Below are 72,089 nucleotides of genomic sequence, written 5' to 3'. Positions count from 1 at the left end.
TTAATGAAGCTATTTTTATATGTTTCACGTAATGTGGTAGATAATTAGATAACTAAGAACCTCCGTAAAGGAAAGTGGATGGATGGATTCCCGATGAATCGAGTCCTATGGCAGAGTGGTCTCGGTTAGCCAAGAGGTTTTTCCAAAAACAAACGCTTGGAAGAAACTCTAGGAAGGACCGATTCGCTGACTTACCTAGGGTTTGGTCTCAGAATCCAAACTGTAAATTATCTTAGGGGAAAGATACGGCGGCTATGCCAGAGCACTGCGAGGGATTTCATAAATCCTTAGTCTACTACTGGAAAAAAGCGTTGTACTCCATGAACCAAGGGTAATGGCAGTCGCTCCTTCCGGACAAGAAGCCTCTCGAAAGACATCTCTGGATGTGAGCTAGTTGTTGATAGGTGATTGTTAGGTCAATTAGGAACCTTCAGATTGGTCCTCCGTGGGTAACGGCAGAATGCTTCCCCTGCGGGGTAGACCTAGGGTTATAGAGCCGAACAAAATCCGATCATTCTGGTTAGAGTACGGATAGCGACGGCTGAAAGGTAAACTCTAGGCGACTACTAAAACGTTACTCATCGAATAATAAAGGCGAGTACATTACACAATCTAATACTTTGGAAAAAGGACTCTACACGTTTTGGTATTTCTTGAATTTCTTGGAATCATATTTGTACGTCTAAAAGAATAGAGAGAGCAATTTTAGATGTGGAGACACACATTATAGCACTCAGATGGTCTTTGTTTGAACCCATATATGTCACTCAGTAACCTTAGGTTTTCATAGCAAGATTCTTTTTGGAATTCAAGACTATTTTGCATGGCAATATCCAAATTCAAGACTCATGATGGCATGTTATCAATGTTGATCAACATGTGAACCTTACAGGGACCTCACAACTAATGTTGGCAAGACTGAAGGGCTTGTAGCACAAGACCCCTATGTATAGAAGCTTCTAGATAATGACATCATTGATGACATGGACATTGTTGACATAAACGATGACATGTGTAATATTGATCCAACCAATCCTCTAGAACCTTCTAAAGATTCACCTAGAACCTTCTTAACATGTTCTAGAACTTTCTTGAATCTTCTAGAAGTTTCTAAAAGATAGTTTCTTAGTGTCCATGACACAAGGCTACCCAATGGATTCTCCATGCCAAGAGGAGAAGATTAGCTACTATCCACACTCCATTCATATTGTCAGCTCATATTCCATGGCTAAAACTTGCAATTTTTACAGCAAAGGAGAAGATCAGTTGTCTCTAAACAAAGGAGCACCAAATACCCAAGATTAGCTTTCTAAATCAGTAATCAACTGCTCCTAGAACTTTCTTGAATCTTCTAGAAGTTTCTAAAAGATAGTTTCTTAGTGTCCATGACACAAGGCTACCCAATGGATTCTCCATGCCAAGAGGAGAAGATTAGCTACTATCCACACTCCATTCATATTGTCAGCTCATATTCCATGGCTAAAACTTGCAATTTTTACAGCAAAGGAGAAGATCAGTTGTCTCTAAACAAAGGAGCACCAAATACCCAAGATTAGCTTTCTAAATCAGTAATCAACTGCTCCTTAATAAGATCTCATATTTTTATTAAGGACTAATTAATGACTTGGTCATTAGTCATAAGTAAGGTTCTCACTAGACTAAACTTAAGCTCAAGGCCTGCTTTATAGCTTAAGTACCCTAAGTGAGTTGTTTATTAGGTGAAACTTTCAATGTAACTTAGTTCTAAGGTGCAAACTTTCAATTTAATGAAAGTTTCACATTGCACCCTATTACTTTTGCCTTACTCTTGTAACACATAGCCTATACACTTATCCACTGTATGCTCGGTGTCAAATCCTACTACCAATGCAATGGTCACCATGCTCAGACCTAGGGGTACCAAAATTAAAGTTTGATTTGATTAAAAATATTCTAGTGACATATCATCATACCCATTCAAACTATTGTAATTGTCTTTTGCAATCTCTTCAAAGTAAAATACACTATTAGGGCTAACATCAGTGTCTTTGACTCCCCTAGCTCACCTCATTCCCAATCCTCTAAGATATGGAGGTTCCAGGCCCATTGAATTATATTCAACATATAGCTTGATTTATACATTTATTCATTCATCACTCTAATTTGTCTTCATCTTGGATTCTACTATTCAAAATGTTTGTCATACACCGTTCTCTCTCTCTCTCTCTCTCTCTCTCTCCCCCCTCCCAAAAATTTCTTTACAAGGTTGTGTGCTGCTAAAGTTAGAGTCGGATGATGCCAAAAACAATAGGACTATATGGATCTTCAACTTGAGCAACCAACCTCCATTCCAAGTAAGGATACTAGAAAATGAGAAAAAAGCTATGTTTGGGTCCCAATGATGAGTAAAATCTATGTTTCGGCTGGTTGCAGCAAATGTTGTGTATTGGTGCCAAGTTGCTATATGCAAGGTTGGAATAGTGGCATGGACAACTAGATGCAGCCACCAAGCAGGCTGCAACAAAGGCTATGTTTTGGTAGTTAAAAGTAGTGTAATGGTTTGTAGCAATAGTCATGTATGGCAGCAACTTCCTTTTGATGTCTACAACGGTCATCATAATGTAGATGATGACATGGCAATGGCAAGGCTAGTCACTAGTAGGTAGAGTAATCATGGTAGCAACTGGGACAATCACAAATGGCTGGCACCTGGTGTGTAGAGGCTGGTCGCAAGCAGGTAGAATGGTGATAATGATGATGACATTAGATTAATAAGGAGGATGAAGATTGATTTCCCACTTCGCCACCTTTTATAAGGTCTAGGCAAGATTTATCCTACTCAAACTAGAACTTTGGAAGATACTTTAAATTGGCACTTTTTGGGGCTGCTTTAAGAAGATAGATATGGCCACTACTTTTGATCATTTCTATTGGACTTTTAAGGGCTGTTTTAAGGAGATAAATATGGCCATGAAATTTTCATTAATTAAAATCATTTATGGCCTAATTTAGTGTTTCTTAATAGTAATAGCCACTAGGTTTTATTGTGCAAGGCTTGGAGCAACAAGTCTCTACTTGTTGAAAGCTTTGTGGCATAGCTTTTTTCATACGTTACCATAAGGCATACACATACTAGTATGGAAGTATGGAATAAGTATGGTTCACTGCCCCTAGGTGAACCATATGTGACCTTTAAATTTTCCATACTTTTTAAAAATAAGGATATATAATTTACATACTAGAATGATATAATCTAAAGTTAAAACTTAAGTTTAAACCATGAACATTGAAAAGATCGAAAGTTCAAACATTAGAGACAAGGTGACAACAAAAACAAACAAAAAAGTACGGAATTATGGGGAGGAAAAGACAACCAGCACTTTTTTTTCCTTTTTTGCTAGGGCAAAATATGTTAATTTTTTCATATGTTTTCCATACAATACGTTTACAAACGTTTGGTATTTTAAACATACACATATGGAAAAAAGAACTATGCTTTGTGGGCTGAAGCAAGCACCTTGAGCTTGGTATTAGAGGATTAATAGTTACTTTCTTCAGCATGATTTTCAAGCTCTAATTGTGAACCCAATCTCTACTTGCAAGCGGGGTCATATTCGAGGCTTACACGATCCTCTATGTTGATAGAGAACTTGTTGCATCAAACTAGGTATTTCAGCTACCTCCAAAGATCTTCGTTTCACAACAACATAATGCAATTAAGTTTTTAGCCTTTCATAAGGCTCATTCCCACTTTGTTCCTTCACTCAAGTTCTTTTTGGCTTTTCATAAGGCTCATTGCTACTTTGTTCTTTCAATCAAGTTCTTTTCAGCTTTTCATAAGGCACATTACCACTTTGTTCCTTCACTCAAGCATCATGATTGAAGTTTTTCGAAAGGCTCAAGGTTACTACCTGCTATAGCTAGGTCACTAATTTTTCCTCATTGATACCCGACCAAATGTTTCTATGACAATGGCTATCTTCATTGCTTTTATGCATAGAGCTCCCCCATTTCATTGGTACGCAGCTTTACAGCTTCTCTGAAACTTGTAGGCCAACCATACTTATAGCAACTTATAGGATCATGTATGGAGAGCAAGTCACTTTGACAGGTTGGACCATGCAGCTTGGCCAAGTGATGTTGATACCTGCACAACTCCACACTCGTTTTGCTTCTGTCTTGTGTTGAGTGCTGTTTCATAGAATTAAAAGAAGCAGCACAGGCTTAGTGTAGGGTTGCTGGTATGGCTGCCCAAGAGGTGGTGCTATTGAGGATATTGTTTGCATAGGTTGGCTTTTCACAATGGCTGTTGAAGTGCAACAAGCAAAGCAACTTGATTATTACCAAGATCCAATGCTCAGACGAAGGAAATAGAGATCTCTTACAACTGCATTCTTGACAAGGACCCAAAGATTGCCTACTGTCCTGCATTGAAAATGTGTTAACAAAGGCTCTTTCACACGTGGACTCCTTAGGCATCCAAGCACACCCAAGATCTAAGACCGTTGTAATATTCTGCTTGTACCTCCTCATAACTCATGAGTGGGGGACACAAGAGCTATGTCCATTTAGGCATTAATTGGATGCTTTGGTCATGGGCTAATTGGAGCTAACCCGTTTGGTCTTTCTCATGAGGCATCCATTTTTTTTCCAGTTTGTGCCTATGTACAGGCAACTGGTCATCATGGCAACTCACTTAAGTTTATACAACGGAAGCAGCCTTCTAGACCAAGTGATTATGCTAATGAAAGTGATGCACGAGTACACTCAATGTTGTATTCGTCTCTTTGGAAAAGCCTATCTACGTCAATGCTGGGAAAGTCGGAGGGAAAAGAGGAGACTGTGTCTGGCTTCCGTATCAAATAAAGTCATAACGCAAAGAATTTTCACTGCGAGAAAGGGTTTTCACAGAAAGGATGCTTGTGCAACAGCTAAATGCTCTGGCACAAAAGCAACAATGTTCTACCCTTTCATGGAAAACTAAGTCTAGGCCAACTGAAGGAATGAGAAGAAGCCTGGAACCGAGGAACCATGGACTGGTAAGTGTTACAAGAGACCGTTTATCTGGACAAAAGCATGGAATCATCAACTTGTTCAGTATTTAAGAGACCGTTTTGTCTGGTAGCATGGCATAATTAAGTGGGCAATCAAAACCCACATAACATAGGTCAATCATTTCTGATTATATCTAAACACCTATGGTTACAGAATTTCCTTTGAGTGGAAAATCCAAAATACAGGGTGTACTAATTGCAGAGAAGTGAGAAAAAGAATCATGGCGAACTGTGCTAACCAAGGACTGGAAAAACAGGAAAGGGAGAAATTATTACCTGGAACAAGAAGAAGAAGAAGATCATAATAATCTGCGTCGGGTTTCTTTGATGATCATGTCCAAAAATTTCAAAGCAACGACTCGTCTCTCTCTTTTTTCTGTGTGTGGGTTGGGCCGGGGGTCTCTGTGTGTGTGTGTGTGTGTGTGTGTGTGTGTGTGTTTCCTCTGTTCCTTGAATGACAGTACGAGAAATTGCAGCACAAAGTCGTAGCCCTGCCATATGTACGGATTGCGACCGGCTAGCACCGGTCACGCCACCGGCTGTCCCGGTCTCTCTCAGCAAGGGAGTCAGGGGAATTACAAGAATCTTTGCTTTTGGCCAAATCTTGGTGGGTGCCCACTAAGGCCTACCTCTCCCTTTAACCTTATTACACGTATATCGATCATCCCCACGTTGAAAAAACTCTGAAGGAGTCCTAGGAATATGGCCCCTCATCAGTCCTACCTTTTTCTCTTTGCCCCCATTCTTCAGCATTTCACATTGTCATTGCAAGTGTTGCACCATACTTTTTCATATAGCATTCATTACCCATATTACCCCACACCTACCCATAGTACCCTTTCCTTCATATAGCCTCACATTTCGACCTCGCGCACTTGCGTTCGCACACGTGGCAAAGTTGCATCAATTCTGGAGAATAAAGCAACACCCCAAAAGTTACCCCCACATGAGCCACTCCAGAACGGATTTCAACCATTGATAACCCTTGATGAAGGGGATTGTAATCACGCACCAGACACTTCGCACCTAGATTCTCCGGACTCAGTGTTCTTTCAATGCTTCGAGTCGAGATACAAAAGCATCTTTCATGTGGCAAGAGTTCATGGGAGGTTGATATAAGGAACATAATCTAAACTTCAAAATCTTTGGTAGCATACACATTCATATGTTTGTGTGTGTTCACATGCACATGCATGCATGTGTATAGATGAATGATACATGCACGCGCATACCTATATTTTTTCCCTTTTTGCTTTTTCTATAATTTCTCTGTGTGTATGTATGTGTGTAGATGCATGCATGCATAAATGTGTGTGTGTGTTTAATACATGTGTCATTTTATGTGGTCTCTTAAATGTGTATGTCTCTCTATGTCATCATTTTTATTTTATTGTTCTTCCTCCTATCTCCCGTCTTTCTTCATCTTATAAGTGTGCATATTGTGTACATATGTGTATTACATGTGTGTATGTATTGCATACATATATACATGTATATACTTGTGTGTGGATATGTGTGTCTACATATGTGGGTGTGTGCATATTTGTAAGAGTGTATTTTAAAGTGTGTATTCATTCTCTCTCCTCTACTATTTCTCTCTCTATTTTTTCTCTCATATATATGTTTAGATGTATGCAAGTGTGCATGCGTTTTATATATTTGTGTAGTCTCATAAGTATGGGCACACACACGCACACACACACACACTCTCTCTCTCTCTCTCTCTCTCTCTCTCTCTCTCTCTCTCTCTCTCTCTCTCTCTCTCTCTCTCTCTCTCTCTCTCTCTCTCTCTCTCTCTCTCTCTCTCTCTCTCTCTCTCTCTCTCTCTCTCTCTCTCTCTCTCTGTGCATTCTTTCACACACACACGTGTGTATGCGTGCGTGACACACACATACACACTTTCAATTTTACCTCTTTTTGTTTTTTCTATGCTTTATTTGTATACCTATATAATATGTATATGCATGTGTATATGTGTGTGTATATATATGTGTCTAATATGTATGTTTATGTGTAGTCTCGTAAATTGTGTCATCTCTCTCTCTCTCTCTCTCTCTCTCTCTCTCTCTCTCTCTCTCTCTCTCTCTCTCTCTCTCTCTCTCTCTCTCTCTCTCTCTCTCTCTCTCTCTCCAATTTTACTTCATCTCCTTTCTTTTTTTTCCTCCTATCTCTCATCTTTCTTTGTCTCATGTGTGTCACCAATCACAATCCTACTAGTTAGAGCAGTTGCTCATCATCACTCGTAGAGCGTCAAGTTTGTTAAAAGAGGAGTGAGGGATGGTGAGCATCATCCATCCAATGATTCTGTGCTTAGCTCTTAAGGAACTATTGGATCACCCTCTCTCCAAATTATATCCAAAGTTTTGGTTGACCAAGTATGTCATATTTTACAATACAAGGCAACAATCTCCACAAACCAAGTCATGAGTACTTCTTTATGATGTCGCCCTACTTGAGATGTTTCTTGCTTAGAAATATGCATGCTTAACTAACATAAAGTTTTCTCAATAATGCATCGAATCTTTTGCCAGAGGTCCTCCTTCTTTTATGGTGCATTTCAAACATTATAGAGGGTATTTGTAACAACTAGATTGGTTCCATGTGGCCTTTCTTACATGGGAGTCAAGACAAAGAAAGTATATTGGATGTATACTCTAGAAGCTAGATTATTCCTCTATGGGCTCAAGCACACGAGTCATGCATCCTCTTTTCTATTTTTCTTTAATATGCTCATCCACTTTACTTTTAAAGCAAGAAAACTCATTTTGTGATCTTGGAGTTATCTCACTTTTGGTTTAGGAAAGCTCCAAACATTGTAGAGCTGTCTATCCTCTTTAGCATCCCCTTATGTTAAAATATCACAATAAATTACTAAGAGAAATTAAAGGTTTGTGATTCTTAACTTTGAAGCTTCCAATCAACCAAGGAAGATTGATTCTATCATGCTCACATTTTGACATTTGGATCTTTGCATATCAAAATCTTTCGTTTAGCACATGATAGTGACTTTTATTTCTTACCATACCAATGTAGAAATACTAAGATATAAAGGCAAGATCTTTGAGACAATCATTGGCTAAAAGTAAGGATTAGTGTTAAAGGACCATAGTGTTCACATACATACGTGCTTTAGTTTGTGTATGTTGTATCTATTTTTTAGAGAATTTGAGCATACTTGTGTGTATGCATGTGCAACGAACATGTGTGCATGCATGCATATATGCACATACGTGTGTCTGCATGTGTGTAACAAAATACAAGTGCACATGCATGTGTACATTTTTTTTAAAAGTTATATTCTCTTAACATTGTTGAGTATTCAACCATTATGATAGTCATTTTTATCACATGCTACCTAGGAACACTTCTAGGTCCTATATGTGTTAGTGGAACATACATGTCTTAATGAGTATAGTATGTGACATGGTTAGCTTCATTAGGGAGATCTTTCATGTGGGGTGTGTGTTGAGAACACAAAAATAAGTTGACATAGTCAAAAGCACAACAAAACAAGATAAAAAGCCTTGAGCACTAAAGTGTACACAAGCACGCACAAAAGAGTGTGTTGAGAGAGAGAGAGAGAGAGAAAGAGAGAGAGAGAGTGTGTGTGTGTGTGTGTGTGTGCATGTGCACGCATGTGTGTATGTGTGTTTAATATATAATTTTCTCCAAATTTATGAATTATTTAGGATAAGCAAAGAATAATACTAAACTAGGTACTCTGTGCCTAAATTCTCTTGGTGTTGTGTGCAGGTGTTCTCTTGGCGCTTTGCATCAAGGTTTGGAAGCAAGTTTCATGTGGCAAGAGGATTCATCGGAGGTTGATATAAGAACATAGTCCAAACTTTGAAATTTTGGCAATTTAGACTAATACAATATATGGGGATGTGCCAAACACTGATATACATGGAGTGAAAGACCAACATTAACATATCAAGTCTAGACTATATCTCTAAAGAATCCTTATGACATTTCTCAAATTTTCTCAAAGACAAAACACATTTAATGGTGATTTCTATTCACAGTGAGCCTATCATGGTATGCATATTATCCTCTCACACTAAGTCGACAACATTACATAATTTTGACAACCCGTAAACTATATCTAGAATTTCTCGTCCTCCTCCTCCTTCTCTTCTTCTTCTTCTTCTTCTTCTTCTTCCTCCTCCTCCTCCTCCTCCTCCTCCTCCTCCTCCTCCTCCTCCTCCTCCTCCTCCTCCTCCTCCTCCTCCTCCTCCTCCTCCTCCTCCTCCTCCTCCTCCTCCTCCTCCTCCTCCTCCTCCTCCTCCTCCTCCTCCTCCTCCTCCTCTCTCTCTCTCTCTCTCTCTCTCTCTCTCTCTCTCTCTCTCTTTCTCAATTAATAATTAATCACAAATGTATATAATTGTGCATGTACGATACATTGATTGAAATACAATTATGTATCTTGTATTATTAATTGATTGATACATTAATAATTAACAATTAATATCTAATTAATTATATGAAAGTTTTAATAAGTATAATCTATATATCACAATTATCATTAATACAAATAATAAATGAAAGATAATTACACATAATAATTATTAGCTAAAATAATAGGAAATTAATGAATGTTATGGATTATAGTTATATACTAACATATTTACATAATACATAATACACACATATTAATTAATTTATTAATTATTATATACATATATATTATATATCTTTTATTAATAACTAACTAATGTAATTACTTATGTTAATGCATTGATAACTATAATTAATACATATATGATTGAATTAACATATCCTTATATCATATGAATCATTGGTATTATTTATTATTATTTATATTAAATATATACAATATTAAGTATTAGTACATGAAATAAATGTTAACTCTATATATACGTATTAATTATAGGTTAAGTATAATTTATATAATAATATATTTAATAGTTAATTATTAATACATAATCAATGTATATATATGTGTGTGATACACACACACTTTTTGTTACTTTTTTTCTATGCTTTGTGTGTATGTGTATATGTGTGTGTGTGTATGTGTGAATACATATATATGTATACAGGGGGTGTGTGTGTGTGTGTGTGTGTGTGTTACTAAATTGATTGCTTATTACGCATTCTCTATTTAGTAAATTTATGTCAATAAATTAATGACTCACTTTTCTTTAAGTGTTGATGATGATCTAGCATGGCCATGAGACCATTTAGAGACCAGTATTCCTAATGCATCACTTAATGGGGTGATTAGAGCATTGTGACAAGGATATCTTGTACATGCAATACAAGTTATGAAGGGGGAAGGAAGTGTCTGCCAAGTGTAAGAGTGTACATAAGAACCAAGGAGTTACACATAAATGAAGATGGATTGGGTTCTAAGACAAGGAAGTGCATTAGCATTGTGTGTATGTATTTATGTGTGCGTCCGAGGATACCTAGGGACGTTTACTTGTGTGTAATGAGCATTGCATTCATTTGGGGTCATCCTCTCCCTTACAAGTCAAGGTTTAAGGTCTTTTCTCTCAATGAATTAAGGAGAGAAGTAATTCTTTCACAAAGAAAGACGAGAGACGTGATCCTCTGGAAGTGAGGAGAAAAGTGATTTTCTCTTTCTAAGGTCTAAGGTGACACAAGCTTTTGTGTGGAAGTCAATCTTAAGGTCGAGGCCAAAAGCAATCTAATGAACTCTCCTTATCTATGGCTCAAGGTGGTTGCATGGACCATAAGTTAAGAATAGAGTTTAAAAAGCTGCTTTTCTTAAAATAGACATGGTGAATCCATTTTTAAAATATATCACGATAGAAAGCCGATCTCTAAAAATGGCCTGTTAAGGTTATTATAAACGGCGAGATCTACAACTTTTGTGTTGGACATTTTTCCATCCAAGCAACACATAGAGAGATATTCCAAAATCGGTGCTGTAGAGTAGGTCCTGGAACAGCCACATCTTGCATGCAATATGTGTAGGAGAGAAGAAGAGAAATTAAGAAGATCAAAGGAGCCAACTTTCAAGTTGTGCAAGTGCTCGTCGGTTGTATACCGTGCAAGGATCTGTGTAAGTTCAAGCTCGCCAACCCTCGAGTTGTGCAAGTGTTGCGGAAGCTCTGCTGAAATCAAGCTCCAAGAGGAGATCCCTACACAATATGTGTAGGAGAGACTCAAGAAGGATCAAAAGGTACTAACTTCCAAGTTGTGCAAGTGTTAGCCAGTTGTATACCGTGTAAGGAACCATGATCTTGTTCCCAAGATCTACAAGTTAAGAACTAGTTTATGTGTAACGAAGGAGCTTGCTCCTTGTCAATAATATAACTCCACAAGGGGGGGGATTGGCCCATCTTCTAGTTCCTAGTGTGTTGTCAATGCCTCTCTCTCTCTCTCTTTCTCTCTACATCTTTCTTTTCTCTCTCTGCACCAGCATAATATTCACCATATATCTTTTAAGTATATAAGAAGGTCGAGTATCTTAGATCTTATAACAGTATGTATGTATGTATGTGTGTGTGTGTCTATTTGTGTGGTTTTGTAAATGTGTGTCCTCTCTCTTCCTCTCATCATTTTTATTTTCTCTCATGTCTTTTTCTTTCTACTATCTCTCACCTTTCTTCACCTCATGTGCGCACATGCGTACATGTGTATATATGTTTATACACATGTGTATGTATTTTTTCTCTTGTCTTTTTTTCCTCTTGTCTCTCACCTTTCTTCACCTTATATGTGTGCATGCATACATATGTATATATATGTATATGCATCTGTGTGTATGCATTGCATGTATATGTACATGTATATATTTATATGTGGATGTGTACATTTGTATATGTATGTGTATGCATGTTTATAAGTGTATATCCATTCTCTCTCTTCTACTCTCTCTCTCTCTCTCTCTCTCTCTCTCTCTCTCTCTCTCCATTTGTTCTCGCACTCCTATATGCTTACATGTGTATAAGCATGTATACATATATGCATACATGCATATGTGTGCATGTATTCTTCATATTTTTATAGTCTATGTGCATTTGTGTGTGGTTTTAGGGTATGTATACATTGTGAGAACATCTTCAACCATTAAAATTATTATTCCATCCCATGTGTTCAATTAAAAAAGAAAGTTAACTCTTTTCTTATAACATATGTGCATTTGTGGATGTTTTTAGAGTATGTATACATATCATTTTATATGCATAATTTTGTAAAAACATCATGAGAGAGAGAAAGCCATACATAATCTTTCAAAGACGTAACTTTCCCCTTTCCATGATCATATCCTATGTTCAATCAAAAGAGAAGCGCACACAAGAGAGAGAGAGAGAGAGAGAGAGAGAGAGAGAGAGAGAGAGAGAGAGAGAGAGAGAGAGAGAGAGAGAGAGAGAGAGAGAGAGAGAGAGAGAGAGAGAGAGAGAACTGGCACTCACCCTTTAAGTTGTGTTCAATCATGAGAGAGAGAGAGAGAGAGAAAGATTATGGAAAATAAATATATATTCCAGTCACCCTTTAACAAAAGTACTCTTTATTTCCTAAATACCAAAATCCTTCTCCTTGTGCCACATAGGCTTGTGTTTAATATTAAGATCATATAAGTAAACAACCATCTATAATACTTAGATAAATATTTTGCATAAAGGAAAGCTCATCATTTTTTTTCTAAGGATACCCTTTAGGAAGTAGCTTTGTCAAGCCTTAATAAGTGAAGGGTCCTTCTATTAAGTGCATCCATACAATAAGCCATGGCTAGAACCATTTGTATTAATGTGTATTGTAAGTGTGAACAATGGAACACATTTGTTATCCTTGTAACACTACCTACGAGTAACTATGAGCCTAGCACAACCCTACCCAAAGGAGCGACAAGCAAATAGGTTAATTATATAGACTCATGAAATTAAGATTATCTCAATATTATATTTATTGTACCCATATTGTCTCCTAAGTCACTATAAGTAACTTAATATTTTTCCTAAAGAAACTAAAACCAAAGCACTATCAAAGACAACCATGCTTACCAACAATATTAAGGGTACTATTAACAATGTTTCATATATTAGCATGGTATCACAAAATGTGTATCAACTTCAAAACCAAAGGATGAGTTTCAGGTGAATATGCTTTTACTTTAAGAATAAAGGTATGCCATCAAAATAATGTACATATAAACTTTAACTTAGCTTTTCTAGGTTTCTAGATCTTATATGGAGTGCCAAAAAGACATGTACATTGATGCTATTATGAAAAAAATGGATGATGAACTTATGAAAATATATTCATTAACAATAAGTTGTACAATGTTGTTTGGATGAGCTTCAATAATCACAAGAACCTAAAGTGCAAAATGACCTAGCTACATAAGCTATGTATGAGAAGAAGGTTGCCAAATTTCATTGACATATGCCAATAAAAGTTCAACAATTCATAAGGTAATGAGAGTGTTAAATCCTCAACATATGGCTTTTATGCCATAATGTAATACTTCAAGTATATATGTTGCTTTTAATCTAATGTTGCTCTTGAAAATGCCTATGTCCATGCATAGGAAAATTACCAACATCAAGCACACATATTGTCTTCTAGTTTAACATACTTTACATTGCTGAAGCTATAATACTAGTACCATAAGAGATGTGATATGATAGTGTGATAATGAGTGAAGAAAATTTCATTCATGATGGAGGCATAGTGTGAGAATGAGTCGTAACTTGAATAGAAATATGTTATGATAGTGTGATAATGAGTGGAGAAATTTTCATTCATGATGGAGGGGTAGTGTGACAATGAGTTGCAACTTTAATAGAAAATTGTTCATGATGGAGGCATATGTGATGGTTTAGAGACCACTAATTGCAATCAACAATGGGAGTAGCCAAGTAATCCCATGATAATGTGTTCTAAGATAAAGGCACTAGTAAACAAGTGGGGCCAAGAGAATACCATTTTTAAAAGCTATTTAGGCTCAATTTTTTGAAATTTACAAAGTTAAAAGTCTCCTATATATGCACCAAAAAAGGTATCCTTCTCTCTCCTTTTGACATCAACTTGTTGCCTATCTTTTAGCCTCCTTCTAAAGCATTTACAACCTCCTACATATTGTATACCTAGAGAAACAAAGAAGCAAATGTATATCAAAGACTCACCTCCACAAGATGCCTATTTAATCATTGCAAACATGCTAATCAAACAATATGCACTCTCTACTAATCCCATGATCTACTACCTATGCCTACACCTTGCCATTTCACACATAAATTATTGATCCTAATTAGCTTGTTAGAGCCACAATTAGAGTGCTTTGAATGCAAATCCACATCCTGAAAACTCTTTTTCTAGTTACAAAGCCAAGTTCACTTGGATGGAAATATCTCCATGTTTAAATATACTTTCTTCCAAGATGTTTGATGTTCAAACTATCATGTATCATGTGACGGGGGGACTTATTTGAGCTATTGCAATAAACATACAGAATACACTGAAGAGGAAGCTCATTCAAGAACACAAGAAGAGAGATGGAGTCCAAAATGTTTTATTGCTAGTTTTTGTTCTTTCTTCCACACACAATGTATAGATAAGATACAATATAAAGAAAACCGGCCTACTAAGTCAAATAGTCATAACTAAATATACTAATTGAATGGCATTATAACTATGCTAGATATAGGAAGGTGTAACAAACCAAATATAATAAGTGATAAGTTAGTGGCCATGTGAGGATCATAATGACCACTAACGTGCTTAGTGTAGACATATGGACCTATCTACCAGGTGGCCCATGATCAATGTCTACATGTGTCGAGCTTGCCATCTCAACACTCCCCCTCTAGCTTGGCTGCATCTTTGCAACTTCACGCAAGCTTCAAAATTTTCAAAGCTTCTTTGCACCTAATGCCTTTGTGAAAATGTCAACTATCTAATCGTATATGCTAACATATACCAAGTCTCTCTCTCTTACAAGTACCTTCTCTCTCACAAAATGGTAATGCACCTCAATGTGTTTTGTCCTAGCATGAAATACTCACTTCTAGCTAATTGTATATAGCTCATGTTTTGTGGTGAATGATAAGTGGACCATCTCCTTGCACATTCAAATCATCCAATAACTTTTGTAGCCATACTACCTCACACATTGCCATACTAGTATCTCTATACTCAGCCTTTGTACTCTACTCTAAGTAACTACTGCACTACCACAAGGAAAAACATGAATCCACTAGTAGATCTTCTCTCAAACCTAGTACCAACCCAATCTACATATGTGTACCCAAACACATGTACATCCTTACCTGCCTCATAAAAAAATCCACAATATACAGTGGACTTCACATATCTCAATATGCATTTGACTGTATCCAAATGGGGCTTCCTAGTAGGTACATGCATAAATTGACTCACAAGTCAATAGCATAGCTTAAGTCTAGCCTTTTGATAGTCATATAGATCAAACTCTCTAATATCTTCCCGAACATAATAGGGTCGTCTATCTCATTCCCAACATCAATAATCAACTTTACATTTTTCTTCAATGGCATTGAAAGAGGCTTACATCCCCTCATACCATACTTGGATAACATATCCAAACCATATTGCCTTTGGGATAGCCATAAACCATCAGCACATCTAATCATCTCAATACCAAGGAAGTATCTCAACTCACCTAGATCCTTCATCTCAAACTTTTGTTTCAAAAGGCTCTTGACATTAGTGATCCCACTCTCACTATCACCTATATAGTCAAGTCATCCACATAGATGACTATGACAACCAAACCTGCATCATCCTTCCTCACATAAAGTGAGTAATCTGTATTTGAAACATAAAAGCCAATGTTTACAAGATACTCTTCAATCTTTTCAACTCATGCTTTAGATGCTTGTTTTAGCCCATAGAGCACCTTCTTTAACCTACACATATACGTGGGATCCTCTAAATCTTTGTAACTTGTTGACTGCCCTATATACACCTCTTCTCACAAATCACCATGCAAGAATGTATTCTTCATATCCATTTGCTACTATAAACTCCAACCTTTGGTTGCTGCCAAAGCAATCACACATTTGACAGTTGCCATACTAGCAACTAAACTGAATGTCTCTTTTCATAATCTATAACGTATGTATGTGCATAGCCTTTTGCAACCAACCTGACCTTACATATGTTAATAAAAAAAATTTGCATTATGCTTATTTTATAGAGCCACTTACAACCAATATCTTTCTTGCCCTTGGGCAATGGTACTAGGACCCAAATCATGTTTGCCTCTAACGCAGCCATCTCCTTATCCATTGTTACATCCTAAAGAGCAAAGCCAATAGTCTCCTCAAAACAAGTGGGCTCAATATCCTCAACTACCTTTACTATGAAAGCATAATGGTGAGTTGCAAAACCCTCAAAACCAAACCTTTTAACAAGTTATCCCATCCTGTTAGACATGCGTACCACTAGATTACTCAATGTGACCTTTACATTACCATGTGCTCTCTTTACACCTGGTATCTTGACTCAAGGAATTTCAAGCTCATAATTCAAACTCTCTGAACCACTAGAGTTTCTATCAAGTACCACATGACTAGTAGATGCATTATTACCATCTGACACTTTTTTCTTCCCTTTGTTATTGCTTGCTACACTAGTAGATACACCTAAAGGTGTGGGACTACTCCTTAATGTTCTAGACCAAGGACTAACTGTAGACCTACTACTAGATAATATCACTGGTCTACAAAGAGTGTATGATTCTTGCTTTTCTATATTGCACATGACTATCATGATCATCAATATTATCCAATGCATCTCCACTAGATGCATACCAACTGCTTATCTCTAAAAAACAACATCCTTGCTCACCTGAAATTCACCACTAAACGGGTTACAACAACGATACCCTTTCTACTCATAGTAGAGTATTCAATGAAAATACATTTTTCAGCCTTTGGGTCCAACTTCTTCCTTCACTCCAGGCACATGAACATATGCAAAAAAACTTTTAAGTGTGATAGATTAGGTTTCTTTCTTGTAAACATTATTCATAAATCATACCATGAATTGCATATGTGGGGGACCTATTCATAATGTATATTGTAGTATGAATAGCCTTAGACTAAAAATGCTTGGGGGACATATTCATAATGTATACTATAGTATGAACAACCTTAGACAAAAGATGCTTGGGGGGGCATATTCTTTTCAATCACCATCAATGCATGTGCAACTTTTGTACTGTGTTTGTTTTTTCTTTCTACAACCCCATTTGTTGTGGGATATATGTGCATATAAATTGTCACTTTATCCCATAAGACCTCAAAAAATTAATGAACTTATTAGAGATTTATTCTCCCTCTCCATTTGACCTCAAGCACTTAACTTTGAAAGTTTTGAAGTGCTCAAATACTTCACTCTTTTCTTTTATAAAATACACCGAGAGTTTTCCATAGCAATTATCAATGAAAGTAACAAAATACTTACTACCACTAAGGGATATATTTTGGGTAGGGCCCTAAATATTTGCATACACCACATCAAGGAAATTCTTGCTTATATTTTTGTCATGCAAAAATGGTTGCCTTATCTTCTTCCCAAACTAACATGCTTCATAGACTTTATATAATTTTGCAACTTTGAATGTAGAAAAACTTGTAACCAACCCTTTTGATTGCATTAATTTCAGCCTTTGTAGATTTGCATATCCAATGTATTTGTTCCATATTTCAATGTCTATAACCACATCTTTGTCTCTAACATACATAGAAGCATTTATGGTAGGAATTTTGGTAGCCAAAGTAAAATGCACCCAACTCTACTTTCTTTTGCAGCCAACTTGCACTTATTGTTGAACTCTTCAACAAAACAACCCTTTGCATTAAATCCAACTTACAACCCTCACTCTACCATTTAACCAATAGGTACCAAATTCTTTGTGATGGATGGCACTTGTAAAACATCTTATAAATACTTTATCTACCCATCATGCAAGGACAAAGGAACTGTTCTAATATGTGAAATTGGATAACATGAATCATCACATGTCTCTACATAATATGGACCTTATAAATCTTGCATCTCTTTAAACCATTCATCATGGTTAGTCATACGATTAGATGCACTTGAATCAACATGCTATACATCATTGCGTGTCCCCTTTTCTATAACAACAGTTATCATATGTTGCATGAAAAATAATTCATTCTTGTCATCATTCAATCTTGAAGACAATGTATAATTTCCTTGTTACAAGTTGCAACTATGAATGCCATCCTTGTTATCAAAACAATAGGCTATAATATGATGCGTTCTTCCATAATAATGACAGACCATACTAGAATTATTAGAGCCTTTGTTTTGCCATTCACCTCTTCCTCTAGAGCTCTCCCTATCTATTGGCTTTACACAACTCTCAAGGCATGAATAAACTACAAGATATTGAAAGAGTCATTTTTTAAATAAGCAAGTATCATGGTGTTGATTTTGCAAGCCATATGAGGAAACCAAATTAGGAGTTGTATCAAGGCTTGTTGGTATCTATGAAAGAACATTCTACATAGCTAGATGTCAATTTGCAATACAATGATACATTATTGCCATTGCATTTATGTGACCAACAACAATGAATAAAAAGTGTAATTATAGAAGAAGTTAAAGACATAGTGGCACCCTTTTGGACAAACAATACACATATCTTGCCCAAAAAAATAGATGTGTGTCAAAAGCTTATTGGGAGAAATGTATATACATGGCACCCAATGCATCTTCTTGAGAAATCTAAAGGTTTTTTGTTTTGTTTTGGCATTGATTTGGTTGTCCTTTAATTGACTATGGTTGCACATTGTTTCAAAATCCTACTTGTTATTAATAGACTTACAAGTCCTTGTCGTTTTTCTCCTATAATCACAAAATTGTTAGCTACTAGCATAATAGAAGATTCCTATGAAACTTACGCTAGCCTACTAGTGCAGTATCATCTATTTCTCTTACAACTGGATCACTATCAACCCAACAATGTTTTATTACCTCCCAATTTGCTATTGAATTATTGCTAATTTCCCATCAACCCACATAAGATACTAGCTCAATATCAGCTAGCACCTTTACACATTGGAAGCTTCTATTTTTCTTCTAGTCTCAAAGTCTAGGAGATTACAAAGTAGAAACTACCATATAACTACCAAGTTAATGTATAAACTAGGAGATTATAGGTTGGAAACTACCGACATTTTATCACCTCTACCAATTACCATTCCACTTTCAGCTCCATGAGATTGGTAGTTGTCACTTTGATACCAATCTACTCTTAGTCTACTACCTAGTATGCTACTTCCAATTTGCTACTAGTCTCTACCCAATTGGGAGCTACCAGTTTGGGGATAGTAGATTGAGAGCTACCATGCTTAGACATTGGTAGCTTCCAACTTAGTACCTTACTAGGAGATTATAGATTGGAAATTACTAATCCAATATAAATACTCAATGCATAGCTACCATTTGGCTTCAATTGTGTTGCTAGTCTAATACGATGCTAGGATATTATTGATTGGAAGTTACTAGTCAGTCGCTATTTTATTAGGAGCTTGTAGGTTGATTGTACTTATTGTTGGTAATATGTGTAGAATTTGCCAACATGTCTATTGACTATCAACACATGGTAGCAGAGGTACAAATTCAATAAACAGCCCTGAAGAAGTTGAAGACTGACTTTGCACATAAGCCTCATGCATGTACAATGTCATTTTTTAGGGATGTGGTAAAAAACATACAATAGGTTTCTTATGGTGTGCATACAATATGTTGTTGCATCATGCATGTACAATGTCATTTTTTAGGGATGTTGTAAACAACATACAATAGGTTTCTTATGGTGTACATGGGAAAGTGTGTAGTTGTGTGTGATATTTGTGGTCAAGATGAAAAATGCAACTCTCATGCAAAAACTTTCTCTAAGATTACATGACTTTGGGAATTTATTTTATGTTTGAGGACTAGTAGTTCTAGTTTTATGCATAGAAATGTTTGATTAGCAAATATGTGTCATGAAAACCTTCATAGAACCTACTAGTCTACCCAATTAAGGAATCACATAGTATATGCATGGTAATAGTGTTGATATTTGAGGACATTCAAGTTGGTAGTAGAACTATAGGGTAAAAAGAAGAAACAAAGGTTTGATAAATGAAGGAGATGGACTATAGATCGAATTTTTCTATAAATGGTAGGAAAAGAAATTGAAAGAACATATGATTTGGTTCCTTGAAAATGTGCTTGTGTTTGTCATAGATTTTATAGAAAACTACACATTTAAAGAAAACAATGGGGTGCAAACCATGTATTGGTTTTCTAGCTAGGTTATAATCTTTGTCTACATCACATATGTGCATAGTATAAGTAGTGTCCAAAAATACTATCATTTCTGTATATCTATTGTAAAAGCCACAATGTTTTTGTTCAATTTTTTTTTGTGCTCCATTGTGGATGGTTGAGAGAGCTAGGAACATTGCTCAATGAACACTCGGTGTGGCTAGAGGGTATATCATGACAATTCCAAGTGGAGAGGCATTTCTATTCCATTGCTTGAAAATAGACAAGGATGTATAAAAATGACACATCAGTTTTTAGGTTCAGGTTATGCAAAGGGTGAACATGGTGGTGCAAGTGTTGTTATTAAAAAGCATATTGGTAAGAGTAGTTAGATCCAAACTTTGTGAAGTTGTGATATGTAGTAGATGTGGTGCCATTTTTGAGACAAACGATGTCCAAAGGGGCTAATGCCACATATCCTTCTAAAGTATGACCAGCTAATCAATTAGTTAAGGAGGCTATGAGGGTGATGTGGAAAGAGGCATGCATTGGGATTGTAAAAATGTGCATGATGCTACACGAGATTACATTGTATCTCTAGGTACTTGACAAATGGAAAAGTTTTAAGGTGTAGACAACTCTCATGCTTCTATAGTGCTTGCATGCAAGTCCTTTGGAGAAGCTCTTTTAATATAACACATGTTCCTTCATGGCAGTAATGTTATGCTTGAGACCTTAGGTAATGTATAGAATGATGACAAGATTCAAGATCCAATATATGGACACCATGATGCTTTGAGACTGATGCACTTCATGTTGGTGATAATTTTGTAGCTATTGCTCCACATGACAATGAAGAGCTTGTGGGTTTCTATATTGTGAAGTGTAGAAAAGGAAAAAAAAGGATTGGTACTCTCTTAAAGATACATGGGCATACATTTTTTAGTGTAGACTCATTAATTATCAAGGTAGTCGGATACTATCAAGCATAAGGAAAACTTCACAAATTCAAGCTATTACAAAATCTAAGCCCAATGTTACCTTCCAACCCCACCTTATTAGAGCTATTAAGTTTTTTGTGCAAAGAGTAGGATGTGGGAGAAAATTCCAACTATCCTCAAAAGTGTATGAGGCTATTTATAGTAACACTCCTTTCGATGTATAGTATTGATCCATGTAATCTAAGTTGCTTTCCCCCTTTCTCCTAGAATAAAAAATGAGAATTTTGAAATTCCTTTTGCTACCTAAAGTTTAAACATAACTAGGAAAAACATGTAGGATATTGTTAGCTCTTAGGTACCTCCTAGTATGAGGAAGCAATTCATGCTATGGATATTATTAACTTGGAGAACATCTAAGCTATCAAAAAACACATAACTTCATAGGTAGGAAGGTGGTAACAAGTGGTAGGATAGTGATAGTTACTAATAGGACATGGATAGGTACTAGTAAACCCAAGGTAGTTAATTGTAGGATAGTGATTGCTCTACAAATGTCCTTAACATAAATAAGTAGTTGTAATTATTGTACATGTAGCTAATTGGTAGGATAGTGGTAGCTACCTTTTGATAGGAAAGGATACCATTCCCATTAACTAGGAAGAACACCATAGATATCAATAAAGGTTGGACATTGGTAGTTAGAAGCAGGACAATAGCTACCGATAAGATAATGAAAGCTATTAGTAAACCCAAGGTAGCTAATTGTAGAAAAGCAATGGCTACAACTATCCTACAAGTAACTAATTGTAGGAAAATGATAGCTGCCTTCTAGTAGGAAGGATAGCAACCTCATTAACTAGAAGAATAGGGTAGCTATAAAAAATGAGAAATTCAAAGGTAGGACAATGGTAGCCACAAATAAACCCAAGGAAGCTTTAAGTACTTCATTAAATCATAGGTAAAGGCATCAAAACTTGAAGCTTTAAGCACTTCATTATATCATGGCCCAAATTCTCACAAGTTGGAGCTTAAATACTTGATTACATCATGGTTTAGGATTTGGAGTTAGAAATGATAGAGTAATAGAATACCTCATGTTAGAGATTTAGCTAGGGGGTTAGAAATGGAAGAAGTAGAACACTAGTGTGCATTGGTAGCTACCATTAGGATGATGATAGCCACCACCAATATGCCCAAGGAAGCTTGAAATTATTGATTACATCATGAGTCAAAGTCATTAAAATTTAAAGCTTTAAGTACTTCATTATATCATGGCTCAAAGTCATCACATATTGAAAGTCTTGAAAAGTCAAAGATGGCACACAAAAGGAGAAGAATGTATCTCTTGAACTATTCTTTGCTTGAAACTAGTTTGAGATACAAAGTAGAGTCTACTTTTGTGTTGGGGGTTAAAGAACACGTGTGTAGCTACCTATATTTACCTTATAGTTACTACTTGCATACTTATATGCTACAGATGATGGCCATCCATCAATGTATGTCATCAGTAACCCAAGGATGGCTCACACTATTTGGGATTTTTGTCCATGCTGATTTGATCATGTTCCACAACTCAAATCTCATCCTCCAATTATTGCTCAAGCATTTGCAAACCTTGACACTTGATCCTAGGTAACTTGGCTTGATTTTGAGAATCATTTGAAGTGATTGAAGGCAACCATTGATTCATAGTTTAGTGCAAACCTATTGTTCACTATTTGGGGCAGCATACATTTGATCATTTGATTCTTCATTGATGCTTATGGGACAAGTTTGTGTTGCCCGGATGATGTATTGATGCTTGAAAAAGCTTCTTCTATTGATTAGAGCTTGTTTAGCTCAACATTTGAAAGGTTTCTTGCTATTGTACCTCATGGGCAGCAAGTATACATAGTTGAATACTTATCTATTTGATGCATGCAATATCTTTGGGGATGTCTATTGGTTATATGGATGCTTGTCAGTGATGTATATGCATGGTTATGCTCTCGTTGAGCTTTGAGTGTTGATCTTGAGCTTGGTTACATACACTTTAAACTAGCTATTTGCTTTAGTGATTTTCCACTTATTACTAGATTGATTACCTATTGGATGTATATACTCTTGGATGTACACTTGATGTATCTTGGGTTACCATATGCTTTGAGCTTTATATATTGAGCTTGATTTGATTATTGCCTACTCTGATTTGCTTTACATTATCTTTGCAAACATTGATGATTGTGGGTTGATTTTGATTTGATTTGATACCTGATGCGTACTCTTGTTAGACGCGGTGTCAGTGGTCAATACATGCTATGTTTATGTACATGAGCTTCATTGTTCATATACAATAAGTTTGGTTGCAATTTGTTGAATCTCCTTATTGCTTGAGAGATCTTTATGCATTGTCAATTTACATACTTGGTTACCTTGTTGGTTGGGGAAGCATCTATGTACTTGACCTACTTTGGTTCTATGATAGTACTTGGTACCTAGAGGTTTATGCTTATTCTTGTACATTGCTAGTTGCTTTTTCAACCCATTGCTACTCGGACTCCCTTGGCAATGGGAGCTTTGTATTTTAGTATTTTTTCTATTAACACTATATTAGGGAATTTAGGAATTTTTGTGTACTTTGGAAATCCCCAATACCTTTATTATTTGACTACATGGTCAAATCTTGTTATCTTACTTAAGGGTGGATTGTACCCTAAATACTATATAAGCTACCTTTCCAAATTCAACTTTCAAATATGGATCAAGATGTAGCCACGTGTTCAAATATTTATAACTTATTTGAAATTGGGACTTGGGAAATTCCCAAATCCTCTAATATGATGTAGTATAGTTACATACTCTTTTACTCTAATTTTGTAGAGAACAACATTGAAATTCAGTCTTGAGTCATTTTGTTGAGAGCAAATACTTGATTTGAGCACTTTAACACATTTATTTTGTGGATAGCCATACAGTGCATTGCACCCTATCTCTTGCATTCAAATTTTGGGCTAATATTGGGGTCAATTTACTATTATTATAATAATAATTTATTATTATTATAATAGCCCACTCACTCCTTGCCTTTGTAATTGTAATTGCATCTCCTTCAAGTGCCTATGGGGATAGTGCCATTTTCAACATAGACAAGTATTTGGGGGCTTTTTTTCATGTGACCCCACATTGTGCTTAGTTCTATACCTATCGTCCTGTGACAAGTTGCATGAGACCAGGAGATGATCATGTTTGTGATATCGTTGGCAGTAGTGATGTTCATTTATAGTTTGCTATTGGTACTTCATTTGTTTTGCTTGATATATGCCATGTGTCGACTTTGATCACAAGCCTTATCTCTGTAGAATAGTTGGATGATGTTGGTTATCATGTTTCCTTTGTTGATTCTACATGGGAAATCACTCGTAGCAACCTCATTTTGGCTAGAGGTGATAAGATTGGTAGTCTTTATCCCTTACTTGTATCTAGCATAATTGATCATGTTTTGGATGTGAGTGCTTTTTCACATATATCTATTTGGCATCATTGTCTTCGGCATATGTCCCTTAAAGGAATGAAAGTCTTGACTTTTCTATGGTACCTCACACCCTTGGACTTTTCGTGTTTTGATTCATGTGATAATTGTTTATATGGTGGGAAAACTTGTAACATATGTAAAAACTTTGGGACTATGCATATGGATGAGCCATTGGTTCTTGTTCATTTAGATGTATATGGTCTCATGCCCTATTAATCATTGGGTAGTGCAAAGTATTTCATTACATTCATTGATTGATTATTCACATAAAATATGGGCCTACCCCCCATAAAATAGAAGCCAAAAGTTTTATCTACTTTTTCTTGGTATGGTTGAGAACTAGTCTAGGACATGTTGGCTTATTTATTACAGAGGTTGAGTATATTGCAACCATTGAGGCTTGCAAGGAGGCCCTATGGTTAGGTTGCTTGGTTGCAAACCTTGGTATCACATATATAACTCCTACATTTCATTATTCAAACTCTATGAGTGCCATGCATTTGACATGTAATCTAGTCTTTATGGAAAAGACCAAGCATATTGAGGTCTGTTATCACTTTATTAGAGAGGTGTTTGAGGACAATAAAATAGAGCTTGTCAAGATCTCTATTGATGAGAATTCTATTAATTTTATCATTAAAAGTCTCCCAATGGAACATTATGACTTTCTTTGGAATATGATGGCCATAAGATGAGATGACATCTATTCCTCATCCAATTGTACTTATAGAATAATTTGTGGTGGATAGGATCAATGTAATGTCAAATGAGAGCTATGAGACTTTGAAATGGCTTTTTTATCACATCGACATCCCAAGCATTATTGAACTATTGAGTTAGCTACAATGGAGCTTTTGTGTAGAGATGCAGGTTGAGAGAGAGAGAAGAGATAGAGACACACAATTTGTGGTACTGAAGAGTGTACCTCAATAATGATTTTAGATAGGTATATGTACTATGTACAGCCTAGCCCTTACGGACGGACACATGCACTTCCCTTTATCCCAACAACCTTCCCCCTAAAGGCAATGTGCCCAAAGGTAGAGGAAAAGAATCAGCTAATTTCAAAGCTGAAGAGACTATACCTATTCAATACCCATCATCTGCCAGTAATGGGCAAACCTCTCTGTTGGAAGACCCTTCATGAGAAGGTCTGCAGGGTTATCATCAATGTGAACCTTGACCAACTCAATGTTCTTGCTATCAAGTATCTCTCTGATGAAATGATACTTCACCTGTATATGTTTTGTTTTTGCATGAAAAATAGGGTTCCATGCTAACATAATAGCACTCTGACTATCACAAAAGTTGAGAATAGGAACCTCAGTAATCCCAATCTCAACAACCAAACGTGATAGCCATAAGGCCTCTTTGCATGCCTCAATGATAGCCACATACTCTGCCTCCATAGTAGATAGTGTAACACACTTCTGCAGCTTGGATATCCAAGAAACAGATATCCTGAAGTGGACTTCTTGCCATTCGCATATCCAGCATAGTCTGCATCCATAAAGCCAACAACGGATGCCTTCTGCTTACCAAAGCAAATGCACAAATCCTTTGTGCCCTTGAGGTATCTCATAATACCTTTCACTGCTTCCCAATGCTTTTTGCCAAGGTTTGCCATGTACCTACTAACCACCCACTGTAAAGGCAATGTCTGGAAGTGTAGCAACCATAGCATACATCAAAGTGCCATCAAATGATTGAAGCATACGGAATCTTGGCCATTTCAGTTTTCCCATCATCAGATGTAGGGTTGTCCTCTGCACCGAGTTTCACATTTAGAGGCAATGGAACTCTGATTGCTTTCCCCCCTCCATATTGAAACACTACAAAATCTTGGATATATACTCCTGCTGAGATAGATAGAGTAACCCCTTTGACCTATCTCTGAGTATCTACATCCCAAGAATATGATTGGCATCACCATGATCCTTCATGTCAAAGCTGCCATGAAGACTTTGCATCAATGAATCCAAGGCATGAGTATCCTTGCCAGCAACAATCAGCATGTCATCAATATATAGAACCAAGTTAATCAAGCTGCCATCTACTACGTTCTTCTTTTTGTATGTGCACAAAAGCCTCGCAGCTTGTTAACCCTCAAATGAACAAGCTGGAAAATCCAAAAAATCTAAAGCGAAGGACAAGACCAAGGCAAAAGTGGAATGGAAGACGAAGGCGCGCCAATAAAAATATGGAAACATAAGAAGTGCAGAAAAGTCCTAAATAAAGGAAAAAAATGCACAAGACAAAGCACAAGTCAATACTTTTGTAAAAGAGCGCAAGGCACATCATGATTTAATTTAAGAGTGCTAGACTCTCACCCGTGTAATTTGTAAAGGTGGATGGGTGGTAGGAAGGAAGCTAGGAAGATAGGAGGACAATTGAAAAAGGGCCTAGGCCATGGTCGACCATGTAAAAAAGGGGATAAGGGGATGACCACCCAAAAGGGATTTAGGGTTTTGTATATAAAGTTGAAAAGTGAATGAGAATCTCATTCTTGTGTGTGGCCAAAAGTAGCTCTCCTCTTCTTCTTCATCTTCTTCTTCTTCTTCTTCTTCTTCTTGCTTGCTTGAGCTTGTGCTTGAGAGAGGGAGTGTGAGGGAGTGAGTATATGAGGGTGAGGGACCGTGGCGGAGAAGATCTCCATCTTCTCCTCTCTTCTTGTCTTCTCTTCTCTTCTCTTGTCTTGCTTGCGGCGATGGAGCTTGAGGATGGAGCTTGCTTGAAGCTTGCGCTTGGATCGTGGAGCTACCGGAGTGCTCGGGAGAGGAGGCAACTCAATTGGGTGTGGAGATAAGGTCACTACACTCGTAGAGATGGATAGTGCATCGGCTATGTGAGAGGTAGCTATTAGTGCTTGGCTTGGAACGCTTGAAGCAATAAGTAGTCCGTGGGTCTCGACGGTTGATTGCCTCTACATAGCCAAATACTTGCAAAGTCTTTATATCCATTTGTATGAGCTCCATATTTTTAGTTGCAACCAAGCCCAAAATGGTTCTCAGGGTAGTCATCTTAACTATAGGAGAGAATATCTCATCAAAGTTAATTCCATGTTCGTACTTGTACCTCTTTGCAACCAATCGTGCTTTGTACTTTGGCAAAGAACCAGAAGTCACCTTCATCTCGTAAACCCACTTGCATGGAAGAGTTTTTTGCCCTTTAGGTAGCTGCACCAAGTTGCAAGTACCATTCTTATCAAGTGATTCCATTTTTGACAGCATCTCCTTGAGCCACTTCTTGCTATCTAGTCTAGTCTTCCTTGAAGCATGACAACTCACCACAATCTATCAACATGACATAATCTGTAGCATACTACACACTAGGAACAAACCTGTCAGGTGTTCTTGATGGTCGAGTCAACCTACGGAGCAAACACTCAACATTTTCTGGCTGATGTGCCTAAAAATATGCATTTATAGGTTGCTATCTTGAAATATGGACCTGTGATTCTGCATATACAGGTTGCTGTCTTGAAATTCCAGCATGCTGTCCTGACAATTTAGGTGGTCCTAACTGCATGTTTTCAGGCTGAAACTGTGGTGTTTCATGGGCAATACCTTGCTGGTCATTTCCAGCATAATTTCTTGCATTTTCAAGAGTATTTACAACATGTATATGCTGTCATCCACCGAGAACAAATGACTGTCTAAAAGGTACATCCTCCTTGAAAACAACCCTTCTAACTTCCTCAATCTTCTCAGATTGCTTATGCATGTGATCTTCACGGAAGATGACATCATTGTAGCATACTATCTTTCTTTTCTCGGGATCCCAAAGTCTATACCCCATCTCACCCTCGTCACCGTATCCTAGGAATGTGCATTCATAGGGCTTTGGTTTCAGTTTGTTGCATTCTTCTTTCCATATGTGCACAAAATCCTCTCAGCCAAACACTCGCAAATGAGCATAAGAAGGTGGCTTTCCTGACCACTCTTCCTAAGGGACTATCCCCCCCAAAAACCTATTTGGTGACTTGTTAATCAAATGAATGACTGTCATAATATCCTTTGCCCAAAAGCCATGGGATAATGTAGCATGAGACAACATCGTATAGACCTTATCTTGTATGGTCTGATTCATGCACTCTGCAACTCCATTTTGGGGTGGATTATGAGGGACAGTGAGCTTCCTCTTTATCCCCTTGCTGTGACAAAATGCATGAAAGGCTTTGGACACATACTCCTGACTGTTGTCAGAGCGAAGACACTTAAGTGTCTTATCAGTCTGATTCTCTACCAATGCTAAGAATTTTTGAAACATGTCAAGCACTTCGTCCTTGCTACAAATAGGGTAAACCCATACCTTCCGTGTAGCATCATCGACAAATGTGACAAAGTATTTCTTTCCTCTTAGAGATAACCTTGGTGAGGGCTGAAAAGATAAATGGGTTGCCTCTTACCCACCCAACCTCTAATCCTCACTAAGAGAACTAAAGAGGGGCACCACCTAGCCAAAGGAAGGATGGGCTACAACATTCTTTCCTCAAAGAGAATGGAAAGAACCAAGACGCAACTTCATGAGAGAGAATATATGTACTAGAAACCATATTAGAATATGAGAGAGAGAGAGAGAGAGAGAGAGAGAGAGAGAGAGAGAGAGAGAGAGATGAGAAGAGAGGGAGACAAGAGGAGAAGAGGTAGAGGAAGCTTGCCATTATGTATTCATGGAATGAGAAGATGAGAAGAGAGGGAGATAAGAGGAGAAGAGGTAAAGGAAGCTTGCCTTTATGCTACATAATAAAAGAGACTCACTCATAACTTACCTCAAAGAGATAGACTAGTATGAGGGTATTCTAGAGTGCTCTCATGTGTTTGCCATTGTCCCTCTTTACATCTCCATGGGCTCCTTATATAGCCTCCATGAGGGATTAGATTAAGCTAATCTTCTTGATTAACATAATTCTAGATTATGTATGGCATCTTTGAAAATATGGAGAATAGTGGATGGGACAAGTCCCCACCTTGGTCATCATGCAAGAAGCCAAGGGTGGTGGTAGATAAAATAGAGAAAGGGAACTAGATTACAAGAGCTGGGTGTCCAAAGCACATTATTATAATATATTTACAAGAAGTATAGAATGGAAAGTTGATGTGGTGAAAGAGAGAAGGAAATTCCATGTAGCCAGCAGTCTGCGTATTCGTAACTTCAAATCGGTGAAGAATCTGAAAAAAGTTTCTTCTGCAACTTTGTAGATCAGATTGAAATCGATCGGGCATTGCGAGAATTTTCTTGAAATTCACTTTTCCTTGGGAGTTATTAAGATTATAAAAATGGCTTCCAAAAGCTGCTTTAACTTTAGTTCCTTATATATATATATATAAATACATATAAGCATGTGACAGAAGGGGTCCATGCTTATAAGCTTTTGTGTAAGATCCAAATGACACCATGATGTGGATATAGACTTGTATACTAGGGTGAGGTGTCCTCTAATGATGGTGATAGATTCCAAATCTTAGTGATGCAGGTGGAACCCACGTGTAGTTGGAGGCTAGTCCTTTGAAAAATCTATGCACTCACTCAACTCCTAGGTGTAATCCATTTTCATCTTCACTAAGATAACCATCCCTTTTACCCTTTACATTGACATCCCTCCTAAGAAGTTGTTCCCCCCATTTGCTAGAGTTATCATAATTGAGAAGCAATGTAGCATACCTAGTGCTTGAAGAGTAAACCCAAAGTGATACAAAAGGCTCTTGATAGGGGTTTTGGCCAAATTTTGAGGTAGAAATATGGTTTGTAAAAAACCTAGATCACTTGGCATTTAATATACATTGGAATGTACTAGCTCTAGAGGCAAATATTTCAATGAAAGAGACTTTTTATGAGATGTCTGTGCATGCTTATCATAAACACGATCACAGTGCTCAAAATCAACATAATGAAGACAAAGCAAGTTACCCAAATGAGAAAGTACTTTCATTCCTATTTGACTCATGTGTCCTAATCAGCCATGCCATAAGAAAACACTTGGTTGCTCAGTCACGGTAACAACATGGTCACGCATACTAGACACATGAAGTGGATACAAAGTATTACTCTTACAACCTCTGGCACTAACCCTACATCCCTTACAGATCTTCTGTTTCCTATCACCAAAGGTGGTATGAAAACCATCATCATCTAGCTAACCAGTACTAATCAAGCTCTTCTTGAGTTGCGGTACATGCCTTACATTCTGAAGAGTGAAGATAGATCCATGCTGAAATTGCACTTGCACATTGCCAATGCTTGCAATGTCACATGCATAATTGTCCCCAAGATGGACAACACCATGTCGACCTCCTGTATAGTCTGTAAACCACTCATGGTGAGGAGTGACATGAAAAGAGGCATCTGAATCCAAAATCCAAGTGTGCATGTTATCATCTGTACCGGCTATCAAAGCATATGCACTGAAACATGAAGAGATAAAGAGTACACCATTCCCACTGTTGCTCTCATTGGTGGCTGACTACATTCACCTCTTTGATCTTTACATTGCTCTTCTTAGTAGGGTGACTCTCTTTCTTCTCTTCCTTGTTGTCATCCATCTTCTTGCCCTTCCCTTTCTCTTTCTTCCATTTATGGCAGTCACGTTTAAAGTGACCCTTCTTGCCATAGTGATGGCATTCAACATCCTTACCACGTAATTTACTGCGTCTCTTGCTATCATATTTGCCTTTCTATTGCTGTGATCTGCCTCTAGTATGCAAAGCACTGGAAGACTTACTTGATGCATTGTTCTGCCCATTCATTTCTTCCATGAGTAGAGTACTCTCTACATCAACATACAAAAGCATAGCATCAAAATTGCTCATAGCAGTCCTGAAGGTATCCCAGCTCTCTGGCAGAGTGCAAAGCAAGAACGTAGCTTTGAACTCATCATCAATATTGAACTTCAAAGCGGCAAGCTAGCTGAAAATGGAGTTAAACTCACTAAGGTGAGTAGACATTACAGTACCCTCTTTCATACACAAATCCATAAGTTTCTTTAGCTAGTAGAATTTGCTTGCAGCACTCTTCTGGGCATACAATTCTTCTAGTCGCTTCCAAATGTCATAAGCAAAATCCAACCCTTCAATGTTAAACAACAAGGCATCAGAAATCAATGGCACAATGGTCGAGTGTGCAAACTCATTCAACTCATCCCAATTATCCTCCACTACATCAACTGGTTTTGTTCCCTTTACTTTAATCAGTTTTGCTTTGCTTCTTCTGCAACAAGATATTATGGCACTGCTTTTGCCAAATTGCAAAGTTGTGTGCTCCTTGAAGCTTCTTCATATGCATAAGATGATTGTCACTACTGCTAGCCATGTTTCATAGCCAAATAACTGTATGACAATAAATGATAGCTAATGCCAAGCGATGAAAGCTCCAAAATCCACTCAATAGTATGTTAGGAATATCCCCAAGTATGTACAGCAAGAACATACATAAGTTCATTGCCCAAAATGTCTCAAAAGCATTCAATGACAATAAACATACCAATTTACTGACAAAAATAGAGTGCAGTCTTGAAATTCCTGACAATACATGTGGTTGTCTTGCAATTCAGGAGTGTAGTCTAGAAATTCCTAACAATACAGGTGGCTATCTTGCTATGCAGGAAATTGTCCTGAATGTACATCAGTAGACTTGTAAGTAAAGCTAATCCAAAAAATGAGCTCTAATCACTGCTCAAATGCATTCGGAAATCAAATCCAAGCATGTAACATCAACCATAACCATAAATACATGGTATAGAATGCGCGAGACCAAGTCTAGAAGCAAGACATAATGCATACACATTCAAAATGTCATTCAGCCCTGTTATTCCAACAGCCAAATCTCTGTCAAAACTGAGTGAAATCTTAGTCAAAATCAGCCCAAATGCACTTCAATACATAGGCATATCATTCCTCAGTGTCTTGACATCACTTGAGCATGTATATGCATCAACATGCATGTCCAAGAACCAATGTCATTAAAGGACAGAAAGCTGCCTATAAATTGCAGGCTATGGATTGTGTATTCTAGCCACAAGAAAATTTGCGAACTGAGCAAAATGATTGCCAAGATTAGCTCCAAATGACCTCAAGACAATGCTACATGATCCCTAAAACATCAAGCATCAAGATATATCCAAAGCTATCATATGATCATTAATCTCAATAGAGTAGGTGCTGCCCTATTTATTGCATATCTGAATACTATGTATTTCAGACTTGAAGCTAAATGTACATCAGCCCAAAGTGTAATACTACACTACAATACTCAATGCTAAGCATTAAATGCAAATTCTAGAGCACAACCATGATGCCAAATGAAAAGAAGCAACTACTGTAGGTCATAAGCATGCTGAAAACCAGATCTACATACCCATGCTGATGGTGCCTTCTTCAGCCATCGTGAAGGGATTAGAATGCTGGTCCAAGTGTTGGAGATGATGGGGAGGGTTCCCAAGTGGCCAACAAGGGATGCCAACAACCTCAAATGAAGAGGGAAGCTTCAAGATTCAAGAAGAAGCTTCAAACCTTGCTGCCCTGCATGCAAACTCTTCAAAATGAACGCTTCTTCAACTTCAAGCTCCTACACTTGAAGAAATGCCAAGCTCCTGATTGCCTGAACCAAGCTTTGATACCAGTTTGTTGAGTTAGCTACAATGGAGATTTTGTGTAGAGATGTAGGCTGAGAGAGAGAGAGAGAAGAGATAGAGACACACGATTTGTGGTACTAAAGAGTGTATCTCAATAATGATTTTAGAGAGGTATATGTGCTATGTACAGCCTAGCCCTTACAAGCAGACACGGACACTGCCCTTTATCCCAACATGAACCACAAAATGATGGAGAGCCGCTTAAGATAGAAGGCATTGGATCATTCAAAGTGGAATGCCATTTGAGCACCAACTTGAAGGCTTTAAAATGCATTTTCAGGATCTCAAGTGGAGCAATAACAACACATCAATGCCTACATTATATGAATGGAATGAAATCCTTAGGTTGGTATGACACAAGAAACCTAGGAATTGCACCATATCAAGAGATAGAAGGAAAATAAAGAGAGGTACATAACAAACATTGCAAGATATAGATTAGGTTGTCATTCTACAAATTCCCTTGGAAAGAGTTGCATGCAAAGATTAGGAGTATTGATAAACTCGTAAGTTTGCATTTGGATTATACCTACTCTATCAACAAGCCCACATCTTTTTGAACACTTGGATCAAGAAATGTGAAGAACTTCTTTCAAGAATGGGCTTTTATGGGGATCCTATGCAACTTCAAAAGGATACTCACATCAATCTAGAAAATCAGGTGATGTAATGGGGGCCCTATATCAATGGGAGGGGAAAAGGCTAGAATATTTCTTTCCAACTTTGCTAAAATCTAGCCAAATGCAATATGGGAGTCTTGGAAAGAATCACGAGAAAAAATAAATATTGAGGATATTAGAGAGGCCCAGAAAGAGAAAAAGGACAATGCTTCCAAAGAAGAGAGAATTACCAATTTTTGAACATTTTTAAAAAGACAAGCATGCGGCCTTTGCCCATGTTATCTAGTTTAGAAGCTAGGGCTCAAAATTTTGTAAGAAGAAGAGTGAGTCAATAGTACAATATCCTCATGGAGATCAAGAAAGCACAAAAGGAATTTTATGTTCTTCCCAAGGCTCCATTTTTTAGGTGTATTAAGGATATATATGGCTAGTATGGAATGAATATAAGATGGTAGTCAAGTATTCTTGCATGTCTTCAAGAAAGTGTAGAGAATTTTGTAGTGGATATCCAACTAGATAGCTATGTGCTTGTTACACATGCTCATATAATTACTATGATGGGCAAGAATGCATGCTGCTAATCTCTTAAGGTATAGATTTGACAAGTTTCTTCTTCCAACTCAGATTATTAATAGAAAGGCCCATGAGATTCTAAATGTTTCATGCAGATCAAGAAAATATTACAAAAAAAAGAACCAGGTATAGGCATTAAAGATGTTACTATCAAGGAGCAAGGTATAACAAATAGGAACAAGGATCAAATATTACCCAAGTCCAAAGATTTTGCAATAAAACCATGATATTTGCTAGTATGACGATGGTTTGTCAGGAGAAATGGGTGACATGAACTTGTCATGGAGCACTTTGTCATTATTATTTTCATGTATATATTATTTTTGAAATGCTAACTTCTAAATGGCTTCTTATCATTTTGGTGTCACATTGGATCATTCTTAGGTTCTTGAAGAGCTCCAACTATATATAATCACACGTTGTCTAACAAGTGGTGAACAAGGAAAACCTTACTCACAACCCAAAGACAAGCGAAGAAAAGAATGTTGGTAGGGGCTTGTGACTTGATACTAGCCTATGATAATCCAAATTCTAGCCATAACAATCTTTCTATTTACTTCAAGATGCAAATAATGAGATAAAAGACTCAAACTATCCCAACGCCACTAGCAACCACCTAAAAAGACTTCAAAATCCCTTAGTACACAAGGAATCACATCAAACAGCCCATCAAAATGCTCTATTTCAAGTGGAAAAACAAAAATCCCTAAAGTACACAAAAGTATCACAATAGTATTCAAATATTGACATCCATAGAACCACAACACCAAAAATGTCTACCAAAACAAAAGTGCTAGAAAATTGCATGGAACATTGACTGTCAATGGCCCCAGCTTCTCTCCAAACGTGTTGACTCCTAGTAGTGAAACACAAGTGCTAGCAAGGATATTGGATAGTGACTATCTTGGTCTCAAGCTTATCTATCCATGAGCATGAGCCCACCCCACTTGGATTATGTAAACATGTCTCTTGAATCACATCCACTAGTAGTCATAACATCTTCTTGATGAACACGACCAACCCAAACAAACTCCTGAACTATCAACTTCATCTTACAGACACACTACAATTGTAGCAAGAATAGCAATATCTTCCATATTCTTGCAACACGTTGATTGTCATCTCAAGACATCCTATAACATGCCAACCAAAAGCTCCCCCATCTGGGCCTCTCTCATCCACAAACTTGGAAAAGTGGGGGGAGGGGACCTTCTATTATCACATTAGTCCTTCTATATATCTATAGCCCCCTCAAACACGCAGAACACTTTCTAAGAATTTGCATTGCAATCTCCCACAATGCACCCTTAACTCAAGACCGAATCCCTAGGCATATGCAAGCCACCTTAGAATCATCACCTAGCTTCCATGTCTACATAGCAGTCCGTCCAACAATAGCACCACCCTCTATTAAGTATTGCATCTTTTCTCTTTAAGTCTTGGTAGCTTTATCTTTTCTTCTTCTTGTTGGGGGTCATAGGCCACATGTGCCTAGCCGCCTACATATACTTGTACTTACTGTTTGCATAACTATACACTACAGGTGGTAGCCGCCCCTAATTGTCTCTTCATTCTTTATTATTTCAATGACTAGTGAATAAGGAAAGGCCAGTCACACATTGTGACTCTTGGAGTTCCCATACATAGTTTCTGTCTCTCTCTCTCTCTCTCTCTCTCTCTCTCTCTCTCTCTCTCTCTCTCTCTCTCTCTCTCTCTCTCTCTCTCTCTCTCTCTCTCTCTCTCTCTCTCTCTCTCTCGTTCTCTTGCCTCATTCGCTATAGCTGTTGCTTCTTCTTGTGTGCTTCCACTTGGGCTCTACCTTTTAATTGCAAGCATTCGAGAAGCTTCACCAACATTGCATTCATCATAGGAAGAGATCTTGATTTATAGCTTTCACAGTAGCCTCATTTTAGTTCATTTGAGGTATCCATTAGCTTCCTTACCTTCAATACTTGTTCTAGGGGCTAGTTGAGAAGCTTCCTAGGGCTTAGCCAACCCCTAATGAGTGCTTATTACTGAGCTAAGAAATAGCCATTCTATCCATTTTGAGTGGATACAAAGCATGTTCTAGAAGTCATGGACAACTATGGTAGATTGGCAACATTGTATTTTGGTCATACCTTTTGCATACGATATCAGATTGAGGTGTTCTATAGCTAGAAACAAAGAGCATGATGAGAACTATAGATCTCAATACTCAAAGAGTTGATTATGTGTAGTTTTTAGTTTTTGTTTTACACAAAATAGAACAGTCTTGGTTTGGACAACAAGCTTATATATTATAGAGCTTTATGTATTACATGTCTATATGTTATTCGAGTATACTTGACATTGAACTTTATGCCAAGATATATTTATGGTGATCTTTAAATCTTGGATTTGAGCTCCATTGGATGCGTTTGGGTGTTAGCCATTTGCTTCAGTGATTTTTCACTTGTTGTAGGTTGAGGATATATTGGATATATATACTCTCGGATGTATAATTGATGTGCTTCGGCTTCTTGAATGTTATGTGCTTGATGTATTAAGCTTTTTTGTGCTCTTAGGCATTCTGCATTTGCTTCCAATGGGAGCCAATTGTATTCATATTACAGATCTTGATTCTTTGAGTCATTGGGAGACTCTTTACGCTCTTTTGGTTCAAAGATTGATTATTTAAGTCAATGGGAGACTCTTTATGCTCTTTTGGTTTATGCTACACTATTCATTGTAGAGATTCATGACTATGGATTGATTTTCTTTTGAACTTGGATACCTTATATCTATTGGTATCAATGGGTTGTTAATGGTGGGAAACATGCTTGATATGCATTATTATATGCATCTATGTATTTGAGATCCTTTATCTTTTGCTAGTTCTTGGTACTTAGTTATTGTACTACTAGTTGCATTTTATATATCCTAGTTGCTACCTAATTATTCCTAGTAGTGGAAGCTTGCTTATTTGGTCATTTGCGTATAGATATATGGTCACTTAATGTAGTTTTATGGATAACAATACTAAAAACTATTTATGAGCAGTTTCTTTGAGAGAAGATGCCTTGTTTGAGCATTGTAGTATCTGCTGTCTATAGATAGCTATATAATTCTTAGTTTCTCACTCCAGCCCTTGATTTTGCCTCAAATTTGGGATTGTTTTACTGTGATTAGAGTAGCCCATACTCTTGTAATTTGCAATAATTTGTAAATATAATGGCATGTACTTCAAATACATCGAATGATAGTATTATTTTCAATTTGGATAGAGATGATTGGGATGAGATTGATGAGATATGCAAGTCTACTACCATACTATCTTTGTCTAAGTAGGTATACTTCAATGTTATTTTGACTAGTGGTGGTGCATATGATTATGGAAGAAGAAATGTGATCTTTATGACAAGTACAGTCTTGCATCTTAGTTGTATAAGTTGAAGAAGCTTGTTGACCTTTGTATGCAGGAGAGAACCCCTATGTCTACTCATTTGAATGAGTTCCACTCTATTTTCAACCTATTTATCTCATAGGGGTCAATTTGAAGAGATCATAAAGGCATCATTCTTGCTTTTCACACTACTAGAGTCATGGGATACATTCCATATTGCTATGAATGCTAATCTTCTTGAAGATGGCTTTATATGTAGTGATGTAGAGAGTGCTTTACTCTTAGAAGAAGTGAACAAGAAGAATATTGATTCAACCCACACTTCTTGTCCACTTACAATGCTAGAGGTAGAAATGATGGAAATGAAAGTAATAATCGTGGTAGAGAATCATAGCCCAATAGGAGCAAGTCTCAGTCCTCTTTGATATGACATTATTGTAGGCAATAGGGTTACATTAGGCTGCAGTGCCATAAAATACACAATGATAGGTACAATGAGAAAGGCAAGGGAAAAGCACAGGATAATGCTAAATCTTCCAATGATTGTAGCATTATACCTAAGTCCAATGTGAAGATAGAGGAGATAAATGCCTTGGAGTATGATTGCGATGATTACATACTTGTTGCTTCATCACTTGATGCTATTCAGTTGATCAATATTCAGTCTTCTAGTGTTGGCTTCTTGAACTGTGATATAAAAATGATTATTCAAGTGTTCGAGAAGCCTTATCATTTTTATGTCCATTATCATTCTATGTTGCAAAGCACATAAAAATGATTATTCAAGAAAGAGTCCATAGTATGCTTTAGTCAAGCATGCTTACTACAATATTTTTGGATTGAGATAGTTACTCTTGCTATTTATCTCATTAATAGATCCCATACAAGCACTACTTTTGGAGTAGAGTTAGAGAGGAGGTATGGTCTAGTATACCTCCCTTATATGCACACTTGTGAGTCTTTGGATGCGAGGCTTTCTCCCATATTTAGAAAGACAAGCATAATAAGTTGAATTCAAAGTTTGTCAAATGGTGATGCAAGTGAGATAGGCTATTGCCATTGGGATCCGTAGGCTCGAAAGGTTATCCATAACATTGATGTTATATTCCATGAGGAAAAGATGCATATAATACTAGTGCAGGTGATTGAGATATGCAAGGTGATATTTTACGAAAACCAAGATCCCTTTTGCATCAAGAGTGGGTAGCTTGATGTATGCCATGATAGCCACTAGAACTGACATAACATTTGCAGTGGGAGTTGTGGTTGTTATATAGCGATACCTGGTGGGCCACATTGGGACGTTGTGAAGGGTATCACAAGATACATTAAGGGCATTACAGATATATGCATTTATTATGGTGGCCAAGATACTAGAGTTGTGGGATTCCATGCATCCATGAAAAAAAACCAATAAATTCTCATCTACAAACTTGAGAAAGTGGGGGAGGGGGCTTCGGTTATCACATTGATCCTTCTTTATAGTTATAGCCCCCTCAAACATATAGATCACTTCTTAGAATCCACATTGCAATCCCCAAGATGCATAGAGCTGCTTCCTCAAGTCAAGATCAACCCATCATGAATACACTACATGCTGCCTTAGAATCACTAGCCAAGTCCCATATGAGCATATTAGTCCATCCCAAATAGCATCACCCTCTGCCCAAATTTTCATCTTTTCTCTATTAAGTCTTGGTAGCTCTATTAAGATAGGATATATCTTTGAGCCTTTTATTTTCCTTTTTCTCACATTCTTCTTCCATATTTTTATAATGGGCACTCAAAAAACAAATATGAGAACATTTTTTCCTTCTCCTAACAATCAACCACATAAAAGCGTTGAGGATGTTCATATATCCCACATTCCTTGATACCTGAAAGTATGCTTTTGCTAGGACCGTCGAATCATCATGTCCTTGATTCTCACTATCCCTTTCCATCAAGGCTTCACTCACTTGATGTTGACATTTCTCTATAGTAGATACTACCTTCACTTCACTTATAGGGGAACATTTTAGCTTTTTTAGGGTCAATAGTGCTTTCCAAAAAAAATGCATGACAATGTGATTCACTACAATAACTTAAAAAATCTCACTCAAATGAGGACATGGGGCCATGCCCATATTTAGGGAAGTTCTAAAACTCCCCCAAATGAGAGCATGGTGTGCACCCTCATATAGGAGAGGTAAAAAAACTCCCCTAAATGAGGGTGTGGCACCACACCCTCATTTAGGGGAGTTTTTTTACCTCTCCTATATGAGGGTGCGATGCACAAAATCTCTCAAATAAGGCATGTTATGGCCTGATGTTTGAGAGAGAGAGAGAGAGAGAGAGAGAGAGAGAGAGAGAAGAATGTAACAAGAGAGAGAAATAGAACAATAAGAATAGAGAGATAAAAGGAGACCTGAGAGAGAGAATGTGTATAACAAAAGCCAAATGACAAGAAAAGAAAGGAAAAAGAAATTGATGCAAAGACAAAGGAGACAAAGAATGATGAAACTAGTGAAAGTGAAAAGCATGAGGGATAAAATGTGCAAGAGGAAAAGGGGGGAAATTTGTCACCCAAGCTTAAAGACTTGGAGAAGGAGAATCTTATGAGGATTAAAGTGATTTTGGGGTAGGTGGTGGTGGATCTTGGTGCAAACGGCCAATCGCAAAGCTCACCATTTCTTGGAAACACACCATTTTCCTCCATAGTAAGGGCAAGGAGATCAATTGCACAACTATTATGATTCTCCTAATGGTATTTCCAAACTCTTAATTCCTTTGTAATTGAACTCAAGAGAGATCATATAGATATGCAAAGTAAAGTTTGCGTCCATTTGTTTTCATTTGATGTATTCCCAAAGCCATAATATGCAAGAAAAACACAAAACTTGCCTTTTTCTAATTGGGCCCTACAATGTGCAAATGGACCTTCTAACAATGTCAGTGATGTTGTGAGGTTGCATAAACTCTATCACTATAAGGAAACGAAAGTATAGCGATGACGGGTAGCGACGTAGGAATAGCGGCATCGCTATTTGTGTCGTTATTTGCATCGCATTTGCGACGCAACGCCCCACAGGGACAAAAAAGAGGGCTGAAACCCGAGCGTGTTTCATTTCGCGCATTCGTGAGACATTTTGAGAGGGAGAGCGAGAGAAAGAGCGACTGTTTTGCATAGAGGGTAAGAGAGGGAGAGGAAGAAGGCTTGCCACCACCACTGCCGCCGCCGCTGCCGCCGCCGCTATCGCAAAGAGGAGCCTCCAAACCCTCGCCAAATCTTTACGGTGAGTCCATTCTCTCTCTTTTGCTTGTTTAGGGTTTGATTTGTGTATATTGAGAGAGGGAGAGGAAATGAGAGAGAAAGAGAGGGAGAGGGAGAGGGAGGGAGAGAAAGAGAAAGAGAGGGGGAGAGAAAGAGAAAGAGAGGGAGAGGGAGGGGGAGGAAATGAGAGAGGGAGAGGGAGGGAGAGAAAGAGAAAGAGAAAGAGAAAGAGAAAGAGAAAGAGAAAGAGAAAGAGAGGGAGAGGGAGAGGGAGAGGGATGGGGGAGGAAATGAGAGAGGGAGAGGGAGAGGGAGGGAGAGGGAGAGAAAGAGAGGGAGAGGGAGGGCAAGAGAGAGAGAGAGGGAGAGGGAGAGGGAGGAAATGGAAGAGGGAGGGGGATGAAATGAGAGAACGAGAGGGAGGGAGAGTGTATTCTCTCTCTTATTTATTTATATTTTGTATAATTTGTGTATAATGAGAAAGGGAGAAGAAATGAGGGAGAGGGAGAGATAGAAAGAGGGAAATTAAAGAGAGGGAGAGGGAGGAAATGGGAGAGGGAGGGGGAGGAAATGAGAGAGGGAGAGGGAGGAAGAGAGAGAGAAAGAGAGGGAGAAGGAGAGGGGGAGGAAATGGGAAAGGAAGAGGGAGAAAGAGAGAGAGAGAGAAAGAGAGGGGGAGGAAATGAGAGAGGGAGAGGGAGACATTAAACATAATAGGGAAATGAGAGAGGGAGAGGGAGAAAGAAGAAATAAGAGAAGGAGAGGAAGAGAGCAAAAGGAAATGAGAGAGGGAGAGGAGAGAGAAAAAAGAGAGAATGAGAGGAGAGAGAAAAAGAGATAAGATGTTGAACATAATAGGAAAAGAGAGAAAGAGAGGGTGTGGGTGAGGGAGGGAGAGGAAGAGAGAAAAGGAAATGAGAGAGGGAGAGGAGAGAGAAAAGGAAATGAGAGAGAGAGAGAGAGGAGAGAGAAAAAGAGAGAAAGATCATTAAACCTAATGGAAAAAGAGAGAAAGAGAGGGTCAAGGTGAGGGAGGGAGAGGAAATGAGATAGGGAGAGAAAGAAAGAAAGGGAAATGAGAGAGGGAGAGGAGAGAGAAAAAGAGAAAAAAATCACTAAATCTAATAGAGAAAGAGAGGGTTAGGGTGAGGGAGGAACAGGAAATGAGAGAGGGAGAGAAAGAGAGAAAGGTAAATGAGAGAGAAAAAATGAGAGAGGGAGAGGAGAGAGAAAAAGAGAGAAAAATCATTAAACCTAATAGAGAAGAGAGGGTCAGGGTGAGGGAGGGATAGGAAATGAGAGAGGGAGAGAAATATAGAAAGGTAAATGAGAGAGGGAGAGGAGAGAGAAAAATGAGAGAGGGAGAGGAGAGAGAAAAAGAGAGAAAAATCATTAAAGCTAATAGAGAAAGAGAGAGTCAGGGCGAGGGAGGGAGAGGAAATGAGAAAGGGAGAGGAAGAGAGAAAAGGAAATGAGAGAGGGAGAGGAAAGAGAAAAAATAGAAAAAAATCATTAAATCTAATAGAGAAAGAGAGAAAGAGAGAGTCAGGGTGAGGGAGGGACAAGAAATGAGAGAGGGAGAGAAAGAGAGAAAGGAAAATGAGAGAGGGAGAGGAGAGAGAAAAAGGAATGAGAGAAAAAGAAGAGAGAGAAAAAGAGAAAAAATCATTAAATCTAATAGGAAAAGAGAAAAAGAGAGGGTTAGGGTGAGGGAGGGAGAGGAAATAAGAGAGGGGGAGAAAGAGAGAAAGGGAAATGAGAGAGGGAGAGGAGAAAGAAAAAGAGAAAAAAATCATTAAATCTAATAGAGAAAGAGAGAAAGAGAGGGTCAGGGTGAGGGAGGGACAGGAAATGAGAGAGGGAGAGAAAGAGAGAAAGGGAAATGAGAGAGGGAGAGGAGAGAGAAAAAATGAGATAGGAAGAGGAGAGAGAAAAAGAAAAAAAGATTAAACCTAATAGAGAAAGAGAGAAAGAGAGGGTGCGGGTGAGAGAGGGAGAAAGAGAGAAAGGAAAATGAGAGATGGAGAGGAGAGAGAAAAAGAAATATGAGAGAGAGAGGAGAGAGAAAAAGATATAAAAATCATTAAAACTAATAGGGAAAGAGAGAAAGAGAGGGTCAGGGTGAGGGAGGGAGAGGAAATGAGAGAGGGAGAGAAAGAGAGAAAAGTAAATAGGACCTTACAATAAGCTTAGGGTACTATGATAGTGTGTACTAAGAATGAGTCCACCTCACTAAGAATAGGATTGGCGATTCACCTCACTAAGAATGAGTCCATCTAGGTACAAAGGGTACAAATACATTATCCTAGAAACTATATTATAGAAGCTTTCACATGTGTTGGCACAAGGGGACCATCATATTTCACCCTCCCCCTCTCTATATTTGTGTATGCATCTACGTACAAAGGGTACAAATAAAAACAGACAGACGAGAAGCCAAATAGACAAATGTAGAGGATAACAATCTAAGAAAAAAAAAAGAATGATAACAAAAACAAATTGTTTGTTGTAACGTAGACAAAATGGAAAACAAAGAAGGTCCTATTGTTCAAGATTGCAAGGCGTATCTTAATCAGCGTGTCCCATATCCTTGCTCTCAATGTAACCTGGCAATTAGACGAAAACATCGATTGTCTATAGAACACGTACAATGATTTGGCGAGTTTCAATATGAGATCATTGATCAGGCGATTGTGAATTTTCAGCAAACGGTAAGAAAAGTTAATATCAATCATCCATTGTACTCACAAGCTAATTGAATACCATATACAATAAGATTGGGTCTCGCTGGCAAATTTTCTATCCAGGGAGAGGTGATGTCTCATCCCAAGGAGGAGTGCACTCTTTGCGGCCAATTAGAAGAGTACGTGGGCGTGCGATGGATGGAGTGCAGGAGCCAATCCACCACTTGCAAGGCCAATCTATATCGTCAATGCCAGAGGAGACAGGCAACCTTCCAGACCTACCTACAATCTTGGAGCCTGAGATGGAGGCAATGATCGATGCATTGATTCCCATGGATGTCGAGACTTCTGATCCGCTTAGAGAGGAAGCATCCATACCATTATATGATGGGTGCCGAGTATCTCGCCTGAAGACATTTTATATGCGACATCTAATTTGAGTATTTCAATGTACGGTATAAAATATATAGTGTAGCGTTGTTGCGCGGACGACATTTTCACGTGGAGCGTATTGACAAAATGCGCTCCACAATAGACTGTGATATCATGGCAAGGTTCGAGCAAGAGAGCCGGCGACGAGCAACGGATCTAAACACAGTTGTGGATGAGATGGAGTATTTTGGAAACTTGCAAAGTATTGTTACAGTGGATTATCGTAGCTTCTCCATGATATTATTCGATGTGCAGTGGTTCAAAGTGGTACTTGGAGGAGCTGGAGCAACAGTTTGACGAGGTCCATCTGGATTTCTCGAAATAGATTTCGAAAAAAAAATGGACGGATTTGGGCGATACCTTTGTGTTGTCGGCCCATTGTGAACATGTGCATGAACTCATTTGTTTGCTAATTGTATTACGACATGGTTTATGTCACAATGGTTTGAACTCTCTTGTATGTGTTTGTGAACATGTAATCTTCTATCCAAACCCCCGACAACCTCGATGGTGGTATATTATACCTTCAACTCCCCGAAGTGCGAGAGTATATTATCAAAGTGATATTCCGAGCATAGATGAAGATAATATGCAAATAGAGGGGTCGATATTGCAAGGGGTGGAGGCGGTCGAAAGCTTGAAGCTAGCATCGGCTAACAATGATGGAAATACAGGAGTCCAAGAATTCTTTGAGAACGAGGTGGACTCATCCTTTTGTGGTGACATGTTTATCAACCTTCCAGTGTATGCGAAGTTGTGTCAAGATATTGATATGGGACCATAGGATACTTCATACTTGGAGCATCCACTTACTCAATTCATTGACCAATCACTTATAAGGGTACATAAGATATGCATTTTAAGTGAGATTTTTTTAAAAGGATTTATATTAATGTGCTTTGTATGATTTAAATTGATTATTCTAACATCACTTTTTATTTATGCACGTGACATTTTCAGGATGAGTCGAGGGATGAGCGATGAGGAGTTACAGGATATCTTCACACACATGTCTCCAAACCATATCGCGAGATTCAGAGATATGGCAGACCAAGAGCTGTCTCGATCTTCGTCAGGGCGCTCTGCTAGATCTACTTCAACGCGATCGGATGCTTCGGATTCGAGCAGACGAGCTTGACGCTCCAGACTTGGACCAAAGGGAGAGAGTGCTTCGGGTCAGGGGGATGCTACAGAGATACGGAGGCAGTGAGCCTACGGTCGACACGGGATACAGGTGCGACTCCTCGCTCTCGTGGCCCTTCCAGGGAAAGCGTGGCTCAGGCTCAGGTGGATGTAGCGGAGGCACGGACGCGGTGTCTCCGTCTCATCGTTCAGCAGGAGTTGCGTCACCTCAGGGATTTGTCACACATGTGGGGACATCTACTCTAGTTACTCCGGCTTTTGCTCAACCATCAGCACAGGTGGCACCCCTATGGGTCCACTCCGAGAGATATTACCCCGATCGGTACACCGGATGCATAGGGGTCTCTTGGATATGCCCAGGAGCGTGGACACAGATGGGAGAGGACCCATCTTAGGCAGACTCTAGGGGGATATGGATATCTAGTCAATGGTAGGTCAGGAGCCATCATCATAAATGATGAGGGGAGGAGGATGATGGCTTGCATGAGAGAGTTATGCCAACAAGTTTTTCGGCACAACATCTTGGATCATTGGAAGAATATATCGGAGGGGAGCAAGGACTATGTAGTAGCATCCTTGCATGAGGAGTTTCCGGTTCCAACCTCAGTAGATAGATTCTCTACAAGCTAGATGATAGATTGCATGCATGCATATATGTCACATAGACAATCCGACGCACGCAAGGCAATTAAGAGTGGGGCTGCAAAGCCTGAGTGGTTAGACGCAGACGACTGGTGCCAACTGAGGGAGGAGGCTACAGATTCTTCAGGACGTTGGAGTCAGCAACGCGAGGCGGTGAGGGCACGGCTCGAGGCCGGAGTGGCCCATCATCTTGGGAGTGGCGGCACAGGACATATTTGGAGGACTTTGTAAGTTTTTCTTTTGTTTTGCTTCTTTATTTTTTTGCAATATTCTTTGTACCGATAATCATGTTTTTAACAGTTAGCATTTTGTTTTCTTTGCAGCACTCCATTACAAATCGCGATCCGACTGGCCTTGAGACTCGATATGCAGAGAGGCACGGTCTCACTTCATTGATTGACCGATTGTATAGACATGGCGGCCCTGTAAGTCACTCATATTTCTTGTCCGTAGTTACCATGTTTAATTAGAATGCATTATTGTATGGTGGACTGATGTGTTGTTTCTTTTTCTGCAGAGTCCATTTGATGCCCCTCTACGGCGGGACAAGCTTTCGGAGGGCGAGGATATGTAGCTCGCCCTTGGATCCCTGGAGCTCACACACCTTTATTTTTGAGTCGCTTGATCAATGTAGACATTTTCTATATATTAGTGATATCTTGTCATGATTGTACCAATCGCTTATTATGCGATCATGTATTTATTTCATGTATCAGTGTTATGATTTCAATATACATTGTTTTTGTTTGCAAGCGCATTGTACACAGTGCAGAAACTATTTTGTATGGCTCTAATAAAGCACACAGTGCTGCACAAATTTTTTTTTTCCATGTTACCGTCGCTATTAGTGTTGTAAATTTTACTGCTTGCGTCGTTATTTACGTTGCAAACCGTCGCTATCAGCGTCGGTATTGGCATCAATATCGACGCTGATAGCGACGGTGATACCAATTGTTCTATGGCATTGCCAATAACGATGCTTTTTGCAACGACGGGGGAAATTTTTGTTATTTGCATTTTCGTCGCTTTTAGCATTGGTATAAGGCCTATAACTTGTAGTGTATGAGGCTACTTATCACCATTTAGCCATGTTGCCATTTGAGTGTTAGTGTGAGGTATTAAAGTTTTAGGTCGTGCAAGAGTGAATAGTTCCTCTTATCCAACTAGTAAATCCTCCATGTGGTTTCTAAGAATCAGAACACGTTCTCTTTCATTCTCAAGGGCTTGGCTGAGCAATAAAAATCACTTGGGAATTCAAATATCATCATGGACAAGGAAAATCCAAGTACTAAATGGATTCTTCCAAGAATGGATGATGCTAATATCTATGGGGAAAATAGTGTCTTTGAATTCTATGCTTCAACAATGCACCATGGAATTCTTACCATAGTTGATTCCTCTGCAAATGTTCAACAAGTTAATCTTGTTTCTTTGGCTATGCATAAAATACAAAAATTAAAAAAACATCCCTTCTTACATTTGGGCTACATAGCTATAGGTATCATCCCTCTCTTCTATCATTGTCTTGTATGGCAGCTATGTTAGACAAAAGGCATAAGGAGCTAATGGATATGATAGTAAGTGCAATAGTCTCTCCTTTGTCAAATGATCTTATGTTACAAATGTGAGCCCAAATGCCTTTATATAGTTACAAGAGAGGAATGATTTTATAATAGTGTCAGAAGGTCTATTTGCACACCATAGGGTTTGGGCTTTAAAAAGGCAAGTTTTATGCTTTGTTTGCATATTATATGCCTTTGGTCATGCATGGGGTGAAAGGAATGGACATAAAACTTCCTTTGTATATTGTTGAACTCATGAGATGTGCAAAGTAAAGTGTTATGTCCATTTGTTTTCTCCTCATGCATTCCTACAGCCATAATATGTAAGAAAAGCACAAAATTTTTGTTTTTTTTCAATACACCCTACGATGCACAAATAGGCCTTTTGACACTATTAAAAGGCCTATTTGCAAATCATAGGGTCTTGCTCATTGTTTATTATTTTTGAGAAATATTCAACAAGAATTCTTGTGACAATTGTTTTATAGATATCTTATGCTACCACTACCACCCGACAAGGTAAACAAGGTGCATATTATGGATCCTTTGATCTCCCAAAAAAAAAAGAAATAGGATTTTCATTGGAGTGAATTAGCCCTAATGAGTTACAATTTGTAATTATACCCTATCATGAAGGATAAGTGCCATTTAATTTTTGTCCTTTATGTAATTGGTTAGAATTTAAGATGTTTGGAAATTTGTAAACCTACCACAAATGTTTGCATGAAAACCACACTAGAGTAGTGCCATCCTTGGCTTAAATTTTAGGAAAATATGCTTCATGAATTCCCTCAATGGTTTTCATGGAGACGTGAAACTATATGTTTCTAACTCTACTTGCTTTTGAATTCTTTCATGCCTACTAGTCATGTTTGCTAAAAAAATTTGTCAACAAATTTTCCAAAAAAGTGTTTGATTCTTTGGAGGAAAAATATGCATCCTTGACAAGAGATAAGGAGTTGATTTTGCACAAGCTTCAAGTGCCACTAGCCAGACACCTCCTCCTATGAATGGAGGGTCATTCCCAATAGTTGGAGGCTTTTAGAGGCTAAAGTTTTGCTTGAAAACAATAGAATAACTATAAATGGTAAATTCACTTCTTTCACTTAAAAAATGATACCTTTGGATGGATTTTATAGTATTCATGCCTTCATTCATGAAGTTTAGTATTGATTGCTACCATGATGAGAATATCTATTGGGTCATGGCCTAAGCAATTAAAATTCTACTTAACAAGAATGTTGAGCTACCACCATACCAAGGCTCTTTAGAGATTGGGGGAGTGGATTCTAAAAAGAAGATAGCTAGAGTTCAGAATGTTGCTACTAAGAATCCTAGTGCCAAGATTCACCCTATTACTACTGAAAGTCTATCTATTGGCAAAATAGAGTAGGCCCCTAAAAAGGATCAGGGGAAGAGGCATGCTACAAATGAGGGTGCACATGAAAAATCACTCATCAACAAGAAGCTGAAGCAAATTGAAGACTACAATATAAATAACAAGGGCCAAGAGAGTTCATATTCTAGGATAGCCCAAAGGAAGAGCCTAAGGACTTAGAGACAAGAAGGGTAGAAAAGTCTAGCTAGGGAAGACCAAAGCAAGAGCCCAAAGAAGATGCAGGGGCAAAAACTCCATTGGGGCAATCCCAAAGAAAAAGCCTAAGCAAACACCAAGGTCTAAAATCCATGGTTACAAAGAGACTTTGAAGGTTCTCTCTAATATCTATTAATATCCATTTCTTGTTTATTAAAAAATTCTTTGGATTATTATCCTCCAAATAGATAGTCACAATAAATAAATCATCATTTTTCTCAAAGTCTTAAGTTGCCCATGCACCCTTAGTTCTCTTCCATCTCCTACATTGGTGAAATCTAGATGTAGTGTTTGTCTCAGAATATTATATGACAAGCTAAAGAGGTCCTTCGAACATTTATAGAGAAATAAATCACCCTTGTGTACCTTTTCCATTGACTTGCAATCTAATCTAAATGTTTTAACCAATGTGGCGGATGCCATTTTCCTACCTAGCCACATGGTTTTTGTTCTTTGCAAATCAGTTCCTTAAAATTTGATCCAAAGATACGAGTTGGGATAAAACAAGATAAAGTGACTCACCAGCTTGATATTCTCCCAGCCTTTATAGGGTTTTGAATATGTTTGATGATCTTCAACTTGAAGCCTTGATGGTTTGAGCATCCAAATTTCCTCAATTTGTCAAACAATTGAGATTAGGTGAATGAATCTTCTCCAACCTTCCCAGCATGGAGGCTATATACATTTTTGAGTTAAAAAAGAAATTATTTTCAATGAGAAAGGTGAATGATGATTAGGGTAAATAAGGTTACCAAATTCAGTGTATATGATGCCAAATGTAGTATTGGCTGCCACTCTACATTGATTGATGGGAATACATCTACACAACATCCTCAAAGTTAGTTTACAAGGTCAATGGAACAAAAGCACTAATATGAAAGTGCATACTAATTGTGTAACTTCTTTGAAATATAACATTGCTAACTTACAAATGATCTAGAATATGTGGCTACATAGAGGGTGCTAGGTGAAGATCTTTGTAGAATATACATGTTGGATGCTTACATATCATTTTTTATCTTATAAATTGAACCCCAATATTCATCGTTTCTAATTGAAAATTCACATTTTTTATTTTTCATTTGTTGATTTTGTCAGGACCCTTACAAGACAGATGCATTATCATCCCAAACATTAAGCTTGTAGGTTGTTCGATACCGCATATCATCCTCTCTTCCATTGCAACATGTACAAGCTTGTATAGAGTTAGATGGTCACCTAGAAGAATCCATTGATGAAGTATGAGATATTGATAAGAAATTAGGTTGGAATAGAGAAGAGATAATATGCAAAATGAATTTTAGAGGAGTTGGGGTATCAAAAGAATGAAAGCTATGAGAGAAATACACAAAAAAGTATGTGAATTGCATAAACTTTTAAAATATATATTAAATTAAGATCAAATATTTTGAAATTTTTATTTTAAAAAATCTCACTAACATGGCATTGAGAGCAAGAAAAATTGGTTGAAAAATATCTATATCAATACCTAAGGAATTTAGTATATGTATATCCTCTATATCACGTACCTTCAATGCCTATTTTTCCTTAATAAGACATAATCCTTTTTTCTATTCAATCTGTAAGTAACCCCTTTATATGAACCCTTCTATATGTAAAAAAGTGTAAAAATGGTATTTCAAAAATCCCTTATGTTGAACTCACGTGGTACATATATATATTTATGATTGATCTCCCTGGGTATCAATGATAGATCTTTTAGCTAGAATTGTCTCATGAGAATAAGTTTGGAGGCTCCTTTTTCACTTTTTTCCAAAGGTAATGAGGTTTGGCCAACTTACTGGAAAATCAAATGTTACATTAGACCACACAGGGCAGTGTCTTATTAGCCTATTCATCGATTTCATTATTAGTGAATACTAAATAAAGAGCCCTTTATGAGTCCATATTTTTCCTAATGGTAACTACCAATATTACAATGATAGGTACAAGTTGAATCAAAGGGAATCAATTTACAATGGAAAATACAAGCCTTAAAAATTTAGTGACCAAATCTCAAACAAGTGTCTATTAATCTCATTATTATGGGACAAAAAATCTCAAAGTATGAGCTACCAATCTAGCCAATGTTAGTTCTAGTCTCATAATATGGTAGGTACTAATGTAACAAGTAGCTACTACTCTCATATTGGTGCATGTGAGTCTCAATTTGGTAGCTATAATCCTCACATTGTATAATTGTGAGTCTCCAATTGGCTCCCAATTGGTAGCTACTAGTTTCATATTACTAGCTATCACTACCTCACATAGCCGTTTGGAGTATCTACCATAAAAGGATCTACATAACCTAGGCTTCTCATTCGAATAGATAATAGGAACTAACTATTAGCTTAATGGAAGAAATGAAGTTAGGGTGCATAATAGACTTGATGTCTTTTGTTAGTTGCCCCAGATGAGACTATCTAAAGGAGACGAGCTTCTTGATCTTGATACAAATCTACCTTATGTACTTCACTCTTCCATACAACTTCATTTATAATGTTTTAGTAGTGCCTACATAGTTGCTTTTAATCGAGGCATAAACCTTGTCAAGTCAACAAGAGACCATGAACTAAATATCAAAGTTTTCTTCACTTCTTGCCTTTCAAAAGTGAAGTTTCTTACCCTCCATCCAAATTTGTAACCCAATTTAACAATCATAAAGAGTTCTAAAGTTTTAAAGTGTAGAAGAAGAATGAAAAGCTCTCCACATCCATGTTCATGATTATGCTCTTTGCAAACAAGGCCCAATCCACTTGCCCCAATAGGTGCTCGTATAGAAGCCCCCTAGCAAATGGTTTAGTCATCTCCATACCACAATTTTCTTGGAGGCTCTTGATACACATGTGAATAAAATTTTGACCAAAACTTGAGCTTCACATCTCTACATTTGTCCCTATTTCCCCTCTTTGGCACCTCCTCAAAGTATAACAATCAATTAGCGAGACATGGACAAATGAAACCTAACATTTGCAATTTAACCCTTCAAAGTTGAAGAAAGAGAAGAAAAAGGATAGTTGATATTTGGCTTCTCAAGGTTGGAGGAGTGTTGTAATGCTCCCAAATAGGCCTTTAAACTTCTAAAGGTCAAATGGTATTTAATGCTCACAAATAGGCCTTTAAATGTTTCTAGAGACTCTAAAGGTCAAAGAGGACATTTTCCAACTTCCATCATCTAAAAATCAATATTTAGGCTTGTCTTTTTACCGACTGAGACTATCAAAACTCAGGATTCATGCATCGTTGACTTGCAACAATCCATCCTCCTTTATGAAGGTTCTTGGTTGACGTCTCATGCTACTCAATGAGCTTTTATAAGATCTATGTGAACGATTCAATAGTTTTTTGTTTGTCCTTCTCATCCCACTTGAACATTCTCTTCTCCATCACCATTGCATCATTCATCTTCATTTACCCTAGCTAGCCCTCTCCAGTTATGCTCTCAACACCACCATGGTTCCCTTCAAAAGGAGGATAAAATCAGGTCTTTGGAAGATGTGAGATCTTGTGTAATTTAAGGGAGATATTTTGATTTAAATCTTTAAGTTATTTGATCCCTGTTGAGGGAGTTTGGAATGCATTACTTAGACTAGAAGTCATGGTTGGATTCCTAATGGTGTCAATAAAACTTTGCTTAGAAGAAAAGACTTTTTGATTCAACACTTCATCTTTCCAAAAACGTGTAAGCAATGAGTGAATAATGGGAGAAAGAAAGAATGCAATAAGAATGGCATGACTGAGCATCATATAAGGTACGCCTGGTGCTGATCAGTTATGGAAGAAGTTTCTTCGAAGACAAGCAACTTAATCCAAAGCATTATAACGTGCACCAACCTACATGGTAAGCCATTTTTGCGCTACAGCTGCTAATCTCCTATTGAATTAATGCGCCATCGATGAATCATACGAGCATGATTTAAGCTTAAGTGCTTAAGGCTAGGATCAAGATGCTCAAGCCATATATGAATCGATTGATGTTGGGCAAGAGGATGGTAGCTGGCAGACTAGGCCGGCGGGTGTGTGCACTATTAACTTATGCAGCTGCAGTCATGATGATGACGATGATGCTCGGCAGCTTTGTCTGCCATGGAGGATTGAATATGGATCAGCCGCGTCGTATATTAAGTCATGTGCAGGGCCATGACAGGTACGAGGAGCAGCCATACTATGGGGCGACGTGCCCGAAGCTTCCCCATATCGTGTCCAAGGTGGTCTCTGCGGCCGTCACCCAGGACCCCCGCATGGCCGCCTCTCTCCTCCGCCTCCACTTCCACGATTGCTTCGTCCATGTAATACTAACAATAATACTAATGATAATGATACTACGATGATGATAATATTCATAATAACGATGGCGATAATGATACTGATGTTACTGGTACTCGTAGTTTAGCAGTAGTAGTCGTCATCGCACTATTAGTAAGTTTTCTTTTTTTGGGGGGGGGGGGGAGGGATTGTAATAGTAGTACTAGCAGTAATGGGGATGGCGATAGTGGTAGTGGTAATAATAATAATCCTAATAAAGATAATAACAATACTAATCTTTTATCATTAAAATTCAAAATTATTTTCTTCATATCGTGTTTCCATGGACTCAATAGCAATGTTTAGAGTAGTATCATTGCCATGATATAGGGTATGTTGTGCACTCAGTTGAGCAGATTTTCAAGATGAACTAATAATTATCTTGCTCTTCTCATATGGGGAATTGTACTAGTACCTTAATTGAGAACTTAATAACTTAACCAATATATAGATATCATCTTTAAAAATATATGTTTATATTTGACTTTATGTGCCAATTTTTGTTTGACTCATGATAAATATACCTATTGCTCTCAACTAGTGCTTTACACTAGTAGAACCATGCCAACATCTCTTGGCCCAATGTGTATTATGTCAAGGTATGTGTGTGTTTCATGATGCATCCCAATTCAAGCTTTAAACATGTGGCTTTTGTTATGTGTCTTTGCTTGGCTAATGATACATGTACATACTAGCCCCACACTTTTGAGCACAATATCTTTCACACCAATAGGATCGTGCCATCACTTTCGATCGTGTGTATCATCTTAGGGTATAATTATGTGCCACTTTTCATGAGACACAATTATCTAAGTAATTTCAAACCCATAACAATCTTCTATCATGCTCCTACCAATATGATACCCCCATAGCCAATGAGCATGGAGGAATTTTTAATGTAATATATTTGAGATTCAAGCTTCACCTGCACAACAATAACTATTTGTGAAAAATGATTACAATATTGACATTGCAATAGTGTAAGAACTACATGTCAAAGTATCCTCAAGCTTTTGTTATTCAGGCACGATGGCACCCCATTTGGCCAATGAGGCAAATATATGCTAGTCCATCCCTAGGGCTCAAACCTAGCACATTAATTAGAGGCATGCACACACACATGCACATGTATGCACACACACATGCACATGTATGCACACATTCACATACACATGCACGTGTGCATGCCCATGCATGTGTGCACACATAGGCACACCATGAGAGAGAGAGAGAGAGAGAGAGAGAGAGAGAAATGCTTTTTTCATATAACATTGACTTGTATTTATTAACACTAGTATTCAATTAATTTTTGCAACTCAAAGTTGGATATAGTATCTTGAAGATATGATCAATGTAGTTCTTGCATGGATGCATGATATACTAGATTATATTAATAACCTATGCATTATGGGAAAATTTTCCCCATATATTCAATTAAAAAAATTTTAGGCTCCACTCTAAACTCTTTTATTTTGTTTGTGATATTTTTGTCATTTTATCAAAATGCAGTGTATGGTTCTTACTCTCTTCAATCTCATTACTATCTATGTGTAGGGTTGTGATGCATCTATATTGCTTGAAGGGTCAAACAGTGAGCTTCTGTCACCTACAAATAACAACTCCATAAGGGGAATGGATGTAATTGACCAAATCAAGCAAAGAGTATTAGTGGAATGTGGCAACACTGTCTCTTGTGCTGATATTATAGCATTGGCTGCTCGAGAAGGTATTGGATATGTGAGTAACCCTAGACTCATATTTGGTTGAGAGATACACCTAGAGCTTAGATTTTCAAAAGTATATGAAACACCTCATAGATGATACTACATGCATAAGATGTTTATACTTTTCATGATAAATGTTCATGATATATTCTTATAATAAGTAGTGATGGCCAACTTTCCATGAAGCCACTTGTGCACAACTATATGATAGAAACTTTTGTCATATACGCACATCTCACAAAATATATGTCTTAGCACAAAAGGAATGTTAAGTATCACCATGGTTTTTTAATGGGATTCTCTAGTTTAAAAAATCCTTTTAAATGTATGATGCTTAGCCTAATTTGACTAAAAACACTCACATGGTGAAAATTGTTCTAGGCTAATGGGCCATGGTGGCCTCTTACTTTGGGAAGACGAGATAGTACACAATCATATCTAGAGCTTGTAGATTCTGCAATTCCAAGTCCAACAGAATCCTTGGATACTATTTTCAAGAAGTTCTCAAATGTTGGCCTTTATGAACTAAAACATCTAGTGGCGTTATCTGGTAAATATCCCTTCAAAGTCAACCATACAGCTTCCATTTTTGTGATTTGAATGCACGATAGAAAGATTGGATGTCTTACTACTAATTTCATTTTAGAATGCTACATGATGTACTTAATAATACATTATGCATTTTTTAGTTATCGTGGGAAATCTAGTGCAAAACAAAGATCACTTTTCAAATGGTCATTTTTTGATAGTTTATTTGACAATATAAGGCATGCTAGATTTATGTTTACTAGGAAAGTTAAACAAGATACTATCACAATCAAATTATGGAAAAAACACCATCAATAGTGAACATATGCTTGATAGTGTAGGCTTTGAACTCACAATGATCACATGTTAACACCAATTTAGGGTTTCAAGAACTTAGAGACATTGTGGACTTTTCTAATTGAGCATGATGGATTCTTAGAAGTTTTGTCAAAACACTATGGTGTGTGATCATAATAGAGCTCTTAGACAAGAAGTTTTAGAATCAACTTTTAGTCAAATTTGGAGTTCGTATCTCAAAGGTATCTTGCAAATGAGATGGAAAAAGAGTATTCAAACTTCATGCTTTTTATCTGTTTCAATGGATCTTTTTACTTTGTCTTAAGCATACTCACTCCAAAGTTGTCCATGATTGTATAAGTAGGGAATACTATTGTGAGATTGTGACAAAAATTAGTTCTTATTTAGTTTTTACAAAATTTTCCATTTTCAACTTACTATAATCTAGAATGAAAGAAATAAATGAAAAAACTTTTGAGCATGGTTTCTTCATTGGACTTATGAATGACTCGTTACTATGTTGGGATACTCACTTTGAAGACATCCCCTTATCATATCATTTAGTCCCTTGTATACATTTATGGATGCTTTTGATGTCCCTTGATGTAAATGTCATTTGTTGGAGGAGTTTTGGGTATACATGTTTTTCTTGAAGCTTAATCACCTACTATACGATTAGAAATATGTATAATGTTACATCCCTATGTATTTTTGGGTCAAAAAAGTTAGAATTATGACATGAATTAGTTACCATGATAAGATATATAAAAAGACCACCTTCAATTTTTCTTAGCGGTAATGTTTTTGGTATTAAAAAGAAGAACATCTACATGAGGCCTTTAGGCCAACATGAAAAGCCCATTTGAACAACACAACAAAAACTTAGAATGCGGCAACCATGCCATTTTAGTAACTCTAGTGACTTGAATTGAGACTGCCACCTCTTCTTTGTCATAAAAAACCCTTGGTGCATGGAAAGAAGATAATTTTTAAAGGATCAACAATATAGTTCCTAAAGGATCAAGAAGATAGTTGTCAAATGATCAAATGCAATGCACACACGTATTTTTACAAAGAAGATAGTTGGTAAAGGATTAAGAACTAGAGGATTAAGATGATAATACTAAATCATGAAATGCAAAACACACACATATGAGCCCTCCCCACTTGACAAAGAGGTGCTAAAGGATTGGCAAGGTAGTTGCCTAGGGATCAAATGCCACACACACGCGCGCACGCACGCGCGCACGTGTGCACACGAGCACACGCGCGCGCACATGCACACACACACCTCTCTCTCTCTCTCTCTCTCTCTCTCAAGTTTTTGACATCCTCCCATGGGGAAAAAATGCATTTTTTATCTCATTTTCTATTTAGTATTCAACAAGATGAGCTTGTGCAAGGGAGACATCTCACACTTAGCAAGGGTTCCCAACTACACCTAGGTAGATGTGCAATCCTTGCCTCTCACAAGTGTATGATATTGTCGTACCCTAGGCTAGAAGCCCATGCCCCAATCATACCTAGCTAGTTATTAAAGGATCAACAATATAGTTCCTAAAGGATCAAGAAGATAGTTGTCAAAGGATCAAATGCAATGCACACATGTATTTTAACAAAGAAGATAGTTGCTAAAGGATTAAGAACTAGAGGATTAAGATGATAATACTAAATCATGAAATGCAACACACACACACACATATGTACCCCTCCCCACTTGTCAAAGAGGTGCTAAAGGATTGGCAAGATAGTTGCCTAGGGATCAAATGCCACACACACACACACACACACTCTCTCTCTCTCTCTCTCTCTCTCTCTCTCTCTCTCTCTCTCTCTCTCTCTCTCTCTCTCTCTCTCTCTCTCTCTCTCTCTCTCTCTCTCTCTCTCTCTCTCTCTCTCTCTCTCTCTCTCTCTCATAAGTTTCTGACATCCTCCCATGCGGGAAAAATGCCTTTTTTATCTCATTTTCTATTTAGTATTCAACATGATGAGCTTGTGCCTTACTTGTGCAAGGGAAACATCCCACACCTAGCTAGGGTTCCCAACTGCACCTAGTTAGATGTTCAATCCATGCCTTGCAAAAGTGTATGATATTGACGTACCCTAGGCTAGAAGCCCATGCCGCGGCCATACCTAGTTAGTTGTTAAAGGATCAACAATATAGTTCCTAAAGGATCAAGAAGATAGTTGTCAAAGGATCAAATGCAATGCACACATGTATTTTAACAAAGAAGATAGTTGCTAAAGGATTAAGAACTAGAGTATTAAGACGATAATACTAAATCATGAAATTCAAAACACACACTTATGACCCCTCCCCACTTGACAAACAGGTGCTAAAGGATTGGCAAGAATATAGTTGCCTAGGGATCAAGTGCCACACACACACGCACTCTCTCTCATACGTTTTTGACATCCTCACAAGGGGGAAAATTTCATTTTTTAACTCATTTTCTATTTAGTGTTCAAAATGATGAGCTTGTGCAAGGGAGACACCCCACACCTAACCAACCGCATCTAGGTAGATGTGCAATCCCTCCCTTGCAAAATCGTTTGATATTGTTGTACCCTAGGCTGGAAGCCCATGCTCCTAGCCATACCTAGCTAGTTGTTAAAGGATCAATAATATGGTTCCTAAAGGATCAAGAAGATAGTTGTCAAATGATCAAATGCAATGCACACATGTATTTTCACAAAGAAGATAGTTGCTAAAGGATTAAGAATTAGAGGATTAAGACAATAATACTAAATCATGAAATGCAAAACACACACATATGACCCCTCCCCACTTGGCAAAGAGGTGCTAAAGGATTGGCAAGATAGTTGCCTAGGGATCAAATGCCACACACACACACACACACTCTCTCTCTCTCTCTCTCTCATAAGTTTCTAACATCCTCCCATGGGGGAAAAATGACTTTTTCCTCTCATTTTTTATTTAGTGTTCAACATGATGAGCTGTGCAGGGGAGACATCCCACACCTAGCTAGGGTTCCCAACGTCACCTAGGTAGATGTGCAATCCCTCCCTCCCAAAAGCGTATGATATTGTCGTACCCTAGTCTGGAAGCCCATGCCCCCGGCCACACCTAGCTAGGTCTACGGTTCCTCCCTCGTCGCAAAAGCTTACGATGTTGTCATACTTCACAATGTGAGAACTATAGTGGGAATGTGTCTAAAACTTCATGTTCTAACCAGGCTGACATTAGCATGCATGCATGCATGCATGCAGGTGCTCACACGTTCGGGCGAGCAAGGTGCCTGACGTTCGACGACAGGCTATACAACTGGAGAGGGACGGGCTATCCGGACTCGAGGCTGAACGGGAGGTATCAGGAGACTCTGCAGCTGCGATGCCCGAAAGGGGGCGACGAGGAGGAGCCGGTGAACCTGGACGCGACGACGGGGGACGCCTTCGACAACGCCTACTACGCCAACCTCAAGAAGGGCTTCGGCCTGCTGGAGTCCGACCAGCAGCTCTACTTCTCCGCCAACCTCAGCGAGTACGACAGTAACAAGGTCAGTAATAATGATGGCGACGATAATAATGATGATACTAATAATCGTGATGATGATTATCGTGGTGACGATAGTACTTAATAATACTGATCATAATGACCAGGCCCTCCTGTTCCGTGACGCCCGTGACCTCGTCCATCTCTACTCCACCTCCCAGCAGGCCTTCTTCGACGACTTTGCCGACTCCATGATCAAGATGAGCAGCATCGCCCCCCCTGCAGCAGCCGACGACAGCTCCTACCCTTACGAAATCCGCATCCGTTGCAGCTCCGTTAATACTTATTAAGCCTTGATTCAATATTACATATTCCCATCATTGCATTGCAAGGTTGATTGCTTTATCAGATGATAACATCCCACAATACCGATATTGTATGTTATAGCTTTTCGACGTGCCGTGATTCTAAAGCAATTCTACTGGCTTGTCTTCATGGCGCTCTTACATACACATGATTGATTTCTACTACCCCAACACGACTTGCAATCATTATCACTTGTAAACATCGTTGCATGCAATCAATCATGGGTCTAGGTCTAAGTTGTCATTTTACTATCAGCTTGTGGTCCTGGGTTATTCCACCATCACTATATTACAAGGGAATTCTTGATGCATATACATCTCAAGTATTATATATACAACACATATATTATAGAGCCTAATATTCCACCATCACTATATTACAAGGGAATTCTTGATGCATATACATCTCAAGTATTATATAAACAACACATATATTATAGAGCCTAATATCAACATGCTTTCTCGGCATAGTGGTAACAACAATGAACTTAATAGAAGAGGAGTTAAATGTGTCAAATATATATCAATGCTTAAATAGCAATCGACAATACAGACCAATGGTATTTTCTGCATTATAGTATACGTGAGCATACTAGAGCATAGAGAAAAATCATTGCAATTATATTGTAACGCACTACAGACTACCAATAAAGCAGAATAGAGATATCAATGCCAAAATGCACAAGAAAAACCTAAAACACAAGCCACATGCCCCAAAATAGAAGCCACTATCAACATTGGTTGGTGGGGCACTAGCAGTAGCTCGTGCAGAATTGGAAGTATAGAATTGCAGAAATTGGATAGTAACATTATCGGCAGATCTAAAATCGAGTGCAACAGATAGTTATCTCTCTAATTTAAACCAACTGTTCTAGTCATTCTATAGCTTGTTCTTGATAATCAATTAGTCTTTATTCATGCACTTTATGTTCTCAGGATTTTTGGAATCCATTTCTAAGCATCAAATAATTCTCCCTAGAAATAATCCACCTTAATATCCCCTTTTAGTCAGAAGTTGTTCTCTGATCAAGTTGTACTCATAACGATGATTTGTTACTAATTTGTTATAATCCATCCCAAGTTTGTAGCTTTTAGTCTATTGCCAAAGCCAACCTTTATCCAAAACTCATGTGGAGGACTACCAAGGTCTTGGTGAAATTCACAAAGTAATATCGCACAACTTTCTCTTTGCCATGCACCATCCCTCATATCTCATGCTTTTACACAACCTTTCATGAGTATAAACCTTTACAACTCACCATACACCGTCCCTTCAACTGTTTGCAATTATGAGAGGAGCCTCACATCAATAACATTACAGTATACATCCTATAATATTACACTTATACACCATTCCTTATCCCTAATTAAACTACTTCTTATAGGCTTACACTTGAAGACCTTACATGTTTACATCATAGTTTACATCCTTAAAGCCTTACATGCCTCTACATTAGACCTTGCACTTACACCACAATGTACACCTTACATGTCTTTACATCATAGATTACACCCTTATAGTCTTATATAACACTACAACATCCCTTACACACACATTCACCACAATGTATATCTTACACATCTTTATAGCTTCCTTTGCACATTATAGCCTTTTACACTTATACATGATTCCTTTTACCTCACATATACCCATATAGACATATAAACTACAAATTATACACCATTCATTACATTCTATATATCCCTACATATCACATATACCATTAGCATTTGCTAACATCATTACCCTTAGACCATAGCTTGCACCCTCATAGATTCAAACCACACCTTCAAAAAGCATACCTTTACCACTCCCTTACATCCCTAAAGGTTTACACTACAATTTCCAAACAATAATGTTACACAAATCTTTAGACCTTCCACTTATATAGTTCCACACCTTATACCACAAATCTTTGGTATGCATCACACCTTATACCACACCCCTCACAGCATGTATATCCCTTACACCTTACACCATAGCTAGATTGGAACCTATCAGTCAAATGATGGCATCATGATTCATGGGCACTCAAGTCTTCGATGAGGATGTAGTCCAGTCAAACCTGTGGGTTGAGGGGCCCATCCCTAGGTTGGCAATGGGGCTTGGGATATAGCTAGAGCTATCACATATACCATTACACTTTACACCCTCTATAGCACTTGCTAACAACATTGTATACACCTAGCCTTACACCTTGATACTTGAAAAGCCTCTACACTGTTCCTTAAATGTGCATACACCACAATGTATACCTTACACCTCTCTACACCATTCCTTAAATGTACATAGATCACAATGTATACCTTATACCTCTCTACACCATAGCAATCCCCCTTATAGAGTTACACAACTTTACAACATCTCTTACACATACCTACACCACAATATATACCTTACATACCACAATACTATCCTTTACATGCCTAGAACACAATGAAATTAGCAATGTGATCCATAGAGATATGAGCTATGCTCATGCTTTCATACTTAGAAGAGACTTTTAGACTTTACAACTTCCTTTGCATATTGTAGCCTTTTCGACTTATACATGATTTCTTGCATTCTCAATGCATAAGGCTAAACATTTCCTTCGAAGAGAGACTAACCATTCTCAATGCATAAGGCTAAACATTTCCTTCGAAGAGAGACTAACAAGATCAAGAGCAATTCATAATTTTAAAAAATTTTACTTACCTTGCAAAAGGAGCGTTAGGGGTACATGTTTGGACTATTGTATCATCCCCTTCAATTAAAGTCTATATTAGCATTTAATTGACTAAAGAAATGTATTCATAAGTGTGAGTTTTGCATAGCTATTTTAGCATGTATTTGCATATATAATGTATCCAAATCTTGCACAGAGGGAGCATATGCTTCATTTGTGGTAGTTTCTTGGTCAATATCAATCACACCATTATCCTCTACAATGTGTAGATTCAGTGAGTTGACACGTGGCCCAATCTTGTTTGAGGGTGGAACTTGTCCTGCATTCATAAAAATTAAGAACTTAGAACATATATATTAGAAAGCACTAGACAATTTCTAAATAAGGCATGGCATTGACATATTGAACATGTACTTTGGTGCTCATGAAATTGTGCACCATATAGTTTCATGGACCTTCCTACAATGGTCTCCATTCTTATCCCATTCAACATGAGAACCTCAATTTGATGTTTACATATATTCCCTATTTGTGACCAATCACAAGTACAATATGGCCAACTACAATCAACATTTCAAACAATATGGTGTCAATAGCCATATGTTATGCAACTTTGTACTAAAGCATGACTCTTATCTCCACTAACTTCTCCCATTGTAGGGACGAAGTGTAGATGGGCCCTTGTGGCATTAACTGAAATTTCATGCATGGTTGTGTTTAAAAGAAAAGACTTTGGCATTTTGAAATGTAATTTCATTGTAGTTTTTCAACCAAAGGATGCAAAAACCTAACTCTTGTTGAATAATTTTAGTATTTATAGATTGAATTGCTAAAATTAACCTTTTTTGTGCAAAGTTACACTTAAGTAGACATTGTATAGATTGCATTATAATAATTATTCAAATAATAACAAATTAAAAATGAGCAATTATGTGTAGCTCATGTTGGTACTCAAAGTAGACAGCTCACAGTGTATAGACAATGAAAATTTGAATCCACAAAAAGTTTACATTTTCATCGATGAGATAATATAAGAGCCATACCCAGTGATATTTTGGCTATGGATCAAAGACTTCCTTGATAATAAATCTTCAAAGGTACTTTTGTTTACAGTAACACAACACTGATGCCAATTCAACATGAGATACAAAAAGAGAGAGATGTCCACGTTGAGCTAAATGAGCACAATCCTAAAGAAATTTACAAAAATATTGCAGCATCAAATGTGTTGAGTGAGTGCACCCAGCAAAAACACAAGAGCACAATTAGTATGGTGTAGTAAAAGATTAATACAAAGTGTCAACTAGTATTGATATACCTATCACCCAATGCAACTCTATCAATAGTATCAAACCACAATGTAGAAAGAGTTTTAACATCAACTTGGCATATAATTAGAATATTATTTGTGTTTTATGGAAGACCAAAGGTATTGCTAATAATAACTATAAGAAAACTTGAAATATAGCCCGCAGGGTTTAGTTGGAGAGAGAGAGAGAGAGAGAGAGAGAGAGAGAGAGAGAGAGACAGAGGTACCTTCTTGCTTTCATATAAATCACTGTGACCTATGCTACCATCTTCAACGTTTTGCATAGACACTAAGACTTTTAATCTATGGCCTATGAATGGGTAGTGTTGCTCCGTGCCATTTTTTGATGTTGTAATTGACGGTCACCTCCTCTAGCTAACCTTTCAATTCATTCATCTCTTTGATTACTGATGAATGGGGGAAAAAAAAAGAAGGAGAAGCCTGTCATGTAGACCCAAGTCATTCTAGGAGTAGAGGAATCATAGGCAAAAGTCCATTGAGATCAGGGGGAAGCTTTGTACTTTGAGCCCTCCTTCAACTAAGTTTGTGAGGATAAGATCAGGAGTGCAATATTAGAGAGAAGACTAGCTCCAGGACAAGAGCCTTTAACTATATTCAATGTGCCAAACATTTGTGAGCTTCAGTGGTGGGCTGTTGGGGTTGATCACAATACAAAAACTTTGCCCACCTATGGAAAACTTTCAAGTTTGGACTAAACTTTCGAGTTGCAGTCTCCCACTTCTCTACAATAGATGTCAACATTGTATCTCCTTTGTCTCCTACTTGCTGGGGGGGGGGGGGGCACTGGCTTGAAATATAGCTTTGCATCCTCATGCCAGGTTCATTCCAGCTCACAAATCTACTACTGCTCCTTTTCTAAAAGCAAATAGCAGTCAGCTTCCTACAGTTGCTTGGGGGGTTCGGCTCTGTGAGAGAGAGAGAGAGAGAGAGAGAGAGAGAGAGAGAGAGAGAGAGAGAGAGAGAGAGAGAGAGAGAGAGAGAGAGAGAGAGAGAGAGAGAGAGAGAGAGAGAGAGAGAGAGATGAGGCTGGAAAGAGGTGGAGATTCGATTATCTCTGGTCTCACATCGAATGCTGCCCCACACCACGATGGTCGCTAGGCTCTCCTATGACATCCCTAGCATCCCTCGAGTGAACAATAGTTGGAGGGCCCCATTGCCACATAGGCAATGGAGCTTGAAATATAGCCCAAGCCTCAATCATGTGCTTTGAGTAGACTCTAGCAACTCATGTGGTGCATAACAATGAAAACAAGGGAGGAGCAAATAAAGAATGAGTAGATGTGGAAGATGACTATTTGATAGACTCAAACCAAGACAAAGCCTTTCCCCAACTCTCAACCACCTACAAGAGGGATATTGATTAGAGATAATCCAACCTCCGAACAACAAGTGGGTAGAACGAATGGCATCACTCATGGGGAGAGAAAGCCCCTCAATCAAAGTTCTTCTCAAGCATTACAAGGAAGCCTCTTGCGTGAAAATAGAGAAAGTGACTACAAAAATGTAGAGGTGGAAGCTATGAATCTTAAGAGAAAAGAAGGGGGGAGAGCTAAAATATAGAGGTGAAAGCCATAAATCTTAAGATGAATGAAGGGGGGAAAGCTAAAGCTCCACGAGATTTTCATAAAAAGAAACCTAATTGTAACAAGAGGACCCCAAAACAACTCAAGAAACAATAAACTTCACTTGAAAGTTTGAATAACTTATAATGTCCATGGTATCTTTAATCACTTATGACATACATGGTCTTTTTTATATAGGCAAGACCAAATCAATTAGGACCATGATTGCATTCCCTCCCTCGTACGTCTCTCTCCTCTACTTGTTAAAATACACTTCTAGACTTTGTTGTTGGGCTCTCTCTCTCTTCCTTTAGTTTCCACATTAGCCTTCATATTTGTATACTACCATCCCATTTCGAGTCTTCTTTCATCTTCAATTCATTGTTTTTTCTTACACTACCTCATGTCTTTGACACCTATATTCTGTCAAGAATCTCTCACCTTGACTAATAGCTCCCTAGCTTCTTTAATTGTTTTTTGTGTGCCTAACCAATTTCCATGCATCTATATACATGAGATCTACCATAATGAGGTTTCCTCCAACTAATAATGATGCTTGAAACCCCAACAAAGATTCCTACCACAAGGGTCTAGAATCGGCTGGGTCCACATATATAGAGTGACATGATCATAAATTCTAAAGACTCCAATGTATGTTATGAGAATTGATGCACATGTTTCCTTGATTGAACTTTGATATTATCTCTACTCTTGACATGATGGATTCTTCACCCCAAAACGACTTCTTGCATAACATTTTCATGTTAAGACATAATCTTATGGAGACCTTTCAATTGTTAAAAAAGAAAAGAGAGGGTCACGGTTCTATTCTCCCTCTAAAGTGAGAAGATCATATATGAGGAAAATTCAATGAAGAGAATCTACCATTATGGCGTCCCTATTTTTTTAAAAAATTCATCACCCAAGACTTCTCTAACAATCGGCAAGACAATAGGTCAAGTTTGCAAAAAAGAAGGCTATCTCAAACCTCTTGGCTATCTCCTTGAATAGACCTATCATTGAGGAGGATCCCTATTTAAGAGTGGTGAATGGAAATGATCTGTTTGGATGGATTTCCATTGACTTATACAAGGAATTATAGGAGATCACACAAAAGTCTCCCTTATGTAGTTGTGGTCTTTTACTTGGATAGAGATTCATTTGCACAAGAGGTAAATGTAGGAATAATCAAATGTATCCAAAAAAGAGGAGAGAAGGGGCTTAAGGCCATAAAGACTCTTTCTCAACTTGCATACTAGGTGTTCCCTACATTTGTCTTCAAAGCCCTTAAGCTGTTGCATATAGATCTCATTATGCAAGTCCCCATGTAAAAAAAGTCATCTTTACATCCATCTAATAAAGATCCAAATCTAGCTGAGTAACCAATAGTAGTACTAAGCATAGATCATCATTTTGACCATGGGAGAAAAGAATTCATTGAAGTCAACACCATATTCATGCTTGAAACCCTTAGCTACCAATCTGGTCTTATATGCGGGCTTGAGGCATCCAGGGATGCTTTTCAGCTTATATATACACTTGCATGATAGTGCATTCTTGCCACTAGGGAAAGGAATCAAATTCCATGTATGGTTAGTCTATAAGGAGTCAAACTGTGACTACAAAGCCCTATCCCATAAGTGACTATTATATCTATGCATGGCCTCATCATAAGAGAGAGGCTCACCTACATATGTCACCATAACATAATCTATGGAGGGTGTAAAGTACTCATGTGGATGTATAGCTCTAGTAGAGCATCTCAAAGCAAGCTGATCTTGCATAACATGCAGGGCCTAGGCTATTAGAGCATTAGTTGATGTACGCTATCTTGCTGGTTGTATGGGAGAGCAAGAGACTCCTCCTAAAAGATCACCTTGCATACCTCAACCACTTGCTTAGGTTGCTTATGCATTTTTCTTGATGGAAAATAACATCATGGCTATAGATAGATTTACGAGCATGCGGATCCCATAAGTGATAGCCCATCTTGCCTACATTCCCATAACCAAAAAAGATGCATTTCACAGACTTAGGATCTAGCTTTTTGCACTTTTCCTTGGGAACTAGAAGAATGCCTCACAACCAAATATGTGAAAATGAGCATATGATGGAGGTTTCCAACCCATAGCTCCTCTACAACCTAGGAATCAATAGCAGTGCAAGGGGACCTTTTAATCAAGTATGTATGGCAGTAGTAACTGCCATAGCCCAAAAGTGTTGTGGTAAGCCTACCTGGCTAAGCATACTATGGACTCTCTCCTAAATCATCATGTTCATGCATTCAGCAATACCATTCTAGGGAGGGGTATAGAGGACAGTCAACTAATGCTTAATACTCAGCTCATCACAAAACTACTTAAAAGCTTTTGACACATACTCACCTCCATTATCTAACCTCAGGCATTTCAGCCTATACTTAGACTAGTTCTCAACAAGAGCAAGCCAATGTTGAAAGGTAGCCAAGATATTCGATTTTTTTAATAGAAAAATTTTAGTCATGTGAATAATCATTAATAAATGTGACAAAGTACTTTGCACCACCTAGCGATTAATGGGAATGGAACCACATAGATTTGAATGAACAAGAGTCAAAAGCTCACCTATATGTTTCATGCTTGAATTTTTACACATACTATGTGTCTATCTATCATATAAACAAAGATCACAAGACTCAAAATACTTATAGTATAGGGACATAAGATACTACAAACTAGTAAGCATTTTTGTACCTTTCAAAGATATGTGCCCAAGGTAACAATGCCAAAGAGATACATATGGAACTATAGCCATAGCTAAAACATGGTCAATAGCAAAGGATAGAGGATACTAGACTTAGTACCATGTGCAATAATAAGATTCCCATGGAAAATCTTCCATAAGGAATCAACAAAAGAGACAACATAACCGACATCATCCAAGGTACCAATAGAGATAAGGCTCTTTATGAGAACCGGTACATGATGTATATCATGAAGAGTGAACATGCTACTTGAACTAAAATGCAAATGGACATCACCAATACCAACGATCTTCAATGCTAGGTCATTACCAGAATGGACATATCCAATCATATTGTGATAGGAGTGAAACCACTCTCTATGAGGGACACATGAAAGGAAACCCCTGAATCTATCAACCAACAATGAGTATATCCTAAGAAAGTATCACTTAATTGTGAAGCATCCAAAGAAGAAGTTGCTAAGATAAAATCATTAGATACATTAGGTTGCACCACATTAATCTTCTCAATCTTAATACTAGACTTGCTAGGCATAATGTTGCGATCATCATTCTTGTCTTGCACTTTCCTTGCACTTGTCTTCATGCATTTTATGCCATTGTGGCCGAATATGGCCTACTTTTCCATAATAATGATAAGTAAGACTAGACTTATGGCCATGGGACTTACTGCAAGATTATCCATGAGTCCTAGACTGTGACCTGTTAGAGTCTCTACCATCACTACAACATATACATGCTATAACGACGTTTATAACGACGTTTTCTTTCTATATATAAAAATATCCCCGTCATCGCTATTAGCGTCGGTATTAGTGTCGCTACAAAATCATCGCTATTTTCGTCACTAATTTCATCGGTATTAGCGTCGCTATTTAACGACGCTAATACCGGTGAAATTAGCGACGAAAATAGTGACAGTTACAGAGGAATTTCCGACACTAATACCGACGATTGCAGAATTATTTTCCGACGCTGATACCGACGGTTGCAGAGAATAATTTTTTTTTGTGGCAGTGTTGCAAATGCAGCCTTGCCACAGTTAGAGCCACACAAGGCTAAGAGATAATTCCTGCTGTCAAAGAAGTTAGACAATCGATCCCAAATAATGACAAGACTTTGCAAACAAGTACTTTCATGACATTAATTAACACAAATGTGCACTGCATTGATAAAGAAAATAACATAACTTAAATTGAGAAGTGCTACTACAACAAAGCAAATATGGAGTCATGCTACAACATAGAAGTCCGAATCATATACACTTTGCTATTACATATGGAGGATAGAGGCCATAAGGCCTTACATAATACAAGATGGGGAGTAATCCTATGTAGCCTAATCTGCTCTCTACGACTCATCCGCATCAGAAAACTCCTCTCGTTGTAGTGGCATATCGAAGGGAGTCTGCAACAGCAAATACATATATAATTGTGAGTATCAAATACAAATTGACATATAATGACAGATTTCGCAAATTAGGAATAATATTAATTACTACTTACCAGTCCTCCGCGAGCATAGAGCTTCTCGATCAGAGCACTCAAGCCATGCTTCTCCCTGTATATCACCTCTAGTGTAGTCGGGTCGCGATTCATAAAACCTTGCTATGGCACACAAACATTGAAAAACAACGTACTTGAGATTCATGTACGAAATACATACATCAACATGGATGTCATTAAATTAGAGTACTCTACCCTATTAATACTTACGAAATCTGCCAGGAATGTTGCGTGGCCGTCGCTACCAAGGTGATGCACCGATCCTGCGTCCAAGCGCGCCTTTGTTGCGTCCTTCTGCTGCTTCCACTTGTCTGGAGTGGATGTCGCCTCATCCTGGAGATTACTCCAGTCCTCTGTATCCAGCCACTCCGGCTTCGATTTGCCCTTCTTGATTGCTTCGCGTGCATCAGACCGTCTATGCGACTGATAGTCACGCATACGCGTCATCATCCACCCTCTCGAAAATCTATCATTGCTAGAGGGCTGAGGGAACTCTTGATACAATGTATCGATTATGGACTCCTTGCTGGCATCTGGGATCTCCTTCCACTTGTCTGTAATGTTGTGCCGAAATACTTGTTGGCACAACTCATGCATCCTAGAGATGACAGCTTTTCCATCATCATTCGTGTATAAATGGCCAAAGGCCTTATCTATGAGATACGAGTAACCTGCAAGATTTTGCAAATGGACACTTTCATGACATTAATACAAATGTGTCAAACACAACTTGAATTGATAAGTGCTACTGCGAAAAAGGATGTGAAAATACATACCTGGAGGAGTGGGTTTCGTGTACTTCTTGTCGGCGCTGGGAGTGATCGGTGGGGTGCGTGAAGGAGTGGGAGCAATAGACGTCTACCCGCCACCGCTAGTGAAAGACGGTGTCGACTCCCTGGTGGCAGTGCGAGTGGGAGAGACTACATCTGTATCCCCACAACAAGAGCTACCTCCTCCTCGACTACGTGACTCTGAAGCAAAGCGAGACCTGCGACTGCGTCTACTGGAGACCGAAGCATCGGACCGCTGCCGATCGTGCTGAGGTGGAATGGGAAAGCTGTGCATCTCGGCTCTATCTCTGACCCGTGCTAGCTGCTCCGGTGAGAAACGCGCTAGCATCGTGTCAATATCGTCATCTGTAAAATCCCGACTCATCCTGTCATCCGTGCCCAAATCCTAAACCTGCACATACAAGGAAAAATAAGTCAATTAGATAATGAATTGCAAGACATAATAAAACTAAGAATTAATTTGCAAGACCACTTTAAAATAATAATAATAATTAGATAATACAAAACACCATACTCCAAAAACATACAAACTGTCCTAATCGATTTGCAAAAAGTGGCATTGCTGTAGTGGGAGGAACGTTTTGATTGAGTCACTTTTGTTTAGGGTTCCACAATCTCATTTTGACATAGCTCAGTATACACCTGGAGATCTATACAAAATTCTCCACAAAATGAGGACTCTGCTTCATTTTCAAAAAATCCATCCTCTATCTCCATAAGTGAGATGTATTGGTTTTCCAGGCGGTTCATCCTAGTTTCTTGTATGCCTTCTGTCATTGCCGCTATTAAAGGTGTCTCTTCTACGATCGGTACGGGGGTTCTGGCAAACACGGGGATACTCCTAGATGTCATGGGAATGACATACCACCATTGAGGTTGTTGCGGATTAGGGAAAAAGACGACCTGATCCATATTATGATTAGTATAAAAGTCCACTTTGAGATATTAGGAACTCTTACCTGCTCACAGTGATTTGGCAAAACAAATATATCACTCAAATCGGTCCACTTCTTTGTTGAGTCAATCTCAACAAAGCCACTTGGCCCTCGCTAAACAGTTGCGCCTGCTCCTTCGAGAGTAACCTTGAACCATTGCACATCAAATATGGTCACAGAGAAACTTCGATAGTCCACTGCAAGGATACTCTGTAAACATCCGAAATACTCCATCTCTGCAACTACACAATTTGGATCTGTGGCACGTCGTCGGCTTTCCTGCTCAAACATTGCCATCACTCCACAATCCATTGTCAAGCGTAACTTGTCGATGTGCTCTACTCTGAATTGTCGTCCACGTGACCATGCTGCACTATGGACCTTATACTGGGAGAAGAAGAAGTATATTAGTTGCGATTTGCAGTATAGATTGTAATTTCTTGGGATTGCATCCATACCTTGGGATTGCATCCACGTGAGAAGTCCCACTCTTCTTCAGTAACTGTTTCTCCATCTTGAGATGCTTTGGTTAGGGCCTCATGTAGCCATCTAGTGGACATGAGTAGAGGCATCTCCTCTAGGCCCTTTGGATATCGAATGGGCCGTTGCCGCGTACTCCGTCGAAAGTCAGATC

General features: G+C 38.1%; 2 protein-coding genes across 2 annotated transcripts in view; one reads left to right on the top strand and one right to left on the bottom strand.

Annotated features, from left to right (window-relative positions):
• LOC148009846 (uncharacterized) overlaps window positions 1-5,565 on the bottom strand; it is a 13,359-nt gene extending 7,794 nt beyond the window's left edge. Inside the window, exon 1 of the mRNA XM_087672458.1 lies at window positions 5,310-5,565. The gene's annotated coding sequence lies outside the window, so the exon portion shown is untranslated. The remainder of the gene's footprint in view (window positions 1-5,309) is intronic.
• Window positions 5,566-53,116: 47,551 nt separating this feature from the next.
• On the top strand, window positions 53,117-60,273 carry LOC148009845 (peroxidase E5-like). Its single transcript, XM_087673120.1, has 5 exons — window positions 53,117-53,537; window positions 55,108-55,290; window positions 55,659-55,827; window positions 59,334-59,620; window positions 59,724-60,273. Exons 1-5 carry the CDS (start codon window positions 53,196-53,198, stop codon window positions 59,904-59,906), a joined length of 1,164 nt encoding a protein of 387 aa, XP_087529246.1. The 5' UTR covers window positions 53,117-53,195; the 3' UTR covers window positions 59,907-60,273.
• The last annotated feature ends 11,816 nt before the right edge of the window (window positions 60,274-72,089 follow it).

Source organism: Lygodium microphyllum, chromosome 30, assembly GCF_053477565.2.
Source record: "Lygodium microphyllum isolate KBCC chromosome 30, Lygodium_microphyllum_v1.1.10, whole genome shotgun sequence".
Classification (NCBI taxonomy): domain Eukaryota; kingdom Viridiplantae; phylum Streptophyta; class Polypodiopsida; order Schizaeales; family Lygodiaceae; genus Lygodium; species Lygodium microphyllum.
The sequence above is the reverse complement of the archived record's forward strand: the minus strand, read 5'-3'. Positions and strand labels throughout refer to the sequence as shown.

Excerpts from the sequence above, each read along its gene's own strand:
- LOC148009845 (XM_087673120.1), top strand. The coding sequence starts at position 53,196 with ATGCTCAAGCCATATATGAATCGATTGATGTTGGGCAAGAGGATGGTA. Across the intron at positions 53,538-55,107 it reads TCCACGATTGCTTCGTCCAT|GGTTGTGATGCATCTATATT; the intron begins GTAATACTAACA and ends ATCTATGTGTAG. Across the intron at positions 55,828-59,333 it reads ACATCTAGTGGCGTTATCTG|GTGCTCACACGTTCGGGCGA; the intron begins GTAAATATCCCT and ends GCATGCATGCAG.